At 35.8% G+C, this 60,807-nt stretch overlaps 1 protein-coding gene across 1 annotated transcript; it reads right to left on the reverse strand.

The window, feature by feature from the left end:
- Positions 1–14,670: 14,670 nt before the first annotated feature.
- Positions 14,671–17,846, reverse strand: LOC112028877 (transcription factor MYB34). The gene is made up of 3 exons (XM_024061573.2): positions 17,632–17,846; positions 16,682–16,811; positions 14,671–15,692 (listed from the first exon to the last, which is right to left on the reverse strand). The coding sequence occupies exons 1-3, from the start codon at positions 17,762–17,764 to the stop codon at positions 14,900–14,902; spliced, it is 1,056 nt and encodes a 351-aa protein (XP_023917341.1). The 5' UTR covers positions 17,765–17,846; the 3' UTR covers positions 14,671–14,899.
- Positions 17,847–60,807: the final 42,961 nt, after the last annotated feature.

Here is a 60,807-nt window from a genome sequence, read left to right on the forward strand (position 1 = left end):
ATGTATTACTGTATTAATGCAACATATGCCTTAATAGGTAACAATTTAAGATTAGGCTTCTGTCATTATATATAGTAATAGATATATAGACAAAGACACCACTTAAGCTAAAAGCTTAAGCCAGTTTGGATTCAACTATATTAGACTAACCTATCAAACAATCTTTCCCCTTACATTTAAGTTGTTGTCTCTCTTTGGTCACAAATAAGTCCCATTTGCTACCCAATTTCTTTTTGTTTAAGTTTCAAGTTGTGATTAGATTACATCATTTACAGATGGAAAATAGAAATATTATGCACCAATGACATTTTTTTTTTTTGAGAACACCTTTGGTTAACTGACACTTGGATATGTTATGAAATTGGGTACTTATTTGGGTGTCTCTACTTTTCCATAACAAAATCCGTGTGTTTTCCAAATGTGACTCGCATCTACGTACTTGGCCCACGAAAGAAAACTCTTTTTTTCTTTTTCTTTTTTCATTTCCATTTTGTCTTATCGATATTAGTCTTTAGTATTTACTCCCGTCTTCGCGTCGAGAAAATCAGTAATACCACCTCCTTCACGTCTACCATGTATTATTCTCTGTCCAAAGCTTTGAATTGAAGTTTCCAACGTATTAGTCAATGTAGAAAGTAGATACATGCATGAAAGTACAGAACAGGGATGATATGCATTGCTAGACTAAAATGCTTCCAACCTACAACAGCAGAGGAAAAATGTAAATGGGCTATTCCAAACTACAATTTTTCTTTTATTTTGCTCTCGTTCTTCTTTTACACCAACAGTACCTACTAGCGATGGAGCCAAAACTTTGAGTTAGAGGGGATGGTTTTACTGTTAGCTGTGTGCAGTGATTTCAACCTCTAATTCTGTTACTTAGTTACTGAGATTTTTTTTTTTTTTTTTTTGTAGTTAGGAACAAAATTATTTTGTTTAGAATTTTTTAAAGGGTAGGGTTATTTATTTTGGATAAAATTAGTTAATTAAGCTTAATTTTGTTTTTAGTTTTACTGGTAATTTTTGTTGTTGAGCTAATTTTTTTTTTTTTTTTGGCTTGAATATTTTGTTTTAGATTTTACATCTATAAACTTTTTTATGGTCACTAAAATGAGGAAAATATTAGAGCTGCAAGTTCTTTTTTTTTTTTTTTTAAATTACTTATGTAATAAGTGGTTACTAATAAGTAAAAAAATGATGTAAATGGTGTGTACATAATGTGAACCAATAAAAATTTACTACCAAAAAGGTTTGTAAAAATGTTATAAAAAAGTTTGTGAGTATAGCATTACTCTTAAAAGAAACAATGATATTGTTAAAGGAAAATAAAATGTAATTTTATAGAATAAAATTGCTAAAATTAATACACATATATAATAAATTTTTTTAAAAAAAATATGTAGCTGTGTGTTACCTGCAAAATAGCTGCTGCATAATGCTGCCGTGTAGCTGTAATGTAGCTGCATAAAATTCAAACTTAAATCTGATCTGTGTGGCAGCTGTAGATAGATATTTCAGCACTTGATTTGAATTGTAACAGAGAGATATGATGAGATAGGATAGGGTAGAGTTATTTGTATTTTGAACTTCTTGTATTTGATTTTCATATAGCTGTACAACTCTATAAATGATAAGTCCCAAATCAGATTGGTTTGGCTTTTGCAAATTATATCAGATAGTTATTAGCTTTTACACACCTGACCGAAAGCTTACACAACCACTCAAACTTGCACGCCCATACAGGGGCTATTACACGGCAAGTCCAGAGAGCATGAAATGATGATTCACTTTCTAAATTGCAGTCTGGGCAGAGATCGTAGCTAAGTACCTTCCGCTTCACCAAGTTCGCTTTTGAAGGAAGTGAATCAGTCCCGGCTCTCCACATAAGTGCCCACAAATCGGCTAACAGCAAAATGAACTCCAAAAATTCTTCTTATATACTTATCAAAAAGAAAGCGACAATAGTCAATACAAAACAACCTCAATTAGGCTTTAAACAAACAATCTGCCCGTTAATAATAAATAATAATAAAAGGTGTGAACTCTTTATTTCAAAACTTCAATGCTTGGATTCTAGTAAAAAAAAAAAAACTTCAATGCTTGGGTATTCATTTTTTGGGCTTAGGTCGAATAATAAATTTCAAATTATTGGACTGAATGGAATTTTTTTACATTGTTTTAAGAGTAATGCTAGAGATATAAATTTTTTTACAATTTTTTTTATATAAACTACTAATGTGATGACTAGCGAGTGATTATTGGTAATGAAAAAGTGATGTTAATGGTGGACCTAGATGAAACCAATAAGAAGTTATCACATTAATTATTTGTAAAAATGTTGTAAAATAGTTTGTAATTGTAGTATTACATTTATTTTAAAGAAAAACCTATGCTTGATGCTGACATTTTTATTATTGTTTGTAATTAATCAATAAAAAATAGTTTGAGTTGACATGATAACAATGTGAGTAAGATGAATGCATGTGCTTAAAGGCTTTTTTTTTTTTGTCCCCTTAAAATATTTTTGACGGGACTGACAAGTCCATCTCACATGGACGATCCCATCAATATAAATGAAGACACCCTTAGGCCAGACGAAGTAAGTATCCACGCTACTGATGAAGACAGCCAGGCCATTCAATACAGTCAATTAAGCATGGAACGGTTACAGAATTAACTGTATGATCTGTTGGAGCACATTGAAACCACATTATAAGACACAAAACGTTACCAAGAAAGACATTAAGGCCACCATAACTACCTCCAATGACCAGAAGAAGCTGGGAAGACATATAAAAGGCCCTCACAATGTCAACAGGAGGTATGGGAAAAACATTAAGATAATTTCATTGCTATTCTCTGCAGTTCTAATTTCATTTCATAAAGAGTTACCCTGTACTGACTTTGGCATCAGAGGCTTTGTGGCAGGCACCACACCGGTGACCATTTTGAGGGTTGACGATTGGTTCCATCTGCCCATTTTTACTGACAAACTTACGCTTCATCAGTTTGGCGCCGTCTGTGGGGACTTCTAAGCATTTTTCGTATTCCAATTCGAAAACACAGTTCCTATTTTTCAGATGGAGTCCAATCAAGATTCCGCAGCCTTGGCTCAGCAAGTCCAAGCTCTAGCGGCTACCGCTGAAGAACTTACTAGATAGAATCAAGAAATGAAGCTAAGGCTTCAACAGGAGGAGAATCAGTCCAAGGGTAATCCAGAGGATGAGGGAGACAGCCACAGAAGAAATAGTCAGCCAAGGACCACTACTCCTGACGAACAAAATTCAGATCTTCTCTGAGAGATGAGGAAAGAGATGGACGAGTTAAGAAATGCCATCAAGGAAAGAACAGATCGGAGCGTAGATAGACTGGTCAGAGCCACGGATTCGCCGTTCACTACGGCAGTCTTGGAGTGCCCAATATTGACGAAGTTTTGCCTTCCTCAAATTAAGTCGTTCAATGGGCTAAAGGACCCTCAGGATCATCTTAATACCTTCAAAACAATGCTGGGCCTCCAGCAGCCCCCTAATAAGATACTGTGTCGATTCTTCCCCACTACTCTCAAAGGAGTTGCAAGGGAATGGTTCATAAAGTTGCCAACATCATCCATCGACAATTTTGACCAGTTGAGCAACGCCTTCTTACGTCACTTCATTGGGGGGCAGCGTCCCAAGAGGCCAGCAGACTACTTGCTCACCATTAAGCAGGGAGAAAAAGGAAACCCTGAGGTCTTACATTAAGCGCTTCACTCGTGAGACCTTGGAGGTGGACGAAGCTGACGACAAGGTACAATTGACAACCTTCAAAGCAGGGTTGAGATCCAGGGAACTCGTGGCTTCACTCGTGAAGAATCCTCCAAGAACGATGGCAGAGATGCTCTTCAAAGCACAAAAATACAAGAATGCTGAAGACACATTAACCGCCATAGAGGATGTAGAGAAGCCAAGAGGCAGAGGAAGGAAGGGTGACGAGTGTAGGGGACAGAAGAGGGAACGTCCAGATCGTTGGACCAACGATGAGAACAGAAGAAGAGATGATAAAAGCTCTCGAATGATAAAATTTACCCTTTTAATTATGCCTGTTGACAAAATTCTAACACAAATTAAGGACGAGCATTTCCTTAAATGGCCAAGGCCTTTGCACTCATCTCCCAACGTTCGTGACAAGAACAAGTACTGCCGATTTCATAAGGATCATGGTCACTACACTGAAGATTGTCAAGACCTTAAAGAGCAAATAGAAGAGTTGATAAGGAAAGGGAAGTTACAAAGATATGTGAAGAAAGGAGAATCTAGCAGATTCAGGGACAACAACAGAAATCAAAAAGAGCCCTCGTCTAGAGATGAAGATAACACACCCTAGCCTTCACAGGATATCATCGGGGAAATTAACACCATAGCAAGAGGACCGTTTCTAGGAGGGTCATTCAAGTCCCTCAAGAAAGCATGTCAAAGGCAAGTGAACAGCGTCTACATGATACCTCCGCCCAAGCAACAACGGACGAATCAGGATATGTCTTTCAATGAAGCAGGTGCCAGGAGAGTGAAGCAGCCTCACAATAACCCTTTAGTTATAGTGCTAACTATAGAAGGATTTAACACCAAAAGGATCCTCGTAGACAACGGCAGCTCTGCAGATATCATCTACCTCCCTGCTTTTCAACAGCTGAAGTTGGATCCAAAGAGACTGCGCTTATTTGACTATCCTCTCGTCAGTTTTAATGGAGACAGAGTATATCCCAAGGGCATAGTGACATTGATGGTAACAGTGGAGACTTACCCGAGGCAGTTAACCCGTGAGATAGACTTCTTGATGGTAGATTGCCCCTCATCTTACAATGTGATTATTGAGAGGCCCATACTCAACAAATGGAAGGCAGCCACATCAACCTATTGCTTAAAGATGAAGTTCCCTACGGATAGCGGGGTCGGAGAAGTAAAAGGGGATCAGGTCTTAGCCAGAGAATGCTACCAGGCCGTCGTGGCTACGAAGGAGAACCACGCATGGATGATTGAAGAGAAGGAAGGAGACAAAATGGAAGCCCTGGAAACAGTGATGTTGGATGAAGAAGAAGCAACCAAGACGACGAGGATAGGAACGACGCTAAGTCCTGAAATAAGATCAAAGCTCGTCCAGTTCCTAAAAGAGAACCAAGATGTTTTTACCTAGAGTCATGAGCACATGCCAGGTATATCCCCAAAAGTAATTCAGCATAAGTTGAACGTGGACCCGGAGAAGAAGCCCGTTAAGCAAAAACGGAGAGTCTTTGCTCCAGAACGAGATCAGGCAATAACAGACGAAGTTAAGAAATTGTTAACGACAGGGTTCATCCAGGAAGTGTACTATCCTGATTGGCTCGCAAACGTCGTCCTAGTGAAGAAAGCAAATAGGAAGTGGAGAATGTGCGTGGACTTCATGGACCTGAACAAAGCATGCCCGAAGGATAACTTTCCTTTACCAAGGATAGACTAGCTTGTGGATTCTACCATCGGACATAAATTTTTGATGTTCATGGACGCCTTCTTAGGGTACAACCAGATAAAAATGGCTGAGAAAGATCAAGAGAAAATCGCTTTCATTACAAGCTAGGGGCTCTATTGTTATAAGGTAATGCCATTTGGATTAAAGAACACAGGAGCTACATACCAAAGGTTAATGTACAAAATGTTCAACAAATAGATTGGTAGGAATATGGAAGTTTATGTGGATGACATGCTTGTCAAGAGTAAGGAAGAACTTGCCTACCTGGATGACCTGAAGGAGACGTTCGCCACCCTTAAACAATACCAAATGAAGTTGAATCTTAATAAGTGTGTCTTTGGTGTAGCCTCAAGCAAATTCTTGGGATTCATGGTGTCCCAAAGAGGAATAAAAGCAAACCCGGAGAAGGTGCAAGCCATAATTAACATGGCATCACCCAGAACCGTCAAGGAAGTCCAAAAGCTCACAGGAAGAATCGCAGCTCTTAACAGGTTTGTCTCTAGAGCGACAGACAAATGCCTCCCCTTCTTCAAGACTTTGAAACAGGCATTCAAGTGGACAGACAAGTGCGAAGCAGCACTTCAGGAACTAAAGCGTTACCTGAGTAACCTACCCTTCTTGAGTCCTTCAAAAGAAGGGGAAAACCTATATTTGTACTTAGTGGTATCAAATACAGCCGTGAGTGCAGCTCTGATTCGAGAAGAAGATAAGAAATAGCTCCTAGTGTACTATGTCAGCCAAGCTTTCCAAGGGGCTGAGTCTAGGTATCCAAAAATTGAGAAGATTGCATTTACATTAATAGTTGTCTCACTAAAACTAAGACAGTATTTCTAAGCCAATCCAATCCTGGTGATGACAAATCAACCTATCAAAAAGTCCATGAACAAGCCTAAAGCAATTGGAGGAATGGTCCAATGGTCAATTGAACTCAGCTAATTTGACATCAAGTACCACCCCAGGACAGCCATTAAGGCACAAGCCTTGGTAGACTTCATCCCCGAGTTCACTTCCCCGGACGAGAACAATCTCACCAACGAGGCCAAGAAATGGACGATACAAACCGACGGTTCGTTAGCCCAAAAGAAGGGAGGAGTAGGGGTCGTCATAATCACCCCAGACGGAGAAGTACTATAGTATGGAGTTCAGCTAAGATTTTCGGCCACCAACAACGAGGCCAAATATGAAGGAATTCTGACGGGATTAAGACTCGGAAAGGTGCTTGGGGCTAAGAACTTATTAGTTTAAAATGATTCAAAATTGGTAATTGGGCAAATCAAGGGAGAATACGAAGCAAAAGAAGAGAGAATGCAGAAGTATCTCAGGCTGACGAAACACCTGGCTTAGGAGTTTGATGAAATGAAATTTGTACAGATACCCAGGAGCCAGAATATGGTGGCAGATGAAGTTTCAAAGATAGCATCGTTAGAAGAAGATACGACGAACGTGGACTTGATGATAGAAATCCAAAAAAACCCCAACATTAAAGAAGTTCCAACTTTCGTAATCCAGAGCACAAATAGCTAGATGACGCCCATCGTATCCTTCCTCCAAGAGGGGCACCTCCCTCCGAATACAAAAGAGGCTAAGAAGATCAAGAAGAGGGCAGCTAGATTTACAATCCTCAACAACACCCTATACAAGAAAGACTTCTCCATGCCTTACTTGAAGTGTGTTAACGAAGAAGAAGCTAAGTACATCTTGGAAGAGATACATGAGGAAATTTGTGGGGACCATGTTGGCCCTAGATCCTTGGTAAGCAAGATTATTTGAACAGGTTATTTCTGGACTACAATGCAGGTGGACGCAATAGAGTTCGTCAAGAAGTGTGACAAGTGTCAACGGTTCGGGAATGTCCAACAGCTTCCGGCCAAGAGACTGATGACGATAACGTCCCCATAGCCATTTGCGCAATGGGCAATCAACATCGTTGGCCCACTGCCCCTAGGCAAAGGTCAGGTAAAATTCTTACTAGTTGCTATTGGCTACTTTACGAAATGGGTTGAAGTAGAGCCACTGACGACTATCATCGAAGCAAGGATTTGAAGCTTTGTGTGGAAGAATATAATTTGCAGGTTCGGGATTCCAAGGACGATCATATCAGACAACGGACGATAGTTCGACAACCAAGGCTTCAAGGACTTCTGATCAGGCATGGGCATCAAGAACCAGTTCTCATCACCAGGACATCCATAGGCGAATGGACAGACGAAAGTGACGAACCGTACGCTACTCAAGATCATAAAAACCAAGTTGGACGAAGCGAAGGGTGCCTGGCCAAAAGAACTGCCCAATGTCTTGTGGGCCTACAGAACCACCGCAAGAACCCCGACAGGAGAAACCCCCTTCAGATTCACATACGGCACTGAAGCAGTGATCCCAGTCGAGGTAGGAGTAACCAGCACCAGGCGAGAAGTATTCAGCGAAGAAGCCAATGATGACCATCTGCGAGTTAACCTAGATTGTCTAGACGATGTAAGAGACAAAGCTTACAGCAGAATGGCAGAGTACCAACGAAAGATGACTAACTATTACAACAGAAGGGTAAAACTTAGACGACTTGACATAGGCGACCTCGTCCTGCGTAAAGTAACCCCAGCAACCAGAGATCCAGCTTAAGGAAAACTCAGCCCTACATGGTAATGACCATACTGAGTCATTCATTACTCCAGACAGGGAAGCTACCACATGGAAACCTTGGACAGATAAAGACTCTCGAGACCATGGAAAATTGAACATCTGAAGAAATACCACCAATAGATGTAACGATTAAATGTATTCATTATTGAAATTAATAGATGAATTGTTCAGCTGATGATTCCATGGTCTAATTCAGCAGGAAGTACAAAAATAAGTAACAAGATTCCGCCTAGATGGATGTAAGTTATTGACGATCAAAGAGGTCCCTAAAAGGGGTAAAGGCCAAAAATGGCTAAGTAACAAGATTCCGCCTAGACCGATGTAAGTTACTGATGATCAAAGAGGTCCCTAAAGGGGTAAAGACCAAAAATGACTAAGTAACGAGATTCCGCCTAGATGGATGTAAGATACTAACGATCAAAAAGGTCCCTAAAAGGAGTAAAGGCCAAAAATGGCTAAGTAACAAGATTCTGCCTAGACGGATGTAAATTACTGATAATCAAAGAGGTCCCTAAAAGGGGTAAAGGCTAAAAATGGCTAAGTAACAAGATTCCGCCTAGACGGATGTAAGTTATTGACGATCAAAAAGATCCCTAAAAGGAGTAAAGACCAAAAATGGCTAAGTAACAAGATTCCGTCTAGACGGATGTAAGTTACTGACGATTAAAGGATCCTTAGACGGATATGAGGTACTACCGAAGTACCAGTTGTGAGAGATTAACTAAACAATAGACGAAGAGGTGTAAACAGAAAGAAGGGAAAGTCAAATTTTCATCAAAAGCACAACGTGGGCGATTAAAAGATGTCACCAGCATATCTTAAACTAAAGAACATGTAGTGCAAGTAAGTGCAAATTAAATTAAAGCCCAAAACAAACGGGCAAACTACCATTGTTTTTACAACTAAAAGCCCATAAACACTGGGTTAAAAATATTGTTCCCAAAATAGATGAAAATAAAATTGTTCAGAAATTAGATTTATATAAACTGCCCAAAATGTAGAGGGCATCCAAAAAGAGAAAATTTTTGTTAAGTATCAAGTTCGGGCAGCACCATCATCAGTAGGAGCATCAGTAGCAGGAGCGTTAATGGGGGTGTCAGGGTCAATTGTAGAAGATTGAGCAGCTTCGTCGGCAGCCATCTCCTGGTCTACCTCATCTAGATCCAACCTCTCCATATCCACTCTAGAAGAGTGCTTTACAAGGTATCTCCTCAGGAGCTTGAAACCTTTAAAAAACCAACTGAGGAGCACAGTGTTGTACTCATCAGTAGTTTGAAAGGCTTCAACGGACCTGGCAGCGATGGTCTTAAGACTCTTTTTGGCTCCAAGAAGCTGCTCATCCTTCTCTATAGTCAACTGACACTCAACCCTAAGATCGTCATTCAGCTTCTTTACTTGCTCTTTCAAAGTATTAGCCTCACCCATGAAATCAATAAGGTCCTTCTTCAGAATGGAGTTCTCCGCCTCTAAAGCCTCCATCCTAGATGTAAAGGACGCTACCTTAGCCTCCTGAGTAAAATGCTTAGAAGTAAGGTGAAGACTCTCCCCTATCACCTGAAAAGAATGTCAAAGACATAAAAAAAAAAGTTGCCCAAGACAATATAACTGGACGAGCTTATGGACATGGCGAACCGCAACCCCATTTAAAGGGACACCAGACAAGGCCCTCAATTTGTAGCCGTTACCACCTCGTGGGCCCTATCCACAGCCATCTTCTCGTCATTCCAAATTGTAGATGAACGAGAGTCCGTTTTCTCCTTCTCCTTCTCCTTCTCAGACAGTTGTGGCCTTTTGGAGCTAGGAGTGCCACCTATTTCTTCAACAGATGTTGTAGGAGAGGCTGTCCTTGTCGTCTCACCCACAGAAACAATTGGATTGACAGAGGCAGCTGGGGCAACGGGGGCGCCCTTCTTAGTGACGCGCACTGTCTTCTTTCCCAAGTTCGATAGGGGTTCATCTTTCTTCGACCTCATCTTCGCGTAAAGATCTTTGTTAAATTTGGTCGTCATTTCTACCAGAAGGAACTAAAAAAAGAAGAAGACTAGTACCGACAAACTCAACACTTACTCTTTTTTCCTTCAATCTCAATGTTGCGCAAGACGAAGAAGGACGGGTCGGGACCAAGATGGTAGAAAGCAAGAGTCCGCGGATCTACCAAGTTGTCCCAGCTCTCAATTTTCTTGGCGTACTCGATTGCCTGCTCAACCTGTTCCTTGTACCTGCCCTTAAGTTTAGGTCGTCTCTTCACTGCGAAAGATAAATGATAAAGAAGTTAGTGACGATAACAATGAATGTAGCAGAACTAAAGCAGCAAAAAGAAAGACTGACGCACCTAAAGTTGGGGTCTCCCATCGACGAAGCAACCTCGGAACATCACCCTAATCCTGGCTGGAGGGGGTCTCAAAATCATCCCCGGACACAAGCAAAAATCTTGACTTCTAGTACCTAAAGGACGAAGGTAACCCTCTAACAATCCTGGCCCTCCTCTCCCAAGGTACCAACTCATAGTATCCAAATTCCTTGGATTCTTTCAGATGATACAGGTAGACAAGCTCACCTACCTTGATCATATCCCCGTTAGCAGCCAACCATATTTCCATACAGTTGACCACTATTCTCCACGAATTGGGCATTAGCTACCTAGGGGCAATCCCAAAATGATTTAAAAGCTCCATCAGGAAGGGATGGATGGGGAATCTAAGTCCACAAGTGAAGGCAGCCTCGTAGAAGCACACCTCACCAGGAAAAAAGTGACAAGCTCTATCCTCGTCATTAGGCCGACGAACACGAACCCTCTCCGGAAACTGAAACCTATCCTTAAATCTACCCACTGTTTCAGCATCTAACCCACAAATCTCCTCAAGAGCATGAAAAGCCTTAACCACACGAGGAGTAGAGACGGCTGTATCCCCCTTCACTGGATCGCCACTAGACGATAACCCAGTCTCGAGGTAGCTAGACCTAACTTCAGACATCGTTTTTCCTTCTCTCCCCTGACCCTCGAACCAGTCAATTGATTACCGTATCAGAGGCAACAACTCAGCCAACACCACACTCAGACCACTACCCTCAAAAACAAAACTTTCAAGGCCTGGAAAAGTGCCTAAAGACCCCCCTAAACATGCGAAAAGAAAAGAAACTGAGGGGCAAGTAACTCCAACCTCAGAGTTACTAACCATGAAAACCTAAAAAGAAGCGCAGGGAAGAACAATATAACTAAACCCTATGGAAATCGAAAGCAAATAAAATAAAATAAAAAAGGAAAGGAAAGGAAAAGAGGGAAAATCAGAAACACTATCACAGGAAAACGAAGAAAAGAAAAGCAAGAAAAGAAAGAGAACATACCTTTAACAATGGTGGACTGAGGAAGCATTGCCAAACAGCACACCAATTCGAAGAAGAATAGCAGAAGGAGGCTAACAAAAAAGAAGCAATGATTGAAAATTTTCGAGAAAAGTGAAAAGAAAAAATGAGAAGGGGAGGAGTTTAAAAACAAAGGCTCGAAAAACAGAAAGACCGGTGGGAAACCCAATAGTCTCACTAGTTGGAGCATTAACTCCACCAGTTAGCACGTGCCACGTCTGCCACGATCTGGGGAGCGCCGCCACTTTGCACTTAATACGGAGTGAAACCCCAAGAGTCATTTGAAACCTGTAACCCTTCATATTCTATGATCGTCATTACTCGACAAATACAGAATCGGGAGGCAGCTGACGGGACTAATGAGTTCGTCTCACATGGACGATCCCATCAATATAAATGAAGACACCCTCAGGCCAGACGAAGTAAGTATCCACGCTACTGACGAAGATAGCCAAGCCATTCAATACAGTCAATTAAGCATGGAACGGTTATAGAACTAACTGTATAATCCGTTGGAGTACATTGAAACCACATTATAAGACAAAACGTCACCAAGAGAGACATTAAGGCCACCATAACTACCTCCAACGGTTAGAAAAAGCTGGGAAGACATATAAAAGGCCCTCACAGTGTCAACAGGAGGTATGGGAAAAAAATTAAGATAATTTCATTGCTATTCTCTGCAGTTCTAATTTCATTTCATAAAGAGTTACCCTGTATTGACTTTGGCATCAGAGGTTTTATGGTAGGCACCACACCGGTGACCATTTTGAGGGTTGACGATTGGTTCCATCTGCCCATTTTTACTGACGAACTTACACTTCATCAATTTTTATTCATTAATTACGACTTTTCTTTTTAGTTTATTGAGGTTTTATTATGTGTGGATACATTAAATTTTAAGTAAAAAGTTGATGTGACAATTTTTTTATTAAATTGTGTAAAATATAAGTTTTACATTTTATCCTTACCAAATTCGGACCCTTCCAATAAAGGTATGTTTGGTATGTAAGAATAGATTCATGGATGAAATAGCTATTCCTTTATAATCAACTTAGTTGTTTGATTGTATTTTTGTTATTGACCCATAAATGAGAAATAATTATTCCTTACTAAAAGTCAAGAGTTTTGTAACTCAATGGTATTACTTAATAAAAATAAAAATAAAACTAATTCTTGTCAAAAGATTCGTATAGTAGTTTCTCTCTCTCTCTCTCTCTCTCTCTCTCTCTCTCTCATCTATATATATATATATTACTAAGTAAAGCTTAGAGAAAGTTGATTCTCCAAAAAAAAAGCTTAGAGAAAGTTCAATTAAAATATGAAATTGGAATCCAATTTTACGTCATGTGTCTAAATATGTGGGGACCACACCATAATTATTCACTTAAGTTTGTACTATGTGTCTACTTAAATTTTTTAATCTTTGTGCCAAGTGAGTTAATGAGTGCAAAATACCAAGAATTTAATATTAATGAACTATAATTTAAAAAAAAAAAAACCAATCATATATACTCAATAAAAATCACCACACAACAAAACTCATCACACGTTCTATCTTATTAAAAATTAGAAAAAAATGATCATAAGTAATATTAAATTTAGGTAAGTATTTTAATATGTGACTAATTATGTTTACTTTAAAAAAAATAATTTGACTAATTATTTATATTTTTATGATAAAAATTGTGTTTAATTTTAAATATATCTATACATATGCATGTGTTACATGATATTTTTTTAAAATAATTTGACTAATTATTTATATTTTTATAATAAAAATTGTGTTTAATTTTAAATGCATCCATGTGTATGCATGGGTTACATGCTAGTTTGTAATAATAAATAAGTAAATAACTATTGACACGTAATAAACCTGAGCAACTTATATAGTTATATTATATATGGTATGAGATTAAAAAAAATTACAAAACTCATTTTTATATATTAAAATTTAAATAACAAGTATGAATTAATTTTTAGGAAACGTATTATTTTAAAGAGATATTGTAAATTTTTCGCTTTTATTAATTATGGAGATGATAATTTTGAGCAAATGGCAATAATAATAATTATACAATTGTTCAATACATACATATATAATTGTTTTTAAGTGAGACTACCAAAAAATCATTTTTTTTTAAAGAGAGTTTCAACCTATGGCGTTCGCTCCTTATGATAGGTTTTATTATCAAATTAAGACACTAATCAGTTTTTTATGCAGGTGAAAATTGAACCACAGGTCTCTTATTTTAACCATAAAAAACTTTACTAATTAAGTTAACTGGAACTCACAGATCATAAAAAAACATGTAAATATAATTTTATAAGGATATATATTTTAGAAATTTTTATTGGTATGATTCATTTCCAACATCTTATAACATTGTGCCAAATTGTGAAATACAAATTCAATATTTTAGCAGATTCCAATTAGCTAAAGTATTGGTTAAGTTTTTAATTTTCAAATAATAGATCTTGGATTCGACTGTTTATATAAAAACCGATTGATATCTTAATCTAATAATAAAGAGCAATTATCATAAAATGCATATCGTATGTTGAAATTATATTAGATAAAATTATCAATAAATAAAAATTCAATATTCTATTTTCATGTTGTTGGAGCATTTTTAATATTAAATAAATAAAATGAATAAATGTAATATCATAAATGTAAAGATGTGAGAGTGAACATGGAAGATGAGAAGTTAGTGAAAATGTTTAATCCCATTATCCCACATTGAAAATGAGAGAGACTATTTTATTCTTTTTAATTGTGGTGATTAATGAGTTAAAATGTATTGACTCAGATATTGGGTTAGATACGTGCGCAAGGGGGAGGTGAAGAGTGGAGGTATCAAAATTGGAAAAAAAAGAAAAAAAATAGAGAGATTCTTGGCAAGGAAGGATGTTCTTTCTGGTGGAGTTTTGGGCTTGAACACTTTGTGCAGAGGTTGTTTTAGCCATACAATACTTGTTGGGCATACAAAGTTTAGCCAACCAAGGGCTTGGATCTCCTTAAAGAGAGCGAATGCTGAGCTTCAGTCCAAATAGTATTGTGTAATTTCTCTTTACGTTAATAATATTAAGAAGTATTTTCAGTTTCTCTTTGTGTTATTTCTATTACCATTGTATTTGCACCAACACATGTAATGACTAAACAAATGAATATCAATCGAACTTGTATATCTTATTGTCTCCCATTACCTAATCATTCCATCGACTGTTTCCATCTGCTTCATTCTCGCTTCCATGGTGATCTGACATCGCTCCACCATGGAAAAAGAAAAAGAAATAAAGCACATTTGAATTCAACTATTAATCTTTACTATTCACACTTTCTGCATAACCACATGCCTCTGGAGAGTCATATTACATGTCATGGCACCTCCACACTTAGCTTAATTCGAATGATTCAATGGATGATGGTGCCATTGCATTCTTCTGGAAGCTGTGTGTAGATATTGGATACTATATCATAGGCACCACCTATACCAACAATGTCATAAATACCGCCATCACCACATGAATAATCTTCAATAGACACTGATGAAATACCTTGCCAATTTTCTTCAGAACAATGAAATACTCCAGGCTTAGTAACAATTTCATCAATTACCCAAGAAGAAGTTGAAGCAGCTCTTGGCATCTCCAATGTATTTCCTGAAGGCCACATAGTACATTCAGGATTACAAGTATTGCCAACTTTGATGTCACAAGTATTAGCACTAGGATCATGTAACAATGTTTGACTGGACATGGAGGCCATCTTGCTGTGTGACTGAGTTGAAGCTGAATTAGACGTATTCATGGTACCAGGAGACTCAATCCTACATCTCTCATCAATGCCAATTCCAGAGTTATCGTTGCCATTGTTTGTACTACTTTCATCGCCTTCGGTTAACTTTTCCTGACCATATTGCCAGGACTTTAGGGTGTCAAGGAAACCTGATGGTACTAGCTTGGCAGCTACTTTGTTGAGTAGCTGAGCAGGAGCTGAAATTGATATCGATGAACCAGCTTGATGTTGGTTTAGGTCTAACTCATTAGATTTAGACCTTGGTTTAGATATGTTATTAGGCATGTGACTGATGTGAGTGACTGGATTGATACCCATTTTAGCTAGGCGTTTCTTCAAGCGTGAGTTCCAAATATTCTTGATTTCATTGTCGCTTCTCCCATGTAATTGCCTAGAGATGATCGACCACCTGAAGGAAAATATAACTAAGGTTCCGTTTGGATACAGCTGAAAGCTGAAAACTGAAAAACACTGTAACAAAATAATTTTTAAATGTGTAAATAATACCGTGAGACCAATTTTTAATAAAAAAGTTGCTGAAAAGTGAGGTTTGTAGGTCCCGTGGACAGTGCACAGGACCCACTGATGTGTTGAAAAAGGTGAGAAAGTCTTCAAACGCGTGCAAAAAAAAAAAAAAAAAAAAAGTAAAACGCCAGTCGTAGATGCACTGGGTTTTTCAGCCCAATCTAGATGTAACCTAAAAACATTGCAAGAATTATACTACGGAAAATATTTGCACAGTTTTAATTACTTTGTTTGGAGACTATATAGAGAGAGAGAGAGAGAAAAAAAAAGGGGCCAATGTTATTACATATCGAAGACACAAAGAGTACTTCTCTAAAAAAAAAAAAAAAAAAAAAAAAGAAGAAGAGCAGCACAAAGACTTTGTTGTAGCATGACAAGTCAAAAAAAGTCTGCATCGGTTATAAAAATTAGTTAATCAAGGACTTGAATCTTCCTAAAGAAAGCAAGTGTCATGTCTCAATCTAAATAGTGTTGAATAACTTAATATATATATATATATATATATATATATTCATAAGTGTTTTATTTAGTTCATCTTTGTATTATTTCTATTTTTAGTGTGTTTGCATCAACAGACTTCTCTTCTTAGGCTTGCAAAAGACAAACGGGAAGGCAGTGATCTTTATATAGAAAAAGCAACAAAATGTCTCCTACTGAAATTTGCTAGTTTTGACTAAAGGATATATAACATAGACGCTAATCTCTTTACACTTTTAAATTGTAGTGTTACTAAATTTTTTATTGGTATTAAAACTATGAATCTAAAAGCTCTAGAGCTCAATCAAATTTCTTTGAAAAAGACACGGTCTTATAAACACAATCATTGTAAAAAGTATCCTAAGCTGATCAAAATCAAACATCTCTCTTGATCACCTGTTTCCTAGAACAGCATGAAGTTCAATGATCTTGTGCTCTTCCTCTGCACTGAATTTTCCTCTCTTAATGCCAGGTCTCAGATAATTAGCCCATCTCAGCCTACAGCTCTTTCCACATCTTTTAAGACCTTATAAAACAGTATCAAAATTCCAAAAGGCAATTTTAGTTGCACATATAACAACACGAAATCTAAACAATTATAAATGGCTTTCTTCTTGGTTATAGTACACACATGTACATTTATATTCAACTTTAGAAAATGTGGTATTGATAGTACAATGTAAATTAATAATTGTCATTTGCTACATTACACTTTTATCTCTTAATGTTTTAGAGTGTTTTATTTAGGTTTTTCATGTTTAAAATTTTTTCATATTTGCCTCCTAATTTGGATACTATTTCAATGTGGTTTTCTAGCTAGCTAATCTCCAATTCTGGCAAGTAATAATGACTTTTCTTTGGTACCCAAAAGAAGGATAAAGATAATTATTCTCTATAATAAAAAAAAAAAAACTCAAAAGAGTAATGCTTGGAATAATAAAAAATTTATTATATAAAGTTTATAAACTAATGTATCATCAATTATAGAAAAAATAAAAATGCAATTCAGCATTTATATATTATGTTGTGACACCATCATATTTATTACCATATGCATTAATTTGTAAGGTTTATAGAGTAAAATCTGTAGCATTTTCCACTCATAAATGTTAGAAGAAGCATACTTTTTTATAATAATTGGCTATTTCCAACATGATCCTGATAAATTTAGAGGGGTAGAACAAGCCCATCTTACAAAACTTTATCATATTTCAAACTATGTTTTTTGCATCAGGCACAAAGATTATTCCAATATAATTTGTCATGGACTGGCCTCGAAAGAATAAAAAGAAATAAGGTCATTTATTCATAAAAAAAGAAAGAAGAAAAAAAGAAACATTAATTACCAGCTTTGTCGGGTAAGGAACGCCAGCCTCCTTCACCATGTTCTTGTATATAAGCTAAGAGCTTCTTGTCTTCTTCAGCAGTCCAAGCACCTTTCCTCAATCCTTCTACATCGCAGCATCCAATCCTTCCCATTCTAATGTCCAACACAACCAAATTAAAAGACCAGTTTTATAAAGATTTATATAACAAAGTGAAGTACTAGCTAGAACTGTAAACTAGTACTGCCATATTAGTTTCAAGAATATATATATATATATATATATATATATATATAAATATATATAAAATGACTTGCCTTTTTCAGAAAGATTGATAGAGTTGGTGTGCATGGATTGGTGGATGAGGAGAAAATTGAATGGTTGATATATGTCCCTGTAGCTATAGAGAGAGCACTGACCCATTTTTGAAGGGGACCAACAAAATTGTTGTATGTGGCAGCAGTACTGGACCACTAATTAATAATTATAGAGGGGAGTGTTAAAGGAAATATAGGAGCATTCAAATGGCATAAGAGCCAAATTTTGCACAATCAACCCCAAAAATCACACAAATCAATTTATGTATTATTGTGCAAAATGTATTTGTGGTTATAATAACCGTGCAAATATACGTGATTATTGTTCATATGCAACTTTTTTTAATACTTTCTTTAATGAGAGAGAGAAAGAAAAAAAATTATACTTTAATGAAATGTAGTGTAAAATAGATACTCTATAAGCATATAAAAAAAAAAAAAAAGATAATCTGATGAGAATATTTTTAAAAAATATATAAAATGGAAAAAGTAAAATTTTATACTAAAATAAAAAATATTATACAGAGCTGATTCGAAATGTTGTGTTGTGTCCTTATCATATTAAATATTTCACTTTTAGCCGAATGTCGTTCATCAATTACCATGTAATAATGCCAAAATTTGTGGTTTTTATCATGATATGCTGGATATATAGAAACATCCAAAAATAGAAGTGTACCATGTACACCTATATGTCTAATCTGACCTTTATTTAAAAAAAAAAAAAAAAACAAATTGTTTGTCTCATGAGAACTAGAGGATATATATATATATATATATAAATATATATAAAATGACTTGCCTTTTTCAGAAAGATTGATAGAGTTGGTGTGCATGGATTGGTGGATGAGGAGAAAATTGAATGGTTGATATATGTCCCTGTAGCTATAGAGAGAGCACTGACCCATTTTTGAAGGGGACCAACAAAATTGTTGTATGTGGCAGCAGTACTGGACCACTAATTAATAATTATAGAGGGGAGTGTTAAAGGAAATATAGGAGCATTCAAATGGCATAAGAGCCAAATTTTGCACAATCAACCCCAAAAATCACACAAATCAATTTATGTATTATTGTGCAAAATGTATTTGTGGTTATAATAACCGTGCAAATATACGTGATTATTGTTCATATGCAACTTTTTTTAATACTTTCTTTAATGAGAGAGAGAAAGAAAAAAAATTATACTTTAATGAAATGTAGTGTAAAATAGATACTCTATAAGCATATAAAAAAAAAAAAAAAGATAATCTGATGAGAATATTTTTAAAAAATATATAAAATGGAAAAAGTAAAATTTTATACTAAAATAAAAAATATTATACAGAGCTGATTCGAAATGTTGTGTTGTGTCCTTATCATATTAAATATTTCACTTTTAGCCGAATGTCGTTCATCAATTACCATGTAATAATGCCAAAATTTGTGGTTTTTATCATGATATGCTGGATATATAGAAACATCCAAAAATAGAAGTGTACCATGTACACCTATATGTCTAATCTGACCTTTATTTAAAAAAAAAAAAAAAAAACAAATTGTTTGTCTCATGAGAACTAGAGGCTTTCCATGCATGTAACCATAATGTGAGGCCCCAAATGAATCAATCATAAATTCATAATATAAACTTGTACATCTTAATATATATTCGGCACTTATCAAGTTTCTATTTTCTCCTATCCTAATGATAAAAACTACCTGGCACAGCTAAGCAAAAAGCATAATGTTCATTTCCTCAACTGCTTGAGAATATTCATTTCCTTTAATTAACTTCTTTTCATGGAATATAGCAATGGCTTGATCTCTAGCAGGAAAAAAAATGGGGAAAGGGAAATAAAATGAAGGTTAATCTTGACAAGGAATGATAGCTAGCCATATCTTGGGTACAGTTTGAACTTTGGAGAGTAAACAATTATTTTTGTCTTTTGTTTGTATTTTCAACAAACTCCCTATTCTTTTTCTATATCCGTTTAAATATAATTTTGCCTACATACTTTTAGTTCATCTTTATGAATTTTTTAAGCTAACAAATTGTTTTGCTCATCTACAGTACTTTAGAGACAAAGAGAGTAGATGTGGATGAGCAAAGAATTTGCCTATTTTGCAAATATTGTTGGAATTGATTTTCAAGGCTTCACTCCCCATTTTGCCTATGAGTTTTTTTTAGCTCTTCTATTGGATTTGCTCAAACTCAGGTTGTTGAATTACAAGTGAATCAGCCCATGTGATTAAATTAATCCAATTATACAATTTACCAGTTCACAAGTAAATATGTTAAGCATGTAACAACAAGATAAATAATTTTTCACTAGTCGTACAAAATCAAATATAATAGAGACAATGATATGGTGAGGTAAAGAAAACTGATGGAAAAACTATTCCAAAGGAAAAACAATTTACGAGGCAAACCTTCTCCAAAGAACAAATATGCTATAATAAGAAAAACTTTACTTCCAAGGCTCGACCAATCTAAAGAAATCAAGATTAGGGTCAAGTTTACTATTGAGATTCGAGAAGGCAAAATCTTCTTTTTTCTTGAGTAGTTCTTAAGTAGTTTTTTTTTTTTTTTTTTTTAATTTTTTTTTTGTATTTTAATTTCAACTTGGTTTTCAATTACAACTTTAAGATGTAATAAAATTCTCAATTTGACACGGCTTGCCAACCCTAAAACATATAAGCAAACAAAAAGTAAAATTACAAGTATGTATGTAGTTATATCCAATATAGGCAATTACAATTAAAATTCAATTCAAGTAGTATGGGAACGCTGGGATCGAGTTAGGATTTTAGTTTGACTTAGATGAGTAATTAATGAGTTAGGTTAATGCTTAAAATTTCAACGTCCACGCAGGCCCCCACACACATGCATTGGCAATATCACTTAATTTCTTTGTTTGAATGAATGACAAAGAAACTTTCAAATTTAATTTGTCCAATTCTCAATTCCTCATCTTTTGCAATTGTATTCGTGTGTAGTGCAGGTTATTCTGCAAATAAACCACTCCACGCCATTCATTGGGTTAGGTTGGTCCTGCCTGGACTTGATCGTTATAGCGATCAAATAAAGGTGCATGTGAGTGAGACAATGTGATCACAATTAACCCCTTGGCCAATACCCAGGGATCAGGTGCATGGATATTTCCACGTCTATGGCCAAAAATAACTTAAAGTCATGAATTACATTTTGTCTACTATATGCTATATCTAGTGGAACAGGTTTTATATGCTATTAGATTCAAGTGGAACCCAGTGTTGCTCAATTTCACCAACTTGTGCATGCAGTGTTCAGTCTAGTTTATGCAATTGTGGAAGTTAATAAGATCATTCTCCCTCTTCTCCTTTATTTGGATCAAAACTCACTTATCAATAATAATAATAATAATAATAATAATAATAATAATAATAATAAGAGTCATTCTATAGTACCCACGATTTTTAGTAGGTCTAGTACCCACTTAAATCTCAACCATAGATTTTACATGTTTTAATCCTGGCCGTTTATCTAATTTCAATTGAATACTAGTTTCCAGTTAAACAAGTTATGTAGAAAAGAAAAAACACAAAGTAAAAAAAAAAAAAAAAAACAAACTAATTGTTCTCTATTGTTTACTCTCACTCGATCAAACGTGCTTTCATACTTCGATGAATCTCTATTTTGTATTTGTTCACTTTACTCACTAGTAAAGGTCAAAAAGATCAAAATTGCTTCGATATGGTGGAAGGTAAGGATAAAAAACAAAACCTTAATTTCATCGTGAACTGCCAAATCTCTTAATTAATGATTAGCATGTTTGTTTTGTTTCCTCAAATTTTTTGTTAGTTTTTCAAATGCAACTTTTTATTTCAACTTATTAGAGTTGATTGCATCTCTCTCTGTCTCTCTCACTCTCTCTCTCTCTCATATGATTGAAAACTTATTAGTCATTATGGGGTGGGTGGCATGTGGTGGTGATTGTTGTGGGTTGCAACATATATATGGTGGAGAGAAGAAGAGAGAGTTATGGCTGATGGTTCGGCATATATTGACACATTATCTAAAAAATTCCCATCTCATGATCTATATGTAAAAATAAATGAAAAAGAATAGATGAATGTATAATTAATTAGTTTCAAAATTTGAGGAACCAATAGTTCAAATTTTTTAAATCTAGTTGAAGACTCATTTGTCATTATGGGGTGGGATGACATGTGGTGGTGGTTATGGGTGGCAACATGGTGGAGAGAAGAAGAGAGGGTTATGGCTGATGGTTTTGCATATATTGATACTTTATCTAAAAATTTCTCATCTCATGATTTGTATGTAAAAATAAATGAAAAAAAAAATTGATGAATATATAATTAATTAGTTTTAAAATTTGAGGAACCAATAGTTCAAATTTTTTAAATCTGGTTGAAGACTTATTAGTCATTACAGGTGGGGTGGAAAGTGGTGGTGGTTATGGGTGGCAACATGGTGGAAAGAAGAAGAAAGGGTTGAAGGTTCGGCATATATTGACACTGAAAGTTCAATATGGGTACGAAATACCATTGAACGTTTAGATCCCAAATTACAAAAATACCAATTCAAGCTTTATATCAAACAATTAATGTGCGGAACATGATAATAAGCTTATAACAGAATTGATAGACAATCTAAGCCAAATATAAACACATCCACAGCAGTAAATATAAGACAAAGATAAAGGGAAGAAAGATGCAAACACACGGACAACACACGATGTGTTATCGAAGAGGAAACCGAAGTTCTCGGCGTAAAACTTCTCTGCCACCCTCCAAGCGGTGATAAAATCCACTAAAGAATGTAGTTGGGATACATGAACACCAGAAGACCCTCCAAGCCTAATCTACCCAGGTACCTAAGCTCTCTAAGCTTCTTGCTTCAACGAGGTTACGCCGAACCTATTTCTTCTTTAGCTTCCCGGATTCCGCTACTTGACCATAGCATCAACCAATGTATATTGGTTCCTTCCAAACTACTTCCCTCAGCACCAAATAAACATTCTTACAAACGTGGGTGTGGTGAGATAAAGATTTGGTAAAAGACCTCTCAAGGGTATGACAATGGAGAGGAAGAGAGTAGAGGAATTTGTAGAGTTTCTTAGATAAAGATTAGGGATGAGGCAATCTTGTTTTTCTCTAGGGTTTTCTCTCACAAAATTCTCTCTGGAAGCTCTCTCAATTTAGTGGGTATAAGGGTCTATATATAGTGAGGTGAAATGAGAATACGAAGAGACAGATTTTTGCCAAATAGGGTAAATTGGCAGCTTGGTCTCACGGCTTGTCCAAGTCACGAAATCAAGTCGCGACGTAACGGTCTAGTCAGCCTGGGACTTTTGTCTTGTAGTGCGACAGCTGGCGCGACCCTTCAGCTTCCCTGCGTGCATCTCACGTGCCTGAAGTTGGAGACTTGCAGCCGCGAGCCACCCGCGAGTCCTAGCCGCAAAGCTCTGCTTCTTTGCACTTACTTGAGCTTTTCTTCACATCTTCTCACACACTACCCTTACAATAATCCCACTTAAATACAGGGTTACTAAGTGTTTAAATTACAAGCAAATTGGCACGAAATAAAGCCAACAAGATGGTTGATAAATTTCAACATTACAATCTCCCCCTTTGGCTATTCCGTGACAAAACCCTAAAACAAACTCTAGACTTAACGCGTGAGTTGGGAACAGTTGGAAAACTCACTTACACCTAACTCTAGAATCTGCGAAACTTTAGAACTATAAGAACAAGTAACTCTTGAAACACAACAACACAATAAGTTCATTGTATACAGAAACTTGTAATGCATATGGAGCAAGCACAAAGCGATCATGCACAATGGAATAAAGCAATAAACCATGGCAAGACCAAAACAGGTAATCACTATAGCCAAGTGATCACAATGCTCATTCACTCTTGGAATGAACATCCGGACATTCAAGATAATAAACACAAGGTAAATCGCTTGAATGACCAACACTCAACCAATGCACAGTACATGAAGTATGTGTATCTAGGAAAAATCCTACGAGGGCACAAGAGTGACAGTACTTAGAGGAAAATGCAAAACATTTAGTTGGAAGTACTGATTTAACAAAGCACAAAGGCTACATAAAGCATGGCACAAACCACAAAGGCCTACAAACTGTGCATAAGAACAAACCCTTAAAGCTTACAGAAGCAACATGGGTACAAACCAACAACATAAAGAACTGAGGCTGAATAACATCAACTATATAAATGCTGAAATAAACAACTACCACTACAGTATTTTGAGTTATCAAAGTTTTATATACAGAAAATCAAATAAAAAAGAAATGATGAAGAAATCTCCCCCTCAAAACGAGCACTCCCCCTTAAGAGTTGCCCCAAAAGTTCTCCCCCTTTTTGACACGAATGGCCAAAGGGTCAGTGTTGCAATTTTGTGAAAATACCATCAACTTGAGCTGCCAATACATCAATTTGGTCCTGCATAACGGCCAATCTCTCTGAATGCTCTCTCTGGCCATCTCTGAGGGTCTTCTCCACTTCCTTATGATGTTTGTGGAGGTTATCAAAGAACATTTTCAACTTGTCAGGCTGAGGAGCAGACTGTGGTTGTGTAGTGCTTGGTTGCTGTGAAGCATGGATGGCATGGACAGGTGAATTTGGCTCAGGAGTAGAAGAAGTAGCAGAAAATAGATGTGCACTCTTTCGAGTTTTGGATGAATGACTCCTGCTGACTTGTAGAGTGAACATAGAGATTGGTCGAGGACGAGCAATCATGTTCCCAACTGAGGGAAGAGTAACACCTTCACTTATAACGAACTTCATAATAAGACTACATAATGGAAGGCACCCTCGTGCTACTGTTCGGGTTGCTGTCTTTCTTATGATGTGAAAAATATGGGCACAGATGTCAATAGTGGTGCCTGTGATGAGATCACATAGAAATTGTGCCCTTCCAAGGTTTATATACACCGTGTTGGTCAATGGATAGAGGTTTGAAAACATAATCAGCTTCAATGTTGTCAAATTAGGTGAAAACTTGGTAGTACTAATGGATGTGCCGGCACTGGAAATGTCATGGTTAGGACCAAGAACTTGGAGAATGTCCTGAATCACTGGAGTACGATCATCATACGAAGTTAGATCGGCATCCGCAGGTCGTGTGATTTTGAGAAGTTCAGCTATGGTGTCTGGACTAATGATGAACTCTGTTCCTTTTACCAGACAATGTAGTTCACTCTCAAGATCAACTGTGTTGGCAAAACACTCATTCACTAGTTCAATCATCGGATCAACAAAATTTCCAAATAATGCTGCCCAATCTTTTGCCTCGAAGATCCGAGGGACAAAAATGGTGTCCAAAGTGTCAAATCTGACCTCCCGTTCCACTATAGGAGTTCTCTGGTAAAAAATGCTTGAGTAAGCATCTAGGTGTTGAGGAGTTCTGAACAACTCAATATTGAGTTCAGTAGATGGCTGTGAGAAGACTGTGTTCTTTTTGCAACATGTAATGTGTTCTCTTCTGTCATAACCTCTTTTCCTTTAGAAGATTGTCGAGACATTTGTAAGAGAGCAAACACACAACAAAGTACCAGATGCAATACCACAGGGAACCAACATCAACTTGATTAGATTCAGTTAAGAATGTGGGAAAAAATTTCACTTAATCACAAACATAAGAATCAGATTAACATTAAGAGAACAAATGATTAAACAGATACACACTCCACACTGAAGCACAGAAACATTCCATGGAGCACAAACTCTCTAAAGACTACAAAACCATAGACAAATGACCCAAGGCCACATACCGAATGCACCACATAATCCCTAAACCCATATGTCTAATAAGTAAAGAGAAACTCTATCAAACGAATAATGCTCAGATAAGAGACAAGCATACTGAAGCACAGACAAGATACAAAATAAACTCAGCAACCAAAGACAATAACCTCAAACAAACATATTCACCATATTAGGCAAACCCATTTTTGAACACAGTATATCACAGAACACATATGCAATGTTCAAAACAAGAAGGTAATGGTCAACATAGTAAAAATGAAATGAGGGAAAGAAAACCCATACCTTATACTTGGTGTTTGAAGAAGACATAATGCAAAAATGGATTCTTTTACAGTGAGACACAGAGTGTTTGAGAAAGAAATGAGGAAAGCAATGAACAGTCACAAAGCTTCGAGGGAAAAACTAAAAAACAGTTTTAAAATTTGTCTTTAAAACGCAAAACACGCGTTTTTCACGACTGAATCAAGTCGCCAGTAAGTCACCAGGTTAAGCCGTGAAACACTGTGAAGAGAAGAAACTTGAGAAATTTCTCTAAGTGTTTTTCGCAACTGGAAGGTCTATCCGCGAGATAGTCGCGATATGAGCTGCAAAATTCTCTGAGTACCTCTTGCGACTGGACCTTCCACCCGCGAACCAGTCGCCACACTGACTCGCGAAAACTAGAAAACTCAAATTTTGAAAAAAATTTCTAAGTCTTTTTCGTGATTAGAGCATTTACTCACCAGTTAGCCGCGAAAAATCTCTAAGTGATCTTGCGATTGTGACATGCGACTGGGACAACCCGCAACTTAGTCGCCAAAACCGGGCAACACTGTTTTTGAAATTTTTGACATTTTTTGTACAAACAAAGTACTTTTCAAAAACAAACTAAAACACTCAAAAATTGTTGACACCCCATTTTACAACCCGTATTTAACCTCAAATGGAGGGTAAAAATGTAATTTTTTATTGGAAATATGCATCTTGATTCTGGCCATTAGATCCTTAATCTCATTTCACTAAAATGATCTTGATATTGTAATGATCAAATTGACTGGTCATAAGCCTTAATCGGACTACCAGATTGAAAGTTATCATCAAATCAAGTTTTAATGGCTGAGATGCATTATCACAAATTGAGTTTGACTATATGTGATTATGAACAATTGATTTCAATTGGTTATAAGTGTAATCAATTTAATATCAATGATGTGTCATAATTTGATTGGTTAGGACTACATTTTATGGTGAGATTGCATACACCTAATTAATTAGATAGTTAAACATTAATTATTCAATGAGTAATTTGTGCAATTATCTTTTAATTAGAGTAAATTGAAACTAATTAAGTCTGAAATTGGAGTGATTGGAGCCATTTAATGTTAATTGGGAGCTAATTTAGAACCTATTAATGTTAATTGTGCTGAAAACATTTTCTAATAAATGACCTCTGCTCACCATTTCGTCGATATCTCTCAGAATATTTTGAATCTGTGAATGAGGTTAATTTTTCCAGAAACTAGACATCCAGGGCTTCAATTTTAGTACAAGAACGAGACAATTCTGATCAGAATTGAGTCAGATATGATTTTTCGAAGATGCCTCTATAGGCTGTTACAGCAGTTACGGAAAAACCGAATTTTGGCTTGCTCCCCACTCCTACCAATCTCTCCATTTAATGCACCAGATTTTCTCCAAGGTTAAAATGAAGTCTAGGTTCATGATCCTTGTTAACCCTCATTAAATGGCATTCCATTCATATTCTCTCCACCACTACTATATAAACACTCCCCCTCCTTCATTCCAAGACACAAAAAAACCTCCTCTTTTCTCCCTTCTTGAGTTCTAGTGAAGTTGAGTAGTCTTGTCATATCTTGGTCTTCCTGAGACTCAAGGTATTGAGTGAGACTCACTTTCTCTCTCCTAGTTCTTCTTTTCTCCACCCTTAGGACCTCTACCAAGAGTCTCCTCCTCCACTGTATGGATCTTGCATGAAGGTATAATCTCTTTCTCTAACTTGTTTATTGTGTTACCATGATGAGAATTTAGGATTAAAGCATGATAAATTCTCTTGAATATGTTTGAACGTTCTTAAATGTTCTTATGCGTTCTTTACATGTTCTTGGTTGTTCATTACATGTTCATGCATATCACTAGTTTTGATCTTAAATTTACATCAAAAATATGAAAAACATGTTTCTTTCATAATTCTTTCAAATCCTTGAATCTAGGTTATCACCATCCACACACATTCACTAGAATTTTATTTTTCAATCCAAATGCAATGTTTAATAAATTGAATTAGGATTTATCACATGCACACACATTAAATTCAACATGTAAATTGATTGACATATTGGATGATATGATATGATTGTTGGCCACCATAGTCTAGAAGACCGGTCTCACCGGGCAAGGTGGGTGCCTAACACCTTCCCACCTTGTAACATAGCCTCCAAACTTAGATCAAGGGTTAGTAGATCAAATGCTTATCCTTGTAATTTTCAATTTCTAGATTGTAACTAAGAAATAAAGTCATGTACTTTATCTTAGATTGTATCTAGGACTAAAGCCATGTAATTTCCTATGTTCAATGTAAATTCAATTTCAAATTAATAAAATGAGGAATTTTTTTAATTATGGTTTTCTTATTTTTCCAATAATTAAATAAGTGGCGACTCCATTGTAAAACCTTTAATCTAAAGGGGAAAATATAACTAGTCGAACCTCCATTTTGAGGGACAATAACATGATTCCACCCATTCACATGGGTTTGGCTCGACATATCATAAAACGGGCCGGGGGCGCGGTCTCTCACAGTGGCGACTCCACTGGGGATATTGAGGGCTAAGTTTCAATTAGGTTATGGTGGCCAACCATGTCATTGTTTGTTTATTACTTTTTGTATATAATATGTCTAATATGTCATTATATAGCATGTTATGCATCATTTGCTTGAATGAATTTTATTTTATTTGTGTATTAGCCCGGAAGCCCGGTAGTATTAGCCGTGGATTGTGGTCTTCCTGAGACTCACATACCCAACGGTGAACTTACCACCCACTGCGACAAAGATCATCATGGTTATGCCATGGTGGTTTATAGAGACAAACTGTACCGCTAGGACCAACGCGGCGCTCTTGGCGTCACTAGTTGGGAGGTACGACGTCCTAGCTTGTGGGAACCTTTAACCTACCTTCTACCCATGTTGTAATGACCTATAAAACCTGCCTTTAGGTCGGTCCATGTAAATTGCATTGCATTATGCATGTGTTTGTCCGTTGTTTGAACCATGATGAGCCCAAGTCCAATGCTTGAGCCCATCATAATTGTTTGAACCTTGTATGTTGTGAATGAACTCAAGCCCAAAAGCCTTGATTGAACTCTACTTGGTATGGAAGCCCAAAATTGTTGAATCATTCTAAGCCCAATACTTGAGCCCATCAAAGGTGTATACGCATGATCAACATCAAAAGCCAAAAGCTCACAAGATGCATGCATTTCAAGTGCAAGCCCAAGCCATTTCAAGCAAATATTAAAAGATCATAATCAAGGTTCAAGCCTTCCAAGTGCAAGCCCAAGCCATTTCATCATAATCAAGGTTCAAGCACATTAAACCTCAAGCATCCTAAATGGACCAAGAAGAAGCAAGTGGCCCAACTTTGCCTCACTCCACATTTGGTTTGCAACATCATGGTTAAGATTAAAATTTGTTTGTTTATTCCATGTTTCTATGTTTCTTTGAATTCAAAATTTTCATGTAGCATCTAATGGGCTTTGTTCATGTATATATATTAAGAAAAACAAAAAAAAAAACAAAAAACAAAAAAACAAAAAACAAAAAAAATTCAAAAAAAAAAATTTCAAGATTTCCAAATCTTTCCCTAAAAAAGAGAAAAATTTTCAAATGAAAAAAAGTCCTTGGACTAGGAGCATTGAGCCCTTAAGTCATTTAAAAAAAAAAAAAAAATTTCTTTGAACTAGGGGCATTGGACTTCCTAGTGGTTTTTTCAAAAGATCCATTTTTTTTTCTTCTTTCAAAGATTTCAAGATTTTTTAAAGTCTTCTTTTCAAAATGGTACATGAGGATCCCTTGGACACAACTTTTTTCTAAATTAAGATGTTTAAAGGTTTGAACAATCAACTTGTACTGAGAAAGGATTGATTTCATTTGATCCGTGTAAACACTTTTGCTAAATTACTTTGAATAAAAGAAGAAATAGTCTTACAAGGCAATCAAAGAAAATCTATCCATCAGAAAATTCAAAAGCCTCATGCATTCATTCCAAATTTTTGAAAACTTTTGTGTCTCCAATAGAGTATTCATACTTTTTCTTTTAAGAGGAATTTATTAAAGAGCTCAAGTCACTGTGCCTACAAGCAAGCATTGCTAGGGATAGGAGGCCGTCTTTGGTAAAACAAGATTATACCTTAATACCTAGAATGATCATTATCCATTGCTAGCCCATTTGAGCCTTTAAACACTTAGCCTCTTTTTCGCATAAACCCACTAAAATCTAAACCTAGGGTGGAAAAATTCAAAGTATGCATGCTTAAATCTCATGTTGAGGAGGAGTCGATCTTAAGCTTTGAAGCTAATTAATAAAGCTCTCCTAGAGGACATGAAAGACAAGTAGAGAATTCATTAAGCTAAAGATAAGAGATCATCAAAGAAAAATGAGCTTTCATTCAATCAAGGAAAGATAAATGAAATTCCATCAATGTGAGAGAAAAAAAAAAAGTGTGCATTAAGTTTGAAAAGCCTAAAATTCATCATGCCAAGAGGAATACAAGATTCATCCAAAAGAGATTTCATCAGAAAAGGAAAGATTCATCAAGCGCAGAAAGGTGCAAGTGCATCGAGGTAAGAAAGGAGTTTAGAAAGTGCATCAAAATGACCAAAAATCATTAATCTGAGAAAAACAAGGAGGTCAAAATGTCCCCAAAAGTTCATTCAATCAAGAGATGAAAGACCAAAAAAAGAAGCCGGCTAGGCTGAAAACCCAAAAGGGCAGTCTAGGCAAAAGCTAAGGCCAAAAAAAAAAAAAAACTGCTAGGCTGAAAACCCAAAAGGGCGGTCTAGGCAAAAGTTAGGGCCAAAGAAATGAAGAAGAAAAAAAGAAAAAATTGGAAAATCCTACCAAGTTGGAAACTTGAAGATGCAAATTAAAAAGAGAATAATTTTACAAGATGAAAGTCTAGAAGTATGATTCAAAAGGAATGAGCAAAAAAACGATTGTTGATACAAGTGACCAATGAAGACTAGTGAGAAGATGACAAAGAAGAAATGAGAAAACTCCTCCAATACTTGATTTTTGAGTAATGCATACTTTGGGGAAACATCATAGGGAATTTTGAGCCTTTTATATCTTTCATTTCATAACCCAAACCCGGCTTACATTACAACCCATGAGTAAAGACCTCCTTGAAGTGTTGCTAGTTGTAGGCACATCTTAAACTCTAATTTTATTTTCTCTTGAATTAAAAATGAAAAAAATGCTTAAAATTTTCAAACCCCATAGGATGATATGTCCGAAGACAAAATTTCTCAAATTCTCAAATCCTCAAAATGACTCAAAAGAACTTCTAAACCTGGAGCACTCTCCTTGTTTGTACCTAACAATGTGATTCATAAATATTATCAAATTTCAATTCTTGATTGCCTTTGGAGACTTAATCTGACGATGTTCAAAAGGATTAAGCAAATTTGATTACATGAGTTTAATGACCTTCATCCTTCCTAATCAAAGAGATTTATTTGATTCTTAAACACTTTGATTTTCCAAATGGTTGTTCAAAGGACTACCTCTTGTACATAAAAAAAAAAAAAAAGGAAATTTGTTTTTTTCCAAAAAAAAAAAAAAAAAAATTCCTTGAGAGGATTGGGATCCCTATCATCCCCTTCAGAATTCTTTCTCCCTCCCTAAACTTTGAAATTTTCCTTTGTCACCAAATTTCCCACCATTCTTGAATTTCAAGAATTTTCGGAAGTTTTTTACAAGATCCGCCACATCTTTATCTACTGCATCTTCTTCCGAAGGGTCATGTGATGCCACTCTCTCATCAATTTTTTTAAGAGCAAGTGATTTGCTCTTCTTCTAAGACGGCAAGGACAACTCATATGTCTGCAGAGAACCAACCAGCTCTTGAACCTTGATGTCATCAAGATCTTTGCTCTCTTCAATGGTTGTAACTTTGGCACGAAAACTTTCTGGTAGTGACTGAAGGATCTTCCTTACAACTTTAGACTCCTCCGTCTTTTCCCCCAAATTAAATTTGCCAACGACTACCTCGTTTAGCTTACTGTAAAAAGAGTCAAAGACTCATCCTTATCCATCTTTAGCTGCTCAAAGCGAGTGGTCAATATCTAAAGTTTGGTGTCTTTCACCTTCTTGGTTCCTTCATAAGTCGTCTCCAGAATCTCCCATGCTTCCTTAGCAACGGTAATATGTGAAATCCTGTGAAATTCTTCTGGAGAGATAGCACAGAAAATGGCGTTCAATGCTTTACTGTTTGCATTAGCTGCCGCAAGAGCTGCCTTGTCCAAGTGGATTTGGCATTCTCTGGCTTTGTCCAACTTATTTCAACAGTATCCACACAGCCTCATCCATAGAACACAAAAACGCCCTCATTCGGACTTTCCAAAATGCATAATTATTACCATAAAAAATGGTGGAACAGTGAGAGATTAAGACCTATCCATCTCAACAAGGGGTCAAGGATCACACTCAGATATTAAAACCATAACAAGTGTACCCACTCTGATGCAATTGAAAGTTCAATATGGGTACAAATACCTTGAACGTTTAGACCAAATTACAAAAATACCAATTCTAATTTATATCAAACAATTAATGTGCGAACATGATAATAAGTTATAACAGAATTGATAGACAATCTAAGCCAAATATAAACACATCCACAGCAGTAAATATAAGGCAAAGATAAAGGAAGAAAGATCAAACACACGGACAACACACGATGTGTTATCGAAGAGGAAACCGAAGTCCTCGGGTAAAATCTCTCCCCGCCCTCCAAGCAGGTGATAAAATCCACTAAAGAAGTAGTTGGGATACATGAACAGCAGAAGACCCTCAAGTCCTAATCTACCAGGTACCTAAGCCCTTCAAGCTTCTTGCTCAACGAGGTTACGCCAACCTATTTCTTTTTAGCTTCCCGGATTCCGCTACTTACCATAGCATCAACCAATGTATATTGGTTCCTTCCAAACTACTTCTCCTCAGCACCAAATAAACATTCTCACAAACGTGGGTGTGGTGAGATAAGGATTTGGTAAAAGACCTCTCAAGGGTATGACAATGGAGAGGAAGAGAGTAGAGGAATTTGTAGAGTTTCTTAGATAAAGATTGGGGATGAGGCAATCTTGTTTTTCTCTAGGGTTTTCTCTCACAAAATTCNCGAGATTCGGTCCACATTTTGATCCGCAACATGACTATCTACATTTTTATCTACATGCATTATACATTCACCATGGTTAAATACTGATTGCAAAGTTAGGTGTCTCTTTCATACATTGACATTCGCTTTTCAAGCTCTACCAATGAGGGGCATTCTGTTGACACCCCATTTTGCAACCCGTATTTAACCTCACATAGAGGGTAAAAATGTAATTTTTCATTGGAAATATGCATTTTAATTATGGCCATTAGAGCCTTAATCTTATTTCACTAAAATGATCTTGATGTTGTAATGATCAAATTGACTGGTCATAAGCCCTAATCAGACTACCAGATTGAAAGTTATCATCAAATCAAGTTTTAATGGCTGAGATGCACTATCACAAATTGAGTCTGACTATATGTGATTATGAACAATTGATTTCAATTGGTTATAAGTGTAATTAATTTAATATCAATGATGTGTCACAATTTGATTGGTTAGGACTACATTTTATGGTGAGATTGCATACACCTAATTAATTAGATAGTTAAACATTAATTATTCAATGAGTAATTTGTGCAATTATCTTTTAATTAGAGTAAATGGAAACTAATTAAGTCTGAAATTGGAGTGATTGGAGCCATTTAATGTTAATTGGGAGCTAATTTGGAACCTATTAATGTTAATTGTGTTGAAACTATTTTCTAACAAATGACCTCTGCTCACCATTTCATCAATATCTCTCAGAATATTTTGAATCTGTGAATGAGGTTAATTTTTCCAGAAACTAGACATTCAGGGCTTCAATTTGAGTATAAGAACAAGACAATTCCGATCAGAATTGAGTCAGATATGATTTTTCGAAAATGCCTCTATAGGCTATTATAGCAGTTACGGGAAAACCGAATTTTGGCTTGCTCCCCACTCCTACTAATCTCTCCATTTAATGCACCAGATTTTTCCCAAGGCTAAAATGAAGTCTAGGTTTATGATCCTTGTCAACCCTCATTAAATGGCATTCCATTCATATTCCCACCACCACTACTACATAAACCCTCCCCCTCCTTCATTCCAAGACACAAAAAAACCTCATCTCTTCTCCCCTCTTGAATTCTAGTGAAGTTGAGTAATCTTGTCATATCTTGGTCTTCCTGAAACTCAAGGTATTGAGTGAGACTCACTCTCCCTCTTCTAGTTCTTCTTTTCTCCACCCTTAGGACCTCTACCAAGAGTCTCTTCCTCCACCGTATGGATCTTGCATGAAGGTATAATCCCTTTCTCTAACTTGTTTATTGTGTTGCCATGATGAGAATTTAGGATTAAAGCATGATAGTGATTATTTAAAATTCTCTTGAATATGTTTGAATGTTCTTAAATGTTCTTATGCGTTCTTTACATATTCTTGGTTGTTCATCACATGTTTATGCATATCACTAGTTTTGATCTTAAATTTACATCAAAAATATGAAAAACATTTTTGTTTCATAATTCTTTCAAATCTTGAATCTAGGTTATCACCATCCACACACATTCACTAGAATTTTATTTTTCAATCCAAATGTAATGTTTAATAAATTGAATTAGGATTTATCACATGCACACACATTAAATTCAACATGTAAATTAATTGACATATTGGATGATATGATATGATTGTTGGCCACCATAGTCTAGAAGACCGGTTTCACCGGGCAAGGTGGGTGCCTAACACCTTCCCACCTTGTAACATAGCCTCCGAACTTAGATCAAGGGTTAGTAAATCAAATGCTTATCTTTGTAATTTTCAATTTCTAGATTGTAACTAGGAAACAAAGCCATGTACTTTATCTTAGATTGTATCTAGGACTAAAACCATGTAATTTCCTATATTCAATGTAAATTCAATTTCAAATTAATAAAATGAGGAATTTTTTTTAATTATGGTTTTCTTATTTTTCCAATAATTAAATAAGTGGCGACTCCATTGTAAAACCCTTAATCTAAAGGGGAGAATATAACTAGTCGAACCTCCATTTTAAGGGGTAATAACACGATTCCACCCATTCATGTGGGTTTGGCTCAACATATCATAAAACGGGCCGGGGGCGCGGTCTCTCACAAAAATCTTTTTGTGTTTGATCAACAAAGATTGAGCATGCGAAAACACATTTAATCAAGTACAATCACACAAATGAATATGACATTCATTGAACATAGACTTGTGTGTTGTGTGTGGATATCAAAAATGAGATAGTCCTTAGTCCAATGTGAAGTTTCAGTGATCAATTCAATCAAGGCATACACAACTAGCATTAGATAATGTGATCTATCTCAATTATAGAAACATGCATATATGACCTCCCACAAGTACTTGATAACAATTCTTTGAAACTTTACATTTGACTCCATATTTAACATATCATTTGCAATTTTTGAGCAAAGAAAATCTCATTGAGAGATAGATGCTTGAAATTTTTGATATTTCAATTGATGAGTTAGCCTTTGGCTTTTTGGGCATCATTCATACATTTTATTTTGGTCGCTTTCCCTTTTTCCTAGTCGAATACTAGTTTGTGCGACATGCTTTTACAGCTCTATATCTCTTTTCATTTGGAGATTTACATTTAGAGAGCTCTTTTAAGCAAAAATAAAAATAAAAAGTGGGAAGATATATAGGCATGAGTCTATGCATGTCTCAAGATCAACAAAACCATTCACTAATCATTCATGACAAGGTTGAAAATCTATTTACAACAGTCACATAGATTTCAGAATTTCTTCCACAATGATACGAGTGCATGAGAGACAAGCTAAGCTCATTAAATGCACAAAGCCATAAGTACAAAGGTATAAGGCAAAACATGTTTTGAGACAAAACTCAACAAAGTGATCAAACTTTTTGGATTTTCTACCTTTTATGTTTTTTTGGATTTTTGAGACAAAAACAGTAAAACATTGATCAGAACGAAGAAAATGTAAAAACATTTTAAACACAAACAGAACACGAATTAAAAATCAATACTCAAAAACATAAAGCATATAACCAGTCATATCCACAAAGCATAGGAAGAATTGATGCATGGACATGTTATAATGCTTATGCATGAGTACCTTTTGTCACCCACACGTCATGTGCGTTTGGGGTGATATCCTTGACGGATCGGGTACGAGAGTTAGGACTGTCAAACCTTCGAGTGAAGCTTTACAAGCAATTGGTGAACGCACCAATCATCTTCATCACGTCCATCATTCCTAGATCACGTTTTTGGCTTCTTGGTTGTTCACCACCCCAAGTCCTCATATCATTTCTTCTTCCTCGTGACCGAGGTGCACTTGCATTATTGTCTACTCTCAGCTTTTGACAGTTGGGTCTAGTATGTCCTTGCAATCCGCAATAATGACAAACATACTCCGTTCTAGGACCCTACTGCTGTCTTGGGAGTGATCTTCCTCTAGCTCCATATCTGGATTATGATTGATTACTGAACTTATGTAATACCCGTTGATCAGCCACATTCTTCTTCTTCTCAGCTTTAATTTTCTCAGGACTGGACCTATCCATAGTCGTCTCCTTAGCGTTTACAAACTTCACTTCTTTGGTGACATTTGTTGATGAGCTACTTCCTCCGGTGTATCCCAATCCGGATTTGTCTGAAGCATGTTTTTGAGATGAAATAACATCATCTAACTTCCTGGAGGAGACCCTATCTATCTTGGCATGAGCTTCCACTACTTCTTGCTCAAGGAATCTCACTTTTGTGAAAGCTTCTGATAGCTCACCATTAAGTGCTTCAATCTCACATTTTGCCTCCTTGTATCGTGCCAAGAGACTTTTGTAATCTTCCTCAGTCCTCTTCATCTTCTTAATGGCTGCATTAGCCACCTTAGCATATTCACCAGTCTTCTCAAGGAGTGAGTTGTAAGTCTCTTGCAATCCCACTGCTTCTCCAACTTCCTCATCTTCAGACTCCTCGACTATTCCAATAGACTCCAAATCAGAATGCTCACCAAGCTCCTTCACAAGAATATCCAAATCCTCTGAGGTCTCCACATGAGCAATGGTCATGAATGCGAAGTAATTTCCTTCTCCGTCATAGCTCTCTTCTGAGTCAGAGTTTGATGAATCCGAGTCACTTAGAGTAGTGGCATAGACCTTTCCTTTGGACTTCAAATAGTTGGGACATTCCTTTTTGAAGTGTCCGTGTCCATTACACTCAAAGCAAGTGATTCCTTGAGATGATTGGGAGTCTCTATCATCTTTCCTTCAGAATTCTTTCTTCTCCCTCCCGGAACTTTGAAATTTTCCTTTGTCACCAAATTTCCCACCATTCTTGAATTTCAAGAATTTTCGGAAGTTTTTTACAAGATCCGCCACATCTTTATCTACTGCATCTTCTTCCGAAGGGTCATGTGATGCCACTCTCTCATCAATTTTTTTAAGAGCAAGTGATTTGCTCTTCTTCTAAGACGGCAAGGACAACTCATATGTCTGCAGAGAACCAACCAGCTCTTGAACCTTGATGTCATCAAGATCTTTGCTCTCTTCAATGGTTGTAACTTTGGCACGAAAACTTTCTGGTAGTGACTGAAGGATCTTCCTTACAACTTTAGACTCCTCCGTCTTTTCCCCCAAATTAAATTTGCCAACGACTACCTCGTTTAGCTTACTGTAAAAAGAGTCAAAGGACTCATCCTTATCCATCTTTAGCTGCTCAAAGCGAGTGGTCAATATCTAAAGTTTGGTGTCTTTCACCTTCTTGGTTCCTTCATAAGTCGTCTCCAGAATCTCCCATGCTTCCTTAGCAACGGTAATATGTGAAATCCTGTGAAATTCTTCTGGAGAGATAGCACAGAAAATGGCGTTCAATGCTTTACTGTTTGCATTAGCTGCCGCAAGAGCTGCCTTGTCCCAAGTGGATTTGGCATTCTCTGGCTTTGTCCAACTTATTTCAACAGTATCCCACACAGCCTCATCCATAGAACACAAAAACGCCCTCATTCGGACTTTCCAAAATGCATAATTATTACCATAAAAAAATGGTGGAACAGTGAGAGATTAAGACCTATCCATCTCAACAAGGGGTCAAGGATCACACTCAGATATTAAAACCATAACAAGTGTACCCACTCTGATGCCAATTGAAAGTTCAATATGGGTACGAAATACCCTTGAACGTTTAGACCCCAAATTACAAAAATACCAATTTAAGCTTTATATCAAACAATTAATGTGCGAAACATGATAATAAGCTTATAACAGAATTGATAGACAATCTAAGCCAAATATAAACACATCCACAGCAGTAAATATAAGGCAAAGATAAATGGAAGAAAGATGCAAACACACGGACAACACACGATATGTTATCGAAGAGGAAACTGAAGTCCTCGGTGTAAAATCTCTCCACCGCCCTCCAAGCGGTGATAAAATCCACTAAAGAACGTAGTTGGGATACATGAACAGCAGAAAACCCTCTAAGCCTAATCTACCCAGGTACCTAAGCCTTCCAAACTTCTTGCTCTAACGAGGTTACGCCGAACCTATTTCTTTTTTAGCTTCCCGGATTCCGCTACTTAACCATAGCATCAACCAATGTATATTGGTTCCTTCCAAACTGCTTCCCTCAGCACCAAATAAACATTCTCACAAACGTGGGTGTGGTGAGATAAAGATTTGGTAAAAGACCTCTCAAGGGTATGACAATGGAGAGGAAGAGAGTAGAGGAATTTGTAGAGTTTCTTAGATGAAGATTGGGGATGAGGCAATCATGTTTTTCTCTAGAGTTTTTTCTCACAAAATTCTCTCTAGAAGCTCTCTCAATTTAGTGGGTATAAGGGTCTATATATAGTGAGGTGAGATGAGAATACTAAGAGATAGATTTTTGCCAAACAGGGTAAATTGGCGGCTTGGTCTCGCGGCTTGTCCAAGTCGCGAAATCAAGTTGCGACGTAACGGTCTGGCCAGCCTGGGACTTTTGTCCTGTAGTGCGACAGCTGGCGCGACCCTTCAGCTTCCCTGCATGCATCTCACGTGCTTGAAGTTGGCGACTTGCAGCCGCGAGCCACCTGCGAGTCCTAGCCGCAAAGCTCTGCTTCTTTGCACTTACTTGAGCTTTTCTTTACATCTTCTCACACACTATCCTTACAATAATCCCACCTAAATACAGGGTTACTAAGTGCTTAAATTACAAGCAAATTGGCATGGAATAAAGGCAACAAGATGGTTGATAAATTTCAACCTTACAGACACGTTATCTAAAAATTTCTCATCTCATGATCTGTATGTAAAAAAAAATGAAAAAAAAAATTTGATGAATATATTATTAGTTTTAAAATTTGAGGAACCAATAGTTCAAAATTTTTAAATCTAGTTGAAGACTCATTAGTCATTGCGGGGTGGGGTGGCATTTGGTGGTGGTTATTGGTGGCAACATGGTGGAGAGAAGAAGAGAGGGTTATCGTTGATGGTTCAGCATATATTGACACATTACTTATAAATTTCTCATCTCATAAGCTGTATGTAAAAATAAATGAAAAAAATTGATGAATATATTATTAGTTTTTAAAATTTGAGATACCAATAGTTCAAAAATTTTTAATTTTGAAAAATAAAAAATGAAATTCATTATGTACATTTTAGAAAGGATAAAGTTTAGCTAAAAATTTGTTGTAACTTAAGCCTACAATCTTACTTAATATATTTTTATTGGAAATGTATTTTGACAAATCTACTATTGGATTACATCTTCTTTTTATAGATTATTTAGTAAATAATATTTGATTGACACAAAATTTAATGTATATTAAAAACATAAAAAACATGAAATTCAACAGTTAAATTTTCAAAATAGACAGTAATTTTTATTTTATTAAGGTTGTAGTTTTAAGTTACAATCAATTTTGTAACTAAATTTTCTTATTTTAGAAATCTAAGATCTTATTTTTTTCTTATTAATTTATATCAAAGTCAAATTGACAGTTGAGATGCAGCCATCAATCATCATCAACATCCAAATTTCCTTGTGATCCCAATACGATTACCAACCCACACATCATGTGACATTCTATCATGCATGTAAATGCTTCTTCGAACATTACGACTTATGGTCCAGAAAGAGAGACATCCCCATTAGAGGACTCCATGCAGTTATTAAACAATATTTTCTTGGAAATATTTCTTTTTTAGTGTTTTCCTTACCCTCTCTGGTTTAAACGTCATCAAACATTTCCTCATAGTTAAAAGATTAAAAGACTTAAAAGATTGAACATTCCAATCCCTCAATGGCTCAACCTCTCACCACCTTAATTGGCTCAGTGTTGTCTTAATCTGCCATTCATGCCTGACATGTCCAATAAATACCCAACTTTTAAAGGCATAACATTCAATACCATCTGCTATCTGTGGAGGAAAAACAAAACTTAAAAGTGGAAATTAAAGTCCTAAGTGTAGATCTGTTTTCCAACCCATATCGATGTTGCCTTCACAGCATTCATTGACATAGTCACTTGCTAATTTTGCATTATTTTCCACTTTTGGCAGTGGCATATGTTCGATCCGGACTTTTCTGAAAATTAAAAGCCGGTCCAGTGGTCCTTTACTCCAGGGACACTCATTTGTTTGTTGTGGTTTTGTCACGGATTGCCAAAGGGGGAGATTGTTAGGACATATATGTTTTAACTTGTTTAAGAACATATGTCACTTAGTTATGTAAATTGGCTAATCCTTTGACAAAACGCACTTTGCTTGTAATTGGGTAGTTCTAGGTGTTTTTAATACTTCAAGAAACAATGTTTCAAGGTCAAGTGTTGAAGTCATCAAGTCTGTCTAAGAGAAAGCAAGTTGAAGTGCAGAATTTTTAAAGCTCGACACCTCTCGATAGCTACCTCGACACCTGGCTATCTGTCGAGATCTTCAGCTGATTCTTATCGCAATCTCGATAGCTTCTCGATAACTGGTCGATCGATTGAGAAAGTTTCTGTCCCCTCGACACCTTCTCGACACCTCCTCGATAGCTGCAATCTGTTAAGATTCATTAAACCTCGACACCTCCTCGACACCTCTCGATCGATCGAGGTTACGGGAAATCAGAATTTTCAGCTTTTTGATTTTTAGGCCAGGCTTATGTATTTGAGTAGGGTTTCTTTTTCCACAACCCTAGACTTATATAAGGCTTATTTTAAAGGCCGTCACATAAGAGAATACAAGGAGAACATATGCAAAAGGTGACCGATACCTTATTCTCTCTGAAAGAAGTTACTGCGTTTTTGCGCCTTAAGGTTTTGTAACCAAGTGCTTCTTGATCTTCATTGTTGATGAAGTGAAGAACTTTGCAGCCAACATTCTTCTTCCTTAAGTTGGTAAGTGAGTCACGTACTAGGATTCGTGCAAAGGAGTTAGTCACGTACTGGGATCCGTGCAACAACAAAAAGGGTGGAGTTCATATATTGAAGAGTTCAGATATTCTGAAGCGGTAGAAGGTTTCTGCTGTGAGTTCATCTATGGGGATTGTAGAGTCTAGGGACAAAGGTTTTGTACTAGATCTAAAACTTCTCTTTACTATAGTGGATTGCTTTTCGGGAAGGTTTCCCCCCAGGTTTTTTACTGTGAAACTGGTTGGTTTCATTGGTTTTCCTGGGTCATCATATCTTGTCTTATTTACTTTTCCGCTGCATTCATTATTGACATGATATTGATGTTTGTTTTAACATGATTGAGTTCCCATTTGAGGAAAAGTCCAAGTCTTCTCCAAGAACTGCCCAAAGTAAGTTCTCATCGAGATGTAGGTATCATAGACAGGAGAGATTCCAAGTATTGGTCGGTTGATGTGAAGAATCTCTGCGAGATATGTGGGAGAGAAAGAGAAACTTTTTCATCTAACCCAGCACTTAAATTCGTCTCCTTCAACAATTGCATTGGCAAAAAATTCCTTGACCAGATTTTCATATGCATCATCAAGGTCGGAGAGAAGATAATTCAAATCCTTGCGGGCAAACCATTGAGGGATGTCAGTGTCAAAGAGAGAATGTTGGTCAACGGCTCTTTCAGTCAGTGGTGTAGCCATTTTGAAGTAATTTTCATAAGTCTGAAAAGCAGCATACGATCGGAACTTGTTAGGATCGAACACACCGAATGGGGAACGAGTCCTTTTTGGTCTAGGGGAGAAATCATCAATTTCAATAACAGGTTCCTTCCCTTTGCTGCTACCTCCTTTCACAGTTGATCTCTTGAATAGAGACATTTTGACATTGCAACATGATTTAACACACACAAGAGACACCAGACAAGACATCAAACATTATTAGCAATGTGTCAGTTTCACACCATGGATACTGAAGAAAACCTTAAATATTTGAGATTTAGGTTCAAATCATGACAATGAGTATGTGTATACACCCAATAACCAAAGTAGGTACACAAGATAGAGAAAATCAGTGTATATGCCATCACAAACAGACATTATATCCAGAAAATTAGAAACCCATGTTCAAACATGATAAATCACAAACCATAATAAATCTCCACAAATAAAAAAAAATGCCTAAAGTAGTAAGTATGAAGGAAAAGAAAGAAAACCCATACCTTTTTGATGAAGATTTAAGAAGAAATGATGTATAAATGGAGGATTTTCAAAGAATTACTCGGAGTGTTTGTGAGAGAGAAATGGGGAAGACAATGAATAGTCACAATAAGTACGAGGGAAAAACCCAAATTTTTTTTTTTTTTAAAAATGACCTGGAAATGCAAAACACGTGTTTTTCTTGTTTGAGATAAGTCGCCAGTAAGTCGCCAGGTTAAGTTGCAAATCACTGAGAAACCAAGATTCTTGAAAAATCTTCTAAGTGTTTTTCATGACTGGAAGATCTACCCCCGAGGGAGTCGCGAGCCGAGCCGTGAAAATCTGGGAGAGAGCTTCGTGACTGCAGCATGCGACTAGAACAACTCGCGACAGAGTCGCCAAAATAGGGCAACACTGTTTTTGAAATTTTTGACATTTTTGAAAAAACAAAAACACTTTCCAAAAACAAACTAAAACACTCAAAAATCTTTTTGTGTTTGATCAACAAATATTGAGCTTGTGAAAACACATTTAAGCAAGTACAATCACACAAATGAATATGGCATTCATTGAACATAGACTTGTTTGTTGTGTGTGGATTTCAAAATGATATAGTCCTTAGTCCAATGTAAAGTTTCAATGATCAATTCAATCAAGGCATACACAACTAGCACTAGATAATATGACCTATCTCAATTATAGAAACATGTATATATGACCTCCCACATGCATTTGATAACAATTCTTTGAATCTTTTCATTTGGTTCCATATTTAACATATCATTTGCACTTTTTGAGCAAAGAAAATCTCATTGTGAGATAGATGCTTGAAATTTTTGATATTTCAATTGATGAGTTAGCCTTTGGCTTTTTGGGCATCATACATTTTATATTGGTCGCTTTCCCTTTTTCCTAGTCGAATACTAGTATGTGCGATAGACTTTTGCAGCTCTACATCTCTTTTCATTTGGAGATTTACATTTAGAGAGCTCTTTTAAGCATAAAAATAGAAAGTGGGAAGATAAATAGGCATGAGTCTATGCATGTTTCAAGATCAACAAAACCATTCATTAATTAATCATGACAAGGTTGAAGATCTATTTACAACAGTCACATAGATTTCAGAATTTCTTCCACAATGATATAAGTGCATGAGAGACAAGCTAAGCTCGTTAAATGTACAAAGCCATTAGTACAAAGGTACAAGGCAAAACATGCTTTGAGACAAAACTTAACAAAGCTGATCAATTTTTTTGGATTTTCTACTTTTTATGTGTTTTTGGATTTTTGACACAAAAGCAATAAAAACTTTGATAAAAAAAAATATCCACAAAAAAAATGAAGACAAACATAAGACACATAAAGCAACCTAGAACACAATAAGATATCATGGAAGATTGAGTTTAAGGAATGATACTGACACCAATTGTCTTACGCAAGGACTCAAACCTCGAGCCATCAAGAGGTTTGGTGAATATGTTTGCCTTTTGATTGTCAGTATCGATGAATTCTAGACATACTGTCTTGTCCTCTACTAAGTCCCGAATGAAGTGATAGTGGATTTGATATGCTTTGATTTGGAGTGCTGAACTGGATTCTTTGACAAGTTTATGGCACTATTGTTATCACAAAACATACACATAGTGTCTTGAGAGATTCCATAGTCATGTAATAACTTTCTTATCCATAACAATTGGGCACAACAACTTCCAGCTGCAATGTATTCAGCTTTAGCCGTTGACAGGGATACTGAATTTTGTTTTTTGCTCATCCATGAAACCAAGTTATTTCCAAGATAGAAGCACCCACCAGAAGTACTTTTCCTATCATCGATGCACCCTGCCCAGTTAGCATTTGAATATCCCGCCAAACACTCATTCAAATCTTTTGTATACCAAATCCCATAGTCAGATGTGCCATTTATATAGTGGATGATTTGCTTAACTGCTGTTAAGTGGGATTCTTTAGGAGAAGCTTGAAACTGTGCTCATACTCCGACACTGAATGCAATATCTAGCCTACTTGCTGTGAGATAGAGAAGACTGCCAATCATATTTCGATAAAGTGTTGGATCAACATCAACACTAGCTGCATCAATGCTTAACTTAGCCGAGGAACATGGGAGTAGAAGTATGTTTCTTAGAGTCCAGACCAAATCTTTTGACAAGATTTTTGGCATACTTCTCTTTAGAAATAAATATTCCATCTCTCCGTTGTTTCACTTGAAGCCCTAGGAAGTAGTTCAACTTTCCCACTATGCTTATTTCAAATTCCCTTTTCATTTCTTCCGAGAACTCGTGAGCTAGTTGATCAATTGTGGATCCAAATACAATATCATCCACGTATACTTGAGCGATAAGGAGGATTTCTCATCTCTTTTTACAAACAATGTTCGATCTGCTTGACCTCTTTTGAACCTACGATCCAATAGGTAAGTAGTGAGACGATCATACCATGCTCTTGGTGCCTACTTCAACCCATACAAAGCTTTCTTTAATCTTAGTACATGACTCGGAAAGTGAGGATCTTCAAACCCCTTTGGTTGTTCAACAAAGACTTCTTCATTTAGAAAGCCGTTTAAGAAGGCACTCTTCCCATCCATTTGGTACAACTTGAAATCCATGATGCATGCTATGGACAAGAGAATTCGAATGGACTCTAGTCTTGCTACTGGAGCAAATGATTCATCAAAATCTATGCCTTCCACCTAAGTATACCCTTGAGCCACCAATCTAGACTCATTTCGAATAACTTCACCATCTTCATCTATTTTGTTCTTAAAAATCCACTTGGTTCCGATCACATGTGTATCTTCAGGCCTTGGAATCAATTCCCACACATCATTTCTAACAAATTGATGTAGCTCCTGGTGCATAGACTCTACCCAATTCTCATCTTTCAGTGTTTTTTCTACCCTTTTAGGTTCAAATTGAGCAAGATAGCAGTTGTATGTTACATGGTTAGCACTATACTTTGGCCCTTTTCTCAAACGAAGTCCCTTGTTCACATCCCCAATAATATTACTTGATGGGTGATTGAGAGTCACTTTTGATGAGGGTTTCCTGGAAGTTGAGAGTTCCTCATCACGAGAAATTAGGGTTTGAACTTCTGGAGGAGTGAGTGGACTTGAGATTTCTTGTGTTGATTTAGTCTCTCTTCTTGATATAGGAGGTGTGGACTCTTTTCTGGGAGTTTCTTTCTCAGCATCATCACTTAGGGACATATCATCATCATCCTCTTTCTCCTTGAGTTTGAGCCCCTTTCCGTCATCCTCAATTTCCTTTTCTGATATGGTGTCATCTATGACCACATTAATTGACTCCATCACCGTCTTAGTACGCTTGTTATACACTCTATAAGCTCGGCTATTTATGGAGTAACCTAGGAATATTCCTTCATCACTCTTAGCATCAAATTTTTTCGGATTTTTCCTGTCATTTAGAATGTAACATGTGCTCCCAAATACTCTGAAATACTTCACCTTGGGTTTCTTTTCTCTCCATATTTCATATGATGTCTTCTTCATCCTAGCTCGGAAATAGATTCTATTACATATGTGACATGATGTGTTCACAGCTTCAGCCCAGAACCTTTGAAGTATGTTTTTGTTAAGTAGCATGACTCTTGCCATCTCTTGGATCACCCGGTTCTTTCTTTCAACCACCCCATTTTTTTGTGGAGTCTTTGGAGCTGAAAATTCCTTCTTGATACCATGCTCTTCACAAAATGTTTCAAATTTAGCATTCTCAAATTCCTTCCCATGATGACTTCTGATTTTGACTATGAGAACTCCTTTTTCATTCTGCAGTCTCTTGCATAGTCTTTGCATTTTATCACATGCTTCGGACTTCTCTCTAAGGAATTCCACCCAAGAGTATCTTGAGAAATCAACTACCACCATAATGTATCTCTTCCCTCCTAGGGTTTCAGTTCTAGTAGGCCCCATTAGATTAACGTGAAGAAGCTCCAAACACCGTGAGGTAGCAATCACATTCACCTTGTGATGGTTTGCCTTTATTTGTTTTCCCATTTGGCATGCTCCACATATAGTCTTCTCCACCTTTCCAAACTTTGGAAGTCCCTCAACTACCTCAAGTTTAGAGATTTTACATACTTGTTTGAAGTTTGCATGTCCAAACCTATGATGCCAAAGTTTCAACATATCCACGCGAGCACTTCTACACAAAATAGGTGCCGTAGGAACTACTCCATAGCAATTATCAGTAGTCCTATTTCTTTTCAAGACTTGAATACCTTTTTCATCAATGATTATACACCCCTTCTTTGAGAATTGGACAAGAAAGTCTTCATCACATATTTGAGTGATACTTAAGAGATTTGGCTTCAATCCTTTGATGTATATCACTTCTTTCAGTAGAGGTAATCCCGGTATTTCAACCGTCCATTTCCCGAGAACTTCAGCATGACTCCCATCACTAAGAGTCACATAATCACATGCTTTCTCTTTAAGAGTCTTAAACAGTGATTTATCTCCTGTCATATGACAAGAACATCCACTGTCAAGGTACCATAAGCACGAGTTAAATACCTTCAATGAGGTGTGCACAAACATACAAGCATGGGACAAGCATTCTTGACCATCAAACAGAAAATTCATCTTTATTTTCCAAGCTTTTCCCAGATTGAATTTTCTTTTTCAGATTATCAACCTTTTCACACAATGTTCTATTTCTTCTTTTGTATTTCTCAATTAAAGAGTTAGACTCACATAGACTATTGTGTAGAATGTGGTTCTTATTTTCAGAGTATTTCAGCATGTGAACGAACATCCTAGCATGTTTCTTGGATTTAATTAATTCTAAGAGTTCATTTTTAGAATACCTTTCAAACATACTCATAGAGTCATTATCATAAACACCTAAACTACAATTCTGCATGACCTTTTTTACAGCTGCATCCATAGCCAAGGGGTATAGGATGGCACTCAGGTAATCAAACCACAAAGAGTGCACCTGCTCTGATACCAAATGAAAGTTCAATATATGTATAAAACACCCTTGAATGTTTAGACCCCAAATAATAAATTATCAAATCAAGCTTATAATCAAACAATTAATGTACGAAACATGAACATAAGCCAATCACAGAATCGATAACTAATCTAAGCCAAATATAAACACATCTACAGCAGTAAATATAAAGCAAAGATAAAGGGAAGAAAGATGCAAACACACGGACAACACACGATGTGTTATCGAAGAGGAAACCGAAGTGCTCGGCGTAAAACCTCTCCGCCGCCCTCCAAGTGGTCAAATAATCCACTAAAAAATGTAGTTGGGATACATTTATAGCAGAAGACCCTCCAAGCCTAATCTACCCAAATACCTAAGCCCTCCAAGCTTCTTGCTCCAACGAGGTTACGCCGAACCTATTTCTTCTTTAGCTTCCCGGATTCTGCTACTATACTATAGCATCAACCAATGTATATTGGTTCCTTCCAAAATGCTTCCCAACAACACCAAATAAACCTTCTCACAGACGCGGATGTGGTGAGATAAGGATTTGGCTAAAGGCCTCTCAAGAATGTAAAAATGGAGAGGAAGAGAGAAGAGGAATTTGTAGAGTCTTTAAGGTAAAGATTGGGGATGAGGCAATCTTGTTTTTCTCTAGGGTTTCTCTCACAAAATTCTCTCTGGAATCTCTCTCAAATTAATGGGTATAAGAGTCTATATATAGTGGTATGTGTTTGGAATCCGAAAAGTCAGTTTTTGCCAAATAGGGTTGATTGGCGACTTGGCCTCGCGACTGGTTTGAGTCGCGAGTTCAAGCTACGAGATAACTGCCTGGCCAGCTTGGGACTTTTGTCCTGTAGTGCGACAGCTGGTGCGACCCTTCAGCTCTTCATGTGTGCATCTCACGTGCCTGAAGTTGGTGGCTTGCCAGTCGCGAGTCAGGCGTGAGTCCTAACTATGAATCTCTGCCTTCTTGCACATACTTGAGCTTTTCTTTACATCTTCTCACACATTACCCTTACAATAATCTCACCTAAATACAGGTTTACTAAGTGCTTAAATTACAAGCAAATTGGCACGGAATAAAGCCAACAAGATGGTTGATAAATTTCAACCTTACACATAAAATCTGTTTTTTGCATTAAGTAAAACTGTCCAGACAAATCAAGACAGGTACAGACAGATGTTCAAAAGTTACTACTGTTTACTAGCACGCGTAAAAAGAGATATGATAGATTCCTGAGGTCAGATGTACATTCAACTTTTACAAATCTAAAGATTAACTGTTCATTGGCTGTTGAGTTTACACAATTTTGTTCATTCAATGATTTCAAAATTTTCAAGAAATTCGGATGATCAATACATTAGTACACAGTTTTCCATTTAATTTTCACGATTTTGTACATATAACGAATTCAAAATTTTCAACAAATTTAGACTATCTGTACAGCTAATTTACACAATTTTATTTTGTACTTTCAAGATTTTATACAATCAACAAATTCGAATGATCTGTACATCTAAATTTTGTTTTTCACAAATTCAAACGATCTGTACATCTAATGTACACAATTTTCTCTTGAATTTTCACGATTTTGTACTTTCAACGAAATCAAATTTCTCAACAAATCCAGAATATTTGTACATCTAATGTACACAACTTTCCATTGAATTTTCACGATTTGGTACATTCAACAATTTTGATTTTCCATTAAGATTTCACGATTTTGTACGTTCAACAATTTTGAAATTTTCATCAAATCAGGATGATTAGTACATTAGTACACAGTTTTAAATTGAATTTTCACGATTTTGTACATTTGACAACTTCAAATTTGGAAACAAATTTGGATGATTTGTACATCTAATGTAATTAATTTTCCATTAAGTTTATTTAATTTGGTTTGTTCTTCAATTTTCATTTGAATTTTTCAACAAATTCGTTCTATCTGTACATCTAAACAAATTTTTGTACATTCAACGAATTCAAATTTTCAAACAAATTCATAAGATTTGTACATCTAACGTACACAATTTTTCCTTGAGCTTTCACGGATTTGTACATTCAATGAATTCAAATTTTTAAACAAATTCACATGATCTGTACATCTAACGTACATACTTTTTCATTTAATTTTCATTATATTGTACTTTCAACAAAGTCAAATTTCTCAACAAGTCTAGACTATCTGTATATCTTATGTACACCTTCACGATTTAGTACGTTCATTGATTTTCCATCGATTTTTCCCAAATTTCTACATTTAACTAATTCAAACTTTTTTACAAATTCGAATTTTTCGAGGCATTTACCATTAGGTGATTTATACGGANCTTTTAAATTTAGAAAACATAATTTCACTAGGTGTTTTGTGAGAAAACAACGAACAATTTTTAAATAGTGAACATAAAATAATTTACTCAGAAAAGAGAGTGAACAATGTTTTAAATAATGCTGAACATAAAATAATTTTATGTAGAATACTAGAAATAGTTTATGCAGAAAACAGTGAATAATTTTTATGAGAAAATAGTGAACAATTTTAATTAATGCAAAAAACAAATTTTATAAATGCAGTAAATAGATTCAAATATACAGTAAACATAATGTGTAGAAAGCAAATTTTATTAATGTAGAAATAGATTTTATCAACGCAGAAAAATAGATTCGATTATTGTGAAATTCAAACATGAAAAATCATTTAGATTTGACGTTTAAATTTAGAAAACATGATTTCACTAGGTGTTTTATGAGAAAACAATGAACAATTTTTTAAACAGTGAACAGTGAATAATTTACGCAGAAAAGAGAGTGATTTTTTTTTAAAATAATGCTAAATAGAAAATAATTTTATGCACAATGCTAGAAATAGTTTATGCAGAAAACAGTGAACAATTTTTACGAGAAAACAGTGAACAGTTTTACTTAATACAAAAAACAGATTTTATGAATGTAGTAAGCAGATTTGAATATATAGTAAACATGATATGCAGAGAGCAAATTTTATTAATGTAGAAACAGATTTTATCAATGCGGAAAAATATATTCGATTATTGTGAAATTCAAACATGAAAAAATATTCAAATTTGGCATTTAAATTTAGAAAACACGATTTAACTAGGTGTTTTCAAGAAAACAGTGAACAATTTTTTAAATAGTGAACAGAAAATAGTTTATGCAGAAAAGAGAGTGAACAATTTTTTAAATAATACTGAACAGAAAATAATTTTATTCAAAATCGTAGAAAGAGTTTATCTAGAAAACAATGAACAATTTTTATGAGAAAACAATGAACAATTTTACTTAATGCAGAAAATAGTTTTACTTAGTGAACAGTTCTACATTCAACTAGTTCAAACTTTTTTACAAATTCAAATTTTTCGAGGCATTTACCATTAGGTGATTTATACGAATCATTCATTTTTCTTTCATGGAGTTTGTCCATTATTCATATGGTTACATATTTAAAAAAATACAAAAACAATTTAAGTGCAATAACTGCGCCAATGCTAGAAATAGTTTATGGAGAAAACAGTGAACATTTTTTAAAAGAAAACAGTGGATAGTTTTAATTAATGCAAAAAACAGATTTTATGAATGCAGTAAGCATATTTGAATATACAGTAAACATGATGTGCAGAGAGCAAATTTTATTAATGTAGAAATAGATTTTATCAATGCAGAAAAATATATTCAATTATTGTGAAATTCAAGCATGCAAAAGCATTCAGATTTGACATTTAAATTTAGAAAACAAGATTTCACTAGGTGTTTTATGAGAAAATAATGAACGATTTTTTAAATAGTAAACAGAAAATAATTTATGCAAAAAAAAAGTGTGAACAATTTTTTAAATAATGCTGAACAGAAAATAATTTTATGCAAAATCGTAGAAATAGTTTATCCAGAAAACAGTGAATAATTTTTATGAGAAAACAATGAACAATTTTAATTAATGTAGAAATTAAATTCATATTTTGAAATTAAAATCTCTACATTTTACAATGCTTCTATTTAAATAAATAAAAACATAAAAAAGCTACTTATTTTTATGTTTTTGTTTATATGTCGATTATCCACCAAAAAAAAAATTACAAGGTACTCGAGTTTGGTAAACTCGAGTACCGTAGAAATATAATAAAAGAGCATTTTATTTATAAAAGGTACTCAAGCCAGGTATACTCGAGTATTGTGTTGCATGGTGAGCTTGGTAAACTCGAGTACCACATTATTTTTTTTAATCACCCAATTTCCAGCTCAGCAGTGCCACGGTGGCAAAACTGACAAGGAACTCGAGTTTCATAAACTCGAGTACCATTTGGAACTCAAGTTTATGAAACTCGAGTTCTAGAAAAGTGGTATTTCTCTATATAGTTCCAAAATAGTGTTTTTTGACTACAAATTTCTGAAAATGGTGGTATTTGGCCATTTTCACCCATTATTGTCACCAAAAATACCAAGACAAAATACTAACCACACACAAACACAAGAATTTACGTGAAAAAACCATTTCTCCTTAAAGGGAAAAAACCCACAAGAAATACTCCAAATAAAATTCACAATTGTAAAATCAACTATAAAACTCAAAATTTATCAACCTTATGTATCTCTCACAATTAAAGAAAAATCTCACTTTTTTTTTTCTTGACTACGCTTACCACAAAACCTTATTTTTTCTTCACTACTATGCACATTGCGAGTTCTCTTTATTTTTTGCTTCACTTTGCAACATTAATCAAAGTCTCACAATTTGTCATTGATTTGTGCGCTTTACAAAATTTGTTGTCAACAACACCCAAATTTTGTTGTCCCTCCCCTTGCATTACCTCCTAAGCAAAAATCTCATTCAAGTAATAGCTTTGTCTTCGACACCAAGACAACTCAAAAATAATCAATTTAATTTTTCCTTCTTCAACTAAGAAATTCAATTAACTTTCCAACTCACAATTGGATGTTGAGATAATTTCCCCAAAAAAATGGAACTATAAACTATTAACTTCAAAGCAATCACTCAATTAGAGTAAAAATATAGATTTCGTGAGCCACATCAAATCTTTTTGTGCATGTGAGTGCAGATTAATGTTGCATCTTGATTCTTTAGTCCTCACACTTCACATTCCTCAATGTGTTTAAGAGGTTCTTAAGTTGCTCGTTGTTTAGGAGGTTCCAATTGATCAGTAAGATAACATAACGTATTAGGACATCATTTAACCTAAAAGTCTAAGCCAATGAGTTTAGGCTCAATTATGTTATATTAATCACTTACTCTTATCATGATTATTCAATGTGGAACTTCACTACTTAACCAATACGGTACACACATGTGAATATTTCAAAACTTGTTTAGACCTTAATGTGAGAAAGGAGAAATGAAAAAAAAAAAAAAAAAGGCAATGAAGAGAGAGAGAAAGAGAGAAAAGCAGGTAAAAGAAATGGAAGAGTAATTAAGAAAAAACTAATACTGACATAAATTAATTAAATACTTTTTTTCAAATGTCTCCACAATGACTGGTTTAGTGTGTTATAACAACATTTTGAACTTAATTGGCACTTGATGGATACATAGAGCATGGACAAAAATGTTAGAATAGAAACACTTGATAATGTTTTCCTATGTATTCCTACTAGTGTCATGGACATTGGATACGGATATGATACAATAATAACAAGTGTAACATGGCAAATATTTTAAATGTAGGACCTAGACATGGAAAGGCCTAGGATACAACAGCATATATATGTGTGTGTGTGTGTGTGACATACATATTTGTTCTCTTAAATTGTCCTAAAATTAATGGTACAATTATTGGATTTATATAGGAAAACTACGTCAATGAATATAATTAAATTCTCCTTAATATAATTTAATATGTTATCTTTTCTACACAATACTTATCATATTAAAACCACCTCAAGTATTGGTACTGCAGCATAATTGAATCTACTCCCAATTGCCATCACCATTGTCTTTAGAAATGGTCATGTGTAATTTTACAATAAGAGAGTGGGGGAGACTTCATCATAAAGACTAAGCAGATTACTTACTTTTATTGAACTATAAAATCTTATATTGAAGAAATTATAGCTACAATGTGAATGACCAAAATTTAGATGTAATCCATTTTATTTTTATTTTATATCATCCTAAAAAAACTTGTATTTTGAATGGGCACAATAAAATCGGTGGAAGGATCAAAATTCACAAGTAATTCATTCATATTAATCTAAGAATACATTCAATTGTATATTCAATTTTATAATATATTGGTTTCTCAAAAAAAAAAAAAAAAAATTATAACATGTTGAAGTGGTTGACTATAAATGGTATGGTGGAGACTTTTTGTTCCCAACTTTTTATACGAACTTATAATTTTTTTTTCTACAACTCACATAAATTATTTTAATAAATCTTAAAATTGAGTGTGAAATTTTTTATTTTTCGAGTAAACAAACGAACGCATTTATTAAAGAAACTAAGTCCCTTACAGTTTTCAAATTCTATAAAAAAATAAAAGATGAGGATGAGGTTCCTCATACAATTTGTTTTTTTTTTTTCTTTTGAGAAAAAAAATTAAATTTTGTAAGCAAGTGGCCCTCCACTTCCACGTGTTTTCATTTTCCTTTTTTTTTTTTTTTGGGTTTCTGGATAGCTTCCAGGTATTTTCCTATGCATATGGAGGTATACGCAGATGGAACCCACATGGGGAAAAAGCAACTAAAGATGGGTTTGATAGAAAAGAAAACAAAAGAAGAAGATATAGAAATACTACGTCAATGAATAGGTCAAATTCTATTTACTATATTCCAATTTGTTTTCTTTTCTACGAGGTATTATCTTATTAAGATCACCTTACTTATTGGTATAATAGCATAACTACATTATTGTATTGAAGAATTTATAGCTAGAGAGTGGATGGCCACTTGATTAATAGAGAAGTACATATATCATTTCATCTTTATAGTTTTGTCTTGCTAACCATTTCTTTTTATTTTAGGACAAAGTTTGCCAAAGGCTCTAACTCCACTAAAGATTCTTTTATTAGATGTAGATTTTGAATAGTGCGTCATTGGATAACACTTTCTTTTTATATCCTTCATATTTGCAAAATTTTTAGAAGATTAAAAATCAATAGTTATGTCATCAATTAAATATTCAAAATTTAATTTTTTGAAACATAAAATTATGCATAAAAGATAAGTTTATGTATTGAATAGTAGATAACATCTGATTGACATGAAATTAATATGCATGTTAAGAATATGAAGAACATACAATCCAGTAATTAAATTTTCAAAATATATAATTATGTTAATTTTTTTTTTAGTGAGAGTTAAAACTATTAGTTACAAACAAACGCTGTCCTTTATTTTTGAAAAAAGAAAAAGAAAATAGAGAGAGCATTATTTAGCAAAAATAACTTATAGAGGAGCTGGCATTCGCAAGTAATTCATTCAAATAAATCTAAGTATAAATTCAATTTTGTACTTGATAGGCTACAATCTGAATGACCCCTTGTGATTAACTCTAATTAATTAATTAGTCAAGTTATTAATTAATCAATTAATCATACAATTGTGTGGAAGCACATACAAATCACCAAAAACTAAATATGCATCGGAAATTAAATAACACGGTGATTTGTTTACGAATGGGGAAAAATCTCGCGGCAAAAACCCCACCAGGTGATTTTCAGGTCACTACTCCCGAAATTCCACTATTATCAAATCAAGCAGTTATAAGTAAAGGAATCCCAAGTACTTTACCAACCTACAGTTGAACCCTTACCCCAATACCCAATTGGACTTGATCTGTAGCGACAATTCCCACCTTTGATGCACGACTCCCAAGTACGTGACTAACCAATGCGCGGATCCTAGTACGCGACTTCAGAACACCAACTTAGGAAGAAAGGTTGGCTGCAAAGTTCTTCAGTTCATCCTTTATGATGAATAGCAGGAAGATGCTTGGTTACAAAACCCTACGGTGCAAATACACAGCAACTTCTTGAAGGAAGATGAACTAGGTCAAGAACTTCGTCTTTTGATCACAATTTGCTTGAACAGGGATTGCTCAATGATTTTTCAACTTGTGTCACACTTGACGGCTCTTAAAATAATCCTTTTATATGTTTAGAGTTAGAAGAAAAGAAAACCCAAAAACATATTCATGGATCCCAAGAAAATTAGATTGGAAATCTGAATTTTAAATCTCGACAGATAGCAGGTGTCGAGGTAGCTGTCGATCAGGTGTCGAGCTTTAATGAAATTGCACTTCAGCTTGCTTTTTCTTGGACAGACTTGATGACTTCAACACTTGACCTTGAAACCTTGTTTCTTGAAGTATTAAAAACACCTAGAACTACCCAATTACAAGTAGAGTGTATTTTGTCAAAGGATTAGCCAATTTACATGAATAAGTGACATATGTTCTTAATAAGTGAAAACATATATGTCCTAACAATCTCCCCCTTTGACAATCCGTGACAAAACCACAACAAACAAATGAGCATATGAGAGAAGTCACAAATCACTCAACTCATATTCACTTGTTTGAATACAATAAAATCTATCCTAACACAAACTCTTGAAAAACTTTGCAAGAAGAGAGTTTATGGCAAGTAGACTTTGACAACCTATATTTCTGAATCACTTTAAACAAAACTCATCAAGGCATCTTGTGTGAAATAGAAATAAATAGATTGCATACAAGTATAAAGAACATGTGTATAAAGATAGAAAAGAAACAACACATGAAGAGAGAGGTGAAAGAAACATACATCCACATATATAGAAAACAAGTACAATGTATGTAAAATGGTCAAAGGACCTCATATACATGATCAATGTATCTAAAAGGTAAGAAAAGAAAAGATACATATAAAGCCTCACTACATCCCTCAGAAAAGTCAACACTCCCCTTATCAAAAATGTCTTATACTAACTCTCCCCTAAGATGACTACTCTCATATCCCAAAACTACTCCCCCTTTTTGTCACGAGTGACAAAGGGTAGAGTGTCATGTAGACATCTTATCGGTAGAGCTAGCATCCCCATCATCATCATCATCATCATCATCATCATCATCCTTAGAATCTGAAGCTGCTGGAGTAGGTGGTGAAGGAGTAGCCTCTGGAGCAAATCCACCCATGGTCGCTTGCCGTCATGCAATACGACCCACACCAACATTCACCTGATACAACTCAGCAGAGAGTGTATCAAGACGAGTGTCCATGCGCTGCAGCTGCGCCATAATATCTCCCAGAGATACATCGCTCAAAGAGGAAGAAGGAGCAGATGTAGATGGAGTTGATTTGGATGGAGCCGAACGGGAGGGAGGAGTGGCATCTGGCTGTCTCGACCTGAACTGCGCCTCACTACGTTTTACGGTAGCGGCATCTATGGCAGATATGTGTGTGAAGTGGTCGGACACAGGAAAGGGAATGGAAAAATGGCGTAGGATCCTCGTGATACCGGAAGGAAAGATGAGCTTATCACGAGACGCCGAATCAAGATAAACATTTATGATAGACAGGATGAAGTGAGAGGGAAAAGTCTATGGTAAGATGCTCTAGAAGTGATAGCAAAAATCGAGCACGAGGCTTTGTGATAGAGTTATAGTGAGAAAGAGGATGGAGAACAAAAGTCATCACCATGTTGATAAATCTAGGACCTTTAGCAAAAGGCCTACATGATGTGAACTGATGCTCACCCCAATCAGTAGGGCGCTGACAGAAGGAAGAGATGAGCTCATCTTTGGACACAATCCTCAGACGCTCACAAGAAGGATAGTCAGGAAACTCTATCCTAGGAACCTTAAGCACATCCGCAACTAGTTGCGGTATGACAGGGATGCGCGTACCTCGAACGCGAGTGAAAAAGAGAGGTACTAAACGATCTATCCCGTGCATGTTGGAGTAGAACTCCTGTATCAGCACGAGAGGACAAGTGATCGGGATGTCACACAGTGACCCCCATCCCCTACTGTGAATGACAGAGGAAAAGGTCAGTATCGGCAAAGTCCGCCAGAATGACTTGGCGTTCCGAATGAACACCTCGTCTAGAAAAGTTCTCCGAAAATGCCTTATGGGCATCTCCATCATGGAACCGAAGGTTAAGGGGAGCAGAATCAGAAGAAGTAGAAGCTCCAAAACGCAGAGGGTTCCGAGCAGGAGTGGATTTATGTTTGGGTGCCATAGACACTACTAACGTAAAAGAATGAGAGGGAGAGAAAGGAAAAACACTCAGAAAAGTTCCCAAAACAGTTCAAATATGACAAATATATTGAACAACAAGTACGTATGCATGAGAATGCATGAGCATGTGACATGCAAAGCAAAAAATTTCATCATGGGCTCAACCCAATCCAATCCTATCAGCACACAGTATATAGCACACATCTAAGTTCATGTAAATATCATTATAATGCACATGAAATGCAATGTATGACATTTTAAAATCATTTAAGTGAAAACCCAACCCAAAATTTCAAGAAACACTCATCAATTTTGAAAAACCCCAAAAATTTCAAAAAAAATCCCAAAACCTATGTTTTAAAACATGCAATGCATGAAAAAGGAAGGGAAAAGTGATCTTACCAAGTGATTTAAGCAAGGAATGATCAAGATCCAAGTGGGTTGGAAGATTTGAGTGAGATAAGTGTGAAAAGGAGATGAAAAGCCATGGAGAGATCGAGAGAGATCGAGTGAGAAATGAAGAAAATCGTGACAGATCCTTAAATACACCTTAGCAAATCTCGATAGTTGAGGTGTCGAGAGGTATTGAGGAAGCTGTCGAGAAAATTGCCGTCGACAGCTGAAGGTATCGAGAGGTATCGAGATGCAAGATGAATTTCAGATAAGAGATGCTTGATCGATCGCACAGGTGTCGAGGAGGTATCGAGGAGACAAAAGATTTTTCGATCGATCCACAAGGTGTTGAGACAGGTGTCAAGAAAGAAGACACAAACACAACCAGTGAATCTCGATCGATCCATCAGGTGTCGAGAATCTATCGAGGGGACAGAAACTTTCTCGATCGATCCATTAGGTGTCGAAGAGGTGTCAAGATTGTGATAAGAAACGACTTGAGAAGCTCGACAGATGACCAGGTATCGAGGAGGTGTCGAGGAGGTGTCGAGCCAGCAGAAAAAAAAAAAGTTTTTCGAGAAGGGAAAAACACAGACATGAATGTAATTCAACACACATCTCAACCAAAGATCCACTCAACATATAAAGCTCTCAAAAACATCTCTCAACAAAAATTTAAGCACATGGATCCTCCAAAACACACACACACACTAAACAAGTCTAACCAATTTTATTTTTCAAAAATAAGTTATGACAGTTTAGTGAGCATACATTAGCACATGTAAAACCTTTGTGATGGCCAAATCACATTGTACCTGCACATGTATCAAAAGTAGCAAAGAATATTGCGTGTTGTGTGTGAAAAACATCGCAAGATTACATATGTGTATACATGTTATGACGATCTGAGATATGAGAAAATAACTTTAACTCACACACAATCATAACTGTTTAATGGGGACTATCACCTTCGAGGTACATCTTATAACTCCCACATCTCCTAGAATACATGCTTGCAACCATATTTAAAGCATTTTTAATCTTTTTGCCTCTTTTTTTATTTATTTTTTATTTATTTTTTTATTTTCTTTGCATGTTTTCTTTTATTTTAGTATATCATACATGGGCATATAAAAGAGGGAAAAGAAATACCCAAGATGTTAAGCATTTGACATCGCACTTTTGCTATGCCGAAGCATACGAATGTCTTTGACACTGCACTTTTGCTATGCCGAAGCATACAGGTGTCATATTATGATTGACAGGCAACAGTGGTGAGATGGTTATTTATGCCTTTCTCTTAGGATTTTCTAGTCCTACCCGTCAAAAAGAGTGATATGAGTGTTAAGCTTTAAGAGATAACCTAATCTTATTCATCACAAACAAGAGCCACAAAGCTCACTTGCTTAGTTGTGCATAGAGATGCTCATCTAAGCTACAAGAGATACAAAGTTTAGAAAAATTTGTTTCATTGGCCATCCAAGGTACACAAGTACCAAAGTACACATAACACACACTGTTTTTGTATTTTTCTGATTTTTCAAATTTTTTTTTTCAAAAAAAAAAAATAAACAAAACTGAAAGTAAACACACAAAACATGTTAACAAAGCAAAGCAAAAACTAGACTGACTCAGCAGAAAAACAAAACACACAAGCAATGCAACAAACAGAACAACAAGAAGGGAAAAGAAAGTGATAAAATCACTTAAAGTCCTTTTTCTTCCATACCTTGGAAGAGCCTTTCCTTTGATTGAATCCTTGAACAGGCGGTGAGGGGGAAGAATTTAAACCGTTCAAGTTCGAAAGGAACATGAGGGCTTTTAGAAGATCTCCAAGAGGAGCAAGAGAGGATTGAAGCTGATTTTGGCTTCCAGATACTATCATGTCATTGCTCTGTTGAGTGGCTAACCACTTATAGCAATTTGGTCTAGTATGACCGGCAGCTCCATAATGATGACAGAGATGCTGCTTCTTTTGTTTAGGCTTTTGAGAGTTAGCCTTCTTAGCCCTAGGGTTTTGAGCATCTTTCTTATCTTGCTTAGGGGGTGCTCCTAAGATAGATTTACTCTTGTCTAAGTTCTCACTAACTAATTCAGTTTTAACATCAATATTCTCAATTTCAGTGTTATTAGCAGAGGAACAAAAACAGTATTGCTAGTAGAAGCAGTATTAGAGAAAGAGAGACCATCCCCCAAACCAGTTCGATCCGAAGCAGGTTTCTGATTGCTAAGCATCTCATCAAGCTTTGCACTTGAAGTCCTCTCCAGTTGAGCTATTACTTGAACCAGCTCTGCTTCAAGCTTCTTGGTCTTCTCAGCCAAAAAGTTGTTTTCAAATCTCAGTACTCCAATAGTTTGATTCGCCTCATTAGACTTTATGGACAACTCTTCACGATCAAGTTCCACATCACTGAGCTTCTTGGTGGCCAGCTTATATAATTTCTCATACTTTTCAGAGAGCTTGTACAGCTTCTCATAGGCTGAATGGATATCATCTTGATCATCCATCTTCTCAAATTTTGACTCCACCAGTTCTTCTTCTTCATCCACTTCTTCAACAATCCCTTTAGTAGGATTGACTGTGGCAGTGAAGGCATTTAAGATTCCGTCATCCTCATTGTCAGA

This window comes from Quercus suber, unplaced genomic scaffold, assembly GCF_002906115.3.
Source record: "Quercus suber isolate HL8 unplaced genomic scaffold, Cork oak 2.0 scaffold_24, whole genome shotgun sequence".
Classification (NCBI taxonomy): Eukaryota; Viridiplantae; Streptophyta; class Magnoliopsida; order Fagales; family Fagaceae; genus Quercus; species Quercus suber.

What these genes read in the sequence shown, in the direction of transcription:
- LOC112028877 (XM_024061573.2), bottom strand. Translation starts at nt 17,764, where the DNA reads ATGGGAAGGATTGGATGCTGCGATGTAGAAGGATTGAGGAAAGGTGCT. An exon ending in TTCCTTACCCGACAAAGCTG is followed by an intron (nt 16,812 to 17,631) that starts GTAATTAATGTT and finishes CTGTTTTATAAG; the next exon opens with GTCTTAAAAGATGTGGAAAG. An exon ending in CATGCTGTTCTAGGAAACAG is followed by an intron (nt 15,693 to 16,681) that starts GTGATCAAGAGA and finishes ATTTTCCTTCAG; the next exon opens with GTGGTCGATCATCTCTAGGC.